The sequence below is a fragment of the Nelumbo lutea genome, chromosome 1, assembly GCF_056320005.1.
Source record: "Nelumbo lutea isolate HS-2025 chromosome 1, American lotus-T2T, whole genome shotgun sequence".
Lineage (NCBI taxonomy): Eukaryota > Viridiplantae > Streptophyta > Magnoliopsida > Proteales > Nelumbonaceae > Nelumbo > Nelumbo lutea.
In genome coordinates this window covers 198,900,736-198,960,877 of record NC_142684.1, presented here as the reverse complement: position 1 = coordinate 198,960,877, position 60,142 = coordinate 198,900,736, and the positions used below count along the sequence as shown (strand labels likewise).

At 37.3% G+C, this 60,142-nt stretch overlaps 3 protein-coding genes and 1 long non-coding RNA gene across 7 annotated transcripts in view; 3 read left to right on the top strand and 1 right to left on the bottom strand.

Moving 5' to 3' along the window:
* Positions 1-24,291: 24,291 nt before the first annotated feature.
* Positions 24,292-45,524, top strand: RAD51C (RAS associated with diabetes protein 51C). 4 transcript variants are annotated; one of them, XM_088962150.1, is made up of 9 exons: positions 24,292-24,545; positions 27,614-27,706; positions 37,602-37,724; positions 37,875-37,908; positions 37,988-38,058; positions 38,146-38,366; positions 39,316-39,402; positions 41,553-41,619; positions 44,928-45,524. In XM_088962150.1, the coding sequence occupies exons 1-9, from the start codon at positions 24,434-24,436 to the stop codon at positions 45,101-45,103; spliced, it is 984 nt and encodes a 327-aa protein (XP_088818276.1). In that variant the 5' UTR covers positions 24,292-24,433; the 3' UTR covers positions 45,104-45,524. The 4 variants fall into 4 exon arrangements, with proteins under 4 accessions (XP_088818276.1, XP_088818274.1, XP_088818277.1 ...); XM_088962148.1 differs by having other exon boundaries at positions 39,271-39,402; XM_088962151.1 differs by having other exon boundaries at positions 24,299-24,545; positions 27,614-27,670.
* LOC148880278 (uncharacterized) lies at positions 39,453-46,720 on the bottom strand. Its single transcript, XR_016104513.1, has 3 exons — positions 46,543-46,720; positions 40,005-40,226; positions 39,453-39,878 (listed from the first exon to the last, which is right to left on the bottom strand). It is a non-coding gene; the product is annotated as an uncharacterized LOC148880278 (long non-coding RNA).
* A 4,310-nt stretch (positions 46,721-51,030) lies between these two features.
* On the top strand, positions 51,031-55,588 carry LOC148880277 (Transketolase). Its single transcript, XM_088962147.1, has 7 exons — positions 51,031-52,436; positions 52,974-53,064; positions 53,167-53,272; positions 53,384-53,666; positions 53,757-53,905; positions 53,992-54,145; positions 54,268-55,588. Exons 1-7 carry the CDS (start codon positions 51,942-51,944, stop codon positions 55,225-55,227), a joined length of 2,238 nt encoding a protein of 745 aa, XP_088818273.1. The 5' UTR covers positions 51,031-51,941; the 3' UTR covers positions 55,228-55,588.
* A 4,224-nt stretch (positions 55,589-59,812) lies between these two features.
* Positions 59,813-60,142, top strand: part of LOC148880276 (RNA 3'-terminal phosphate cyclase/enolpyruvate transferase, alpha/beta) — a 7,563-nt gene continuing 7,233 nt past the window's right edge. Inside the window, exon 1 of the mRNA XM_088962146.1 lies at positions 59,813-60,142. This exon is cut by the window's right edge and continues 430 nt beyond it. The gene's annotated coding sequence lies outside the window, so the exon portion shown is untranslated.

Below are 60,142 nucleotides of genomic sequence, written 5' to 3'. Positions count from 1 at the left end.
AATCACACAAAGGACCGATGAGAACTAGGGTTATAAACCTTATACCCTTTTTGGATTCTAGAGTATCCAAGAAAGATGCATTTGGTAGCATGTACATATAACTTGTCTAAACCAGTCTCTAAATGTTGAACAAAACAAATACAACTAAAGACTCTAGGGGTAAGAGGGAACAGAGAAAGAGTAGGAACAAGACTGAGAAAGGGGATTGACTTCCAAGGATGGACATGGGCATCTGATTGATGAAGAAACATGATGACAAGATAGCATCACTCCAAAAATGCTTTGGGACATTCATATCAAGCATAATGGACCGTGCGGTTTCAAGTAAGTGTCAATTTCTCCGTTCATCCACGCCATTCTATTGTGGGGTATAAGAACAAGAAGTTTGATGAATTATCTAATGGTGCTTAAGTATTACTGGAATGGTGTTGAGGTGTATTCTTTTGCATTATCCGAGCGAAGAATTCTAATATGAACTCCAAAATGGGTACATGTTTTAGTATAAAATTTTTGAAAAGTAGAGAATAATTCACTTCTATCTTTCATAAGATATAGCCATGTCATCCTTGAAAAGTCATCAACAAAAATTACAAAATACTTATAACCATTGTATGCCACTACTTTGTTTGGACCCCAAACATTTGAATGGACTAAAGAAAAATGACTCAAAACACGACTATAAACTTTTGGGCTAAAACGACTTAATGATGGAACCAAGAACTCCAGAGTCTTGAGTGATGGATGACCAAGTCTACAATGCCACTAGAGAGGAGTAAGAAATGATTGAAAAGCTAGTTTCGGGCCACCACCATCAAGATAATACTATCCACCTGCCTCATGCCCTCCACCAATCTTCATCTTCGTCTTGAGATCCTAAAACACACAAGAAGAGGAATAAAAGGTTATAGAAAAATTAAGTAACTTGGTTGACCTACTAACAGACATAAGATTAAAAGGGAACTTGGATACATAAAAAATAGAGGATAAGGATAAGGAGGTTAGATCAACATCACCAACACCATAGATGGGAGAAGTAGCACCATTAGCAAGGGTAACTGTTTGAGGAGTAGAAGATGGAGAAAATGAAGAAAACATATATGGAGCCCCAGACATATGATTTGAGGTTCTAGAGTCAATGATCCAATGTGAGGGTTTGGAAGCCAATCAAGCCATACATAAATGGGCAAGAGTAGTTGTGTTCTACTGGGAGGATGTCTGAAGGAACTTCTCATATACCTCACGTGGGACACTCACCATTTCCTTCCCAGAAGCACTAATAGATGTAGAGGGGGTCTGATCAATCTGTCGGTTCTCACTAACTATACCACTGCTACTAGTCACACCATGGTTGGCCCTAGTGTTGGGTGGACCATGTAAATCATAACAGAAATTAATGGTATGTCTCTCTAATCCATCGTATGTGCATTTCCTAGGTCTAGTACTTCTTCCTCTACCACGACCTCCCCTAACTCTTGACCTCCACTATGGCCATCAGTACGGTTAAACATAGGACCACCTCAATTCCTTGGAAATCCATGACCACCTCCATCACCTTTGTTTCCATGACCTCCCCTTCTTGTTACACAAAACCAGACATGTCCGAGAGAGAGGAAGACTCTGTAGGATCAATAGAAATCCTCCGAAGATGGGCAAACACTTATTCAAGAAAGGGGAGAGCAGACTCACCTAATATTTGTGCTCGAACAAGTTCATATTCAGTTTTTAAACCATTAGAAACCTTGTCACATCAAGTTGCTCTCGTTGTTGTTGCTAAACTTGAACATTCAGATTTAGAGGATGATCCACATTAAGCTCATTATTGAGGTTTCTCATGTTTGCATAATATTCTTCCAAGCTTTGATTATCCTGTTTCAGGTTAAAATACTCTTGGTAAAGTTGATACATCTAGTGGTATTACCTTGGTCGGAATAGAGTTTCTTAGCATGATCCCAAATTTCCTTAGCAATATCCAAGAACATAAAATTCACACTAATTTTAGGTTCCGTTCTATTCCATAACTAGGTCATAATATGTGCATTCTCTTGTTCTCAATCACTAAACCCTAGAGAATCAGAAGAGGGTTTCTCCTCTCTTAGATGTTTCACCTTTTTCTTGGCTCTTAAAAACACTTCAACGGATTTAGCACATGGCACATAATTTTCACCATTTAATTTGATAGTGGTCATTTGAACATTTAAGTAATCAGGAGAAACCATAATACATGCCTTATTATCACTACCCTCTCCAATTGATGCCATTATAACAAATTCACCTCACCCCACAAATAATTCACTATGATAAACAAAAAAGTCACCCTCTACTATTCAGCACTACACCACACACCACACAATAAAATATAGTTATGACCATATTGTCGTCGTCATAAGTTCAACACTCGAAAATCCTACTGTCAATGCACATATCCAGGTATAAACAAAAAAGAAAAAAGTTCATATGCATACCTACCAATCCACATTGCCACATGAATGAAATCCAACCCAAAAAGAAGGAACCACACTCCACTATTAGAAGTTTTGTTCACACCTGTCCACAACCATCCCCCTTCATACCATCGAGTAGAGGGCATTTAATACACCACCACAGCAACTAGAGGCATATTTACCTCCAAGAAGGGAAAACGATCATTCATTTTTGGTCCCTTATTGATCTTCCAAAATGTTTAAGAGTTACTCTAAAAACAAATTCTAATATGGCAATCTCAAGAGGACAAAGGGTAATGAAAGAAGATTGAGTTTGAAACTGGTTTTTGAATGCTCTGATACCATGTGAATATATCGATTAACCCTAGTTTAGTTCTAGGTCTAAAGTATGTAAGAAGAAGAAGGAGAAGGAGAAGGAGAAAGAGAGAAAGAGGAGAAGAAAGGGTTCGGTTAAAGAGAAGAAAAAGTCACTTCACCCAGCCAACTCACTTTGTATTTATATTCTATGTGTTGGATTACAAAAGACAAAGTTTTCTCTCATTAAGTATGGGACACACAACTTAAATTCAGACAAAATAGACTATTCAACCTTAATTAGATAGATAAAAGACTTAAATATCCTTGTATTATCGATACTAACATCTATGAAGTAGAGAATATCCTCCTCTACTTTGCTTGCTTGCCCATTACATCTTTGAATAACATTACAACTTCAAGTGCATGATGGAGAGAGAATTGAGGGGGAAATAGGGAAAATTTTATTAAAAAAATCACTCAATTAGAATCCAAAAGATGGGAGCAAAAAGAGAAACCGATAAAAAAATGTCAAACCCTAGTGTGACTAACGGTGGGAGGGACTAGATATTATCAATGTCCTCGTCCTCAAACTTGATGTAATCATCGGTGGCTCCCTCATCGAGACTGGCAATAATGCTTTCATCGAGCCCGATATTCTCAAGCAACTCGTCATAAACCTTCAAGAGCCTCAGGGGCCATTGCCACTAATCTCGTCGATTACCTCTTTTCTCCCTCTTCGATCCCCTTCTTCTTCTTCTTCTTCTCTCTCTCTCTCTCGTGTTTTCTTTCCCTACCATAGCATCGCCTTCCTCCTTTTTCTTGTGGCAAATCTATATAGATCTCTTTCTCTCTCTCTTTTTCATTCTCTTTCTCGTTGCAGCAACAGATCTATATAGAACTATAGATATCTTTCTTTCTCTCTCTTCTCTCCCTTACTCGATCCCCTTCTTCTCTCTCTCTCTCTCTCTCTTGTTTTCTCTTTCTCTACCACTACTCGGGGCTCTGTGGTAGTTTATCGTAACATGTTTGCCTTTAATCCATTGATTTTCTTTAGGATTTAAACCATTTATTTTCTTTATTTATTCTATAATTATTATTATTATTCCAAATCAAGATCTAGTTGCCATTTTCATTCTTCAGAAATCATACAGAAACCCCAATCTAAAATCCAAGCAGCTCAGACATAAAATCTGGTCTTTCTTTCATTTTGAAATTTTGAAGTAGAATAATGGGTAAATTAGTTTTTTTTCATTTTCTTATCAATGGACGTTGATGTCAAGGATGATTTAGTCAACTATCAGAAACACTAGGGGTACTTTAAAACAACACTGAAATAGTAGGGGTAGAGTTAGTCAATTTCCTAAACCTTAAGGGCAATTTAAGAAATTTGCCCTTGTCTTAATTAGTTAATTGTATTATACAACTAATGTCAATCATATTGTACCTTGCAAATATAAAAAAGCAATATAAACTTTGAAAATAAATAAAAACTATAGGTATTAAAAAAATATATTGCACTTGAGTAATATAACCATTTCTACTATTTTCGTTAAGTTACTAGACATAAGGTTATCATGTAGCAGGTATGATGTGTCCTTTTATCTGTACTAGAAGAGTTAAGGGTATAGCTTATACTAAATTTTCTAGCCCTTTCCTAAGGTGGATATTATATTTTTCATTGATTTCAAATTCTATTCAGATTATTAGATGTATTAACTATTAAATGATAAATGCATTATCTCTCCTTGAAAGACTTACAATTTACATTTAATATCTAATCATTCCACTCTTCTAGTTTTGAAATTTGTTTTCTTTTTCTTTTGAAATAAACAGATAGAAATATGTTTTATTAATATATAAACTATATACCCCACTGATAAAACAATAGTTTGAAAAATAAAAACATATCAAAGAGGGAAAATCTATGATGCAGGAAAGATATGGTATGGTAAGTGTTTTGACCAATCAAAACCCACCCATGAATTTCGATAAATAACACCTGATTGGCTATCACATTTATGATACCAGTTGATTGGTCAAAATATTTTCAGATATCATATACTTTCCATATCATAGTCGAACCCTATCAAAGAAACTAATCAATATTCTTGAAATTCACTAGTGTTTCTAGATTTTATGAATTCTTAAAATGGTGATTCAACCTCCAAATGCCTTCTTAAGAAAACTTTCCTTTCTAGAGTAATCCACATTAATTTTTTTATAAGAAAAATGTGTTAATTGTCACCTCTTTAAAAATTCATTTGCCTAGTCAACATGGTGTGGTCATGTAACTCACAAGAAGCATTCACTTAATTTGGCATGGTCGAATAATAGAGACCTTGAAAGCCAATGACATGGGTTATGGCCATCTCTCTCTCTCTCTCTCTCTCTCTGAGACATGATTTGTTTGATTCTAAGTCGTCTCATGCATTATAATGGGTTTGATATATACAAGAATAAGTTCATAACCTTACAAATTAACAATACAGGATGCTAAAAGAGTCCATGCATATACATCCAGGGGATGTTCTGAATTTTTTTCTTGGTGTGAGTTTCTAAAAACAAAATAAAACCAAATGGTTTTGAAAATAAATTGTTTTTAAACAAAAAAATGGAAACATAATCTTGAATTTTTTGGGGGGGTATAAGGAATTTCTAATTAAATAAAATGTTTTTATCTTGTTATTTAATATCATGCTCCTATTAATCATATAATTTCTATACTACAAAATTTGTTTTTGTTGTAAAAACCATTACTTTGATGGTTTCAAAAAAAACATGCATCATGCATGTATTGTTTTTGGAAACAAAACAAGCTTGTTTTTACTCTTTGAAAGTTGAAACCAAGGGTAAAATATAAAATCCTACCCTAAAATTTCTGACAATCATAATAACCTCTCCTAAGGTTTCAAAATGTTAGATTTGCCCTTTTAGACTTCACTAGACTTGATGTCTTTTATAGAGTAAAATTACTTTATTATTTTCAATCTTACTTGAGGAATTTTTTTAATTAAAAGTGAAAATTTCTTTAGAGGGTATGTTAATACATTTCCATATGAATCAATAGGTGTAAGGGTAAAATGGACACTTTTGAAAAACTAATGCATTTGGCCAATGTTTTCCTTCCAAGACAATAATAAAAGGGAAGTAACTACAGGTTTTATCAATACTACAAGAGAGGTTCATTGTTTTAAAAGGCTTAGGCCTTGACGCAAGGCACTCAGATTTTGCCTCAAGGCTCAAGCCTCACAACTTTGGTTTGAGGCGTAAAAAGGCAAAACCTCAAATATCAATATTATTTAGTGATTCTGTGCAAAAAAAAAACAATATATATTTTTATGTATTTGTTATAGTTCAAGATATATAGAAAAAAAACATTTTAATAATTATGGGCAAAATAAAAAGAATAAAAATGAAAAACTAATAGGGAAAATTAGGTTCTATTAGTTTATATTAGTATTAGGGCCAATCAAGTTGAATAAATCAAGTGGAATTTTTTTCTTAATATTCTAATTTAACATCCCAAGTTTGTTATTATTCTCATTTCTTTTTCTAATGGATTTATTTTTCTTTTTATTGATTATTTTGCATAGATCAAATCAATTGCATTGTTTCTCTTCTTCCCAACTGTTGGGTGACCATAAATCTAATGCCCATTATATAGATGATTCTTCATATGGTTAATTTTGTAAGACTTCATTTTGAAACATAAAATGTAAAATGCTTATAAATGTTAGATGATTAATTATTATTTTAATTAATACTTAAAGGTTAAAGCTTATTTCTTATAAACTTATATTTTATGGATATTTGTGCCTTCCAACATTCTAATTTGGTATATTATATGTTATTTTTATTATTTATAAATTTTAGTTATTTTTTTTCTTACTTTTTTAGGCTTATGACTCACAATGCCTTGAGGCTTATGCCTCACATTTTTGGGGCCAAACTTTAGGGGATATTTTATATAGGGGTGGAGCCAAGTATATATATATATTTGGCTCCAATCGGATCGGATTCGAATAAGGGCATATCCAAATTCAATCTGACATTGTTAATTGCATATCCGACCCAATCAGAAGATATATATTTGGGGCAGGGCACCCCTGCCCCGTCCCTACCCCGAAGTCATGATACCTTGCCCTGTACCCGCCCCGTCCCCAATGGCGGAGCAGGGCATCCATTCCCCATCAGGGACGGTGAATCCCCGAATTTCCCCGCTCTAAGGCAATAACTTAAAAATGATCTATCTTATGGACAAATTATACATAGGATATAGGAATTTTGGGGTATTTTAGAATTGAATTATAATACTTTAGGGGTAATTCAAAAATAAAATTATATGATCCTAGGATTTTAAAATTTTAGGGAAAACTTAGAGATATTTTAAATATCAATATTAAACCTAGAGATATTTTACTAATTTACCTTCGGGTTCGGGGTGGGTTTGGGGAATTATATACAAAACTCGTCCCCGCCCCGTACCCAATTCAGGGAAAAATTATTTTACCCATCTCCACCCCATCCTTGTTTGGGGTCAGGGAAAACGGGTGGGGCGGGGCGGGGCCTCAGTTTTACGGAGGAAATTGCCATCCCTAAATAGAATCGGATCTCGGATCAGATCATGATCCGATCCATTCGCACCCTTACTTCTTAAACCCATTATTTATATAGGTGGAGGCAGGCTCAATAACTTAATTAAATGTGTCCTAAAATTAAAAATATGTTTTTTTTTTGTTAAAAGAAAATATGCAATAAATCCAAACCTTTGTGCTCCATTTCTCTCAAAACCCTACCCCATCTAGTCACTATCTCATTTTCTTGTTATTTTTCTTTATCTTACAATTTAAAAAACAAATGAAAGTAAAAAACGACTTTAGCATAACTAGTTACGCCAAGTTCTTTCTCAATCACTTTTAGTGGAAGACGGGTATTTTTGATAAGAATACTTTTCATGATGTCAGGATTCAAGAACAAATAAGCCATGAATTGAATCGCTAATGACCCCTTCTGAAAAAGGAGGAATAAGTAAAAGAAATAAATAAAGAAAATAATAGATGATAGAAATGGTTGACAAGTTCTTGATATCTGATAATTTAATAACAATACCCATATTTGGAAAAAAAAAAAGAAAGAAATATGCAGGCACTAACATTTTTCAGTTAAATGAATTAGTGAGCTTGTTTTGGAAATTGATGTAACCTTAATCCAATCACATCTCCTTTTACTTTGAATTTTTCAAACTTCTCTTTCTTGCAGATTAGAGTTTCAGGTTTGCCAAAAGCCCAGACCCATATATACCAGCAAAATTGCATGCAGAGATAGAAAGTAATTTAGGCTCAGTTTGAAAAGAATATAAATACAAATATATATAATATAAATACATACAAAATAATACAAAGGTTTTACACTCTACGTATTTGTATATATACTCCTTCGATCCAGACGGAGCTTTAATCATTTAGATGAAGAATAAAAGGTTCTCAATGTGAAGAAGATAGCTTTTTCAGCTTTTGTAAGACAAATAAAATAATAAAGTTCAAATTGATGGCCGAAAGTGACAAAATATCAATTTTGTGAATTGACTATGGTATATAGTATTGGCCCTTCAATGAGTAGTTAGTTCTCTTTATAGTTGTCACTCACTTTTGGTCGCCCAAACTCATTAAGTTGACCATGTATGGAGTAGGTTGTTGACCTACTTTTGGAGTATTTGAATATAGTTCAATCCTCCAAACCCAAGCAGCTTTGAGTGGCTCACAGAAAGTAGTGTGTTGAGGGGAAGAAGAGGGATGAGAGATGAGATGAAATGAAATGAGAAGAAATTATAAGGTAGACAGAGAGAGATAGGTAGGTTAAAGTCGTTATTACCAAGGTTTTTAAAATTGTATCAGACAATAAATCGTTTTGGGACCAGTTAATGGTATAAGGAACCGTTTTGGGGTCCAGTTTTTGGGTTGAATGGTCTGACCGTTCAGTTTGAATGGATGAACCATTGACTTAAAAAATAAAAAAAAATAAAAACAACTAAAAATTGTTGTTCTGGTCGACTGTTCGACTGCTTGGACTAACGGGTTTATAACCAAATCAACAGTTTTTTGCCAAAAAATGATTTTAGGGTGAAACAGAACCAATTACTTGACCGGTTCCTGGATTTTCCGGTCTAGTCCGATTTTAAAACCCATGATTATTACTTTTACAAGGTCAAGTTGAAGAAAGGTGAAACATAGGGATGGGTAGTAGGTTTGAGTCGTTTGACTAGTGGACACAGCACGGGGAGACATTACTGAGAAATAAAAACTGCAGAGTGAACGTCAATGGAAAGATCAAGACTAGTTGCTTTTCCGTAATATTTGAGTTCACAATGCTCTTGTCTGGAGTGGAGTCATTTCTATCTACAGCTGTAAGAAGAAAATGAAAATGAATTTGGTTTGGTTCCTTCTTTCAAACCCTAAAGCGACCTCTTTCCAATTTGGGATTTGATTTTGCGTTCTCAGATGTGGTGGAAACTGGAAAGCCACACTCAAGTGTTGTGATTTTTGGAATGTTTGATCCATGATGAGGACTATTCTCAGGGTGATGGGCCGCTTGTGGGGCCCAATAGATCAAAGAGTATAGCTCAATTGCTTTATATAGTGCTTCTTATCCATAAAACGAGAGAGAGAGAGAGAAATCTTGGGTCTTGTATGTGAATGGGCCTAAACGCCTTGCAGCTCAATTTAAGCCCAACACTATATTACCTGAGGCAGGATAAAGATCACCACGTACTCATGAAAATAGAGAATCACGAATACTAGAATGGTTCAAATTGGGTTCAACTTCAGCCACAGGCCACAGCTCACAGGTAAATTGTCGACATTCCTCGGTGTAGTAATGGGTTTGGGCTCAATCCTTACTTTTCAGTGGGCCAGGGATTGGTGGGGTTCATGACATGTATATCTGGATCCTATCGGGTTTGGGCCCAAATTTAACACAGATGGTTGCAGACCCAGATCGAGGAAATGATCTAAATTATGAGTAAATTGGTAGAGCCCCAGTAAAAGCAGATTTTCTTTTGGATACCTGTGGACCCGGGGCTGTACCCAATTGCTTTCAGATCTTCGATTTATGAACTGAAGTTGGAAACCAAAAATAATCGGGTCCAGCATATTGGGACCGGATAAAGCGGGTACTGGGTAGTTGATAAGATACCCATTGCCAGCCTAGAAGTTAAGGCAAAATTGTACCTGTATCTAGGCATTTATTGATTGAGGTTTAATACAATATTAGAAATTAAAACCCAATCACTCCCGATCTGCTGCCTATACAACTGTATATAACATAAGCAACTGTGTATAACGGGTTAAGTAATCAATCACAAATGAACACATCAGTGTTTTGTACACATGGGACCAACATGATCCGGGCTAGAAACCAACCACATAGGCCGTATGCATTGCCACAGCACTAGTGTGGTCCGGGTTGCAAATGCAGATAGGGGACCGCAGTGAGAGAGAGAGAGGATGGTGTTCATATATAGCATATGATGGTGCTCTTTTTCCAAAAAACTAGCAGTTGATGCCTTGTCGAGGCTTGACCAATACAGTGTGAACGTTACTCTATTCCTTCATAAATTTTAATGTTGCAGTACTTGGGTTGGGACCATACAAATAATACAAGGTAGGTGGGGAGGCAAATGGGACGGGACCGTCCTGCTTCACATGCCTCCCCACTCACTCACTCACTTTGACACATTTTGTAGTCTGCACTGCGGGGTGTTTGCTTTTGCTTCTCTCATTTGTTCTAAGGCTGTGAGTTGGCTCCCTTCGCCTCAAAAAAAAAAAAGCTAAGGCGGTTTGCTTTTGGTACAGTCACAGATTTATAGATGCTGGCCATTTGACTTTGAGGGTGTTCTTTTTTCATATTTTGAGAGGGGGGAAAGTTGGCTAATGGGATTTTGGTTTCTATTGACCAAGAATTCTGGTGGAGGGTGATTAGACCCGACCTCCTAAGAGAGCGACATGTGGACGTGACTCAGCATAAGCAACAACTTAGCATGACAGCCTAGTTGCGACTGAGTAACGAGCTCGTTAAGATCATCGCAAAACAGCTCGCTACATTATAGTTCACCACGGAACGAGCTCACTACAGCGCAAGCTTGAGGACCCCGGTATGTAGAAATGGAACACTCCAAGTCATGTCTATCCCAGCTCGCGAGCTCAAATAACCAGCTCGCTCCAATACTTAGGCAAAAGGGCTGCCCCAAAGGCAACCTCAGGCAGAATCACCTCAGAGTACCTCCAAGAGCATGATACAAGGCAACTCGCTATGGGATAGCTCGCTACTAAGCGACGCGGCATTTTCAAGAAACTTCTTATTTGACAAGACCATACCCATCAGACTACACCACGTCTCCTGACTGACAACGCAGTCCTTGGCAGCACAGCAGACTGCGCCCACGTCTCTCGACAGGTGGCGGTGCGTCTGTCCTTTCCGGGTCGTGTCTCTCATCCAATTGGACAGTACTCTGCAACGGTTACCTACGCAGCCTTGGCAAATAACGGCTACACCAGAGGGCCAGTGGCGGTTACTCCCGACTTGACATGGACATCTGTATTTAAAGGCCCTAGTACCGAAGGGGCGAAGGTAACTGAACTTTAACTGATCTCGCGTGATCTACACTCTTAGCACCCTTTGCATTCCTTATAACTCTCTCAAGTGTTCTAACTTAAGCATTGGAGTATTCCCACTAGGCAAGTTCCCCAGGAATCCTTCACCTTCCTCTTCTCAGGTATCGTTCGCTGCCAGCTAGGAGTGCCCGGATTGCGCAGCATCATTTGGTACCATTTGTGGGAACGCTTCAAAAAGCCTTCCTCTAATCTCTACAACTTTCTCTAAGAATTCAGCATTCATGGCTTCCTCTAGCAATGTCGGACGTGGTGCCGATCAAAATGCATTGGACAGTTCACTGTCCCCCTCTCTGTGGACGGAGTTCTCAGCTTGTACGTGCCTCACACAGTGACACCTGTGAACACTCCACTCCCTTCCACGGTTGGAGCAACCTTCACAGAACCTTCCGTTGTTCCCCCAGTGACCAACCAAAACCAGTTGGAAGACCTGTTGCAGTGCATGCGAGCTATGCAAGCTCAAATGCAATAGTTTCAGCAGTTTCAACTCTACCAACAGCAAGTGTTGCATCAAGTCTCTCAGTACCAGTACCAACAACAGTTCCCTTCACTGCCTCAGGCCCAAGCAACCGCTTCCTCCTCGGCACCCGGCCACGAAACAGGCCAAGCCCTCTCGTCAGAGCGAACGTTCTCGCCGGGGAGAGGCCTCTCAAGCCCAGAATCCTTCCAAGAGCCAAGCCTCGTCCCACCGCAGGAAGGTGAGGCCGGCCACACCTCCTCGCAACCTACAATAGACCTGTTCATGGGCCGGGCTTTCACTTGTCACTAATGAAAATATACTAGGCCCGAGCCCAAGCCCGGCCCTGGTAAAAAGCCCGAAACCTGAGCTTGAGCCCAAAGCCAACCTAATTGAAAAAAAAAAAACAATTTTCCCTATTCAAATTAGAATTAAAAATTCAGATAGTATTTTTTTTTCTATTTAAATGAACAATGGGCCTACAAAATGGTATTTTTCCCTTTCTTTTATATTTTAAAACACAATTTTACATTCTTAAATCAAAAAATTTATTCAAATGGACATAATCACATAACTAATTTTAAGTTTAATATTAGGTCGGGTCGGGCTATTTTGACAAAACCCAAGCCCGGCTCGAATTTATTGCGGGCCAGGCTTTTCGGCCCGACTTTAAGCACGCGGGCCTATAAGCATGTTCAAGCCCGTCTGGGCATCCCATCCGGTCAAGCCTGCATCACCCTAACACTCTTAGTTCGACCTCCCACACGCAGAAAACCATTTTGAGGTCCTAACCGCAAACTACAGGCAGGGCCCTTTAGTTCAAAGCTATCATCAACAGTCCAAGCCCATTGAGCTCGGTAATACTGAAGCAAGCAGCACCAACGCCGAGACAATGAAGCAACAGCAGAGGCATCGACGAGCGCGCCAAACTACTACCCGTGTCCTGCTCGAGCTCAGGGGTAAGGAGGAAGTAAGCTCAAGTGAAGTAAAAGCTACTCCTCTCCTTTCAGTTCCTTCCCCTCTGTCGCCAGAACTGTTAGACAGTTTTGTATGCCCTTAGCTTCAATCAAGATGATGTACTTTATGAGTTTATTGTAAATGAATAAAAGTGCATATTTTATTCATGTTCCCTTGGTATGTTTCTATGTAATACCCTTAAACTGGACACTTAATGAGACTCGTGTTAGTTTAGAATGTTCACAGCCAGTGGGTCGGTCTGGGGAGACCTATCCTGACAAGGCTGACACTGTGGTGCCACCAAGTCGGTTGGGGTGGCCTATCTTAGCTGCTAGGGTGAGAATCTAGGCACATACAGTGTAGGATTTATTGAATCTTTGGACTTGACCAGATTTCCAGTATTGCCCTGGACCTTGGAGATTGATGGGCAAAACTGGAAAGCTACACCTAACCCCTAGACTCGATTATGATACTACACTAGGTGTCGGATTGGGCTGTCTTTGATGTACGGTTGACCTCTGAGCGAGAGCATTGCCGGAGTGAATGTTGGTCTGGAGGGCCATGGCGTGGATGGCGGAGTTCACCTGCCAACAAAAATCCGAAGTCAAAAAGGAAAAAAAGAAGGAGAAGAAGGGAAAAGAAGAAAAAAAAACAGCCACTTACCACCATGCAGTGGGCTGAGGCCAACCTGGCGAGCTGCTTAGGCTCCATCCCTCCCCAGCTGGCGACCTCCTCGTGGGTGACCGCCTTCCGACTCCTTCGCGAAGCCACGGTGAAGTCGGTGACGCTTTCCCACCCTCCGGTAGGGAACTGCGGGAAGGCGAAGGAGTGGGACTGCTCAGACGGAGGGTACTGCCCTTGCGTCGAGACCTCGCATTCTTTTGCGCCACCCTCTGTGACTACTCCCTCAAATGGGACCGATGGGACCTTAGGCGGTGGTGGGACGAAGGCTGGATCAACAGCCTCGAACTCAGTGCTCTCGGAAATGGAAGCTTGGTCAGGGCGCGACCTCTTCACCCTGCGCTTTTGGTTGCTTGACAGAAGGCGACACGCATCTACACCAGACATGTTGGCTACCAAAAATCACAAGGCATTAGTCCAGCTAAAAAAAACAAGGCATTGCACGACCTAAAAGGCAACCTACCGAGGCTCAAGCCGGCCTGCTCGAACTTGTCCTCGATCAAGTAATTCGACCAATGGAAGCCAACCGCTGCCCAGGATTGCAATGTTTCCCAAACTTTTGGATCCAAGTCAGCCCCCAAATCTTGGATGGCGGCCCTCCAATGGGTTGGGAAGGGCCACCCTTTGGGTTTGCGAACTACAAAATAATCTCGCTTCCAAGCCGAGATCCTATTCGGCAGCTCATGTAAGAGCTTGAAGTCGGGATGGGGAGAAAAGTAATAGGAATGCCTTTTTGGAGACACTCTGGGGGAAGCATTTTTAATAGAAAGAATGGTGGAGAAGATGTCGAGGTCAAGAGGAAGACAATGTTCATAAAATAAAGAAATAGTTCCAACTACATTTCGGATCGAGTTGGGATGAAGCTGGTCTATAGTAACATTAAAGTGGTTCAAAACCTCCACTATCAAAGGGTGTAGAGGAAGACGAAAGCCAACGACGAGCTGTTCCTAGAAGATCACGATCTCGTCGGGACCGTGTTCCCAAGGATAGTCACCAGATGGGAGACTATAGATGAGATTTCTAGGGAGATTAAATTGAAGAACCAAGGTCTTGAGTCTCTCCATTGACATCGAGGAAGGACCAAAGTAGTATGGCCCTACCCCGGGAGGTAGAAGTCGTCTCATTGGGGGCCTCCTGAGCCTTCGGAGCCTACCCCCAAGCTCCTCTTAAGCTCAAAGGAGTGTCATTTTGGTTACCGCCTTGGGGAAAGACATTGTATGGATACTCAGACATGCTGACAAAGTGATAAGACTCACCAGGGAAAAGTTGAACCGAAAAGATGGTGTGAACAGGAGAAGAGCTCAAGCAGCTAGATGAAGACGCGACCTTAGAATCCAAAAGCAAGGCAAGTTGACGTAAAGGAAATGAGGCCTGGGGCCCTCCTATTTATAGCCACTATGCCAACAAATCGATGGCTCAGATCAAGGCGAATCTGACGGCTCACAGTCAAGCTGACCGCACGTATCCTGAGACGGAAATGTGACTGGCTGCACGTCTTCCATGATTAAGGTAATGTTAGCTGCACATCTTCTGGATCTGAGAGCCGTTTCGGTGCTTTTTTGGCATTCGAAAAGTCCAAAAATCGCCTGACGTCCGCGTGTGTATTTAATGCGATCAGTCAATCAAATTTGAATTTCGGGTCAAATCCACCCATCACACTCCATGAACTCCTCGCGCTAAAGTAGAATCCTTAGCCCGAGGAGTGGGGGGCAATTGATGGAGGGTGATTTGACCCGACCTCCTAAGAAGGCGACATGTGGATGTGACTCAACATAAGCAACAACTCAGCATGATAGCCTGGCTACGACTAAGTAACGAGCTCGTTAAGATCCTCGCAAGACAGCTCGCTACATTACAACTCGCCACAGAACGAGCTCACTACAGTGCGAGCTCAAGGACCCCGGTATGTAGAAAGGGAACACTCCAAGTCAAGTCTATCCCAGCTCACCAGCTTAGATAACCAGCTCGCTCTAATACTTAGGCAAGAGGACTGCCCCAAAGGCAACCTCAGGCAGAATCACCTCGAAGTACCTCCAGAAGCTCGATACATGGCAACTCGCTATGGGATAGCTCACTACTAAGTGTCGCAGCGTTTTCAGGAAGCTTCTTATCTAACGAGACCGTACCCGTTAGACTGCACCACATCTCTTGACTGACGATGCAGTCCCTCATAGCTCAGCAGATTGCGCCCACGTCTCTCGACAGGTGGTGGTGCATCTATCCTTCTGGGTCGTGTCTCTCATCCGATTGGATAGTACTCTGCAGCGATTACCTGCGCAGCCCTAGCAAATAATGGCTGCACCAGAGGGCCAGTGGCAGTTACGTCCGATTTGACAAGGACATCTGTATTTAAAGGCCCCAGTACCAAAGGGGCGAAGGTAACTGAACTTTAATTGATCTCGCGCGATCTACACTCTCAGCTCTCTTTGCATTCCTTACAGCTCTCTCAAGTGTTCTAACTTAAGCATCGGAGTATTCCCACTGGGCAAGTCCCCCGGGAATCCTTCATCTTCCTCTTCTCAGGTACCATTCGCCACCAGCTAGGAGCCAGACATCTGCTAGTTAGGAGTGCCCGGATTGCACAGTATCAAATTCCGAGTTCTTTTTTCATATTTATGTGGGGACAAAGGAAAGTTTATTTTCCTGGGTATACCTATTTCCTAGGTGGGTAAATAACTTTCCCACCTAGGGGGAAAAGTTGCCAGCACTTGAATGTGACAAAAATGCTCCTTTTAATGATATGTTTTTATGGTTAAAATGGTCAATGTCGTATTTACATGAGAAATAAAAGAACATGGGTCAATGCACTTGCCAGGTAAGTGTTTCCCAGAAAAAACTTACTTAGATAACTGCATTTACCCAGATAAATAGTTTACCAAAAAACGAATAGAGCCTAAGAACGAAATACAGATGCTAAGGTTGTCAATGGTCCAGGTTCAACCTAAATACCCGGTTTGATCCAGCCATACTACATGGGCTGAGGCCGTGTGGGTCTGTATTTCTTTTTTCATATGTGGTGTCATGCATCACTAATAACCCGTGGTTGTGAGAATCGATTATGTGTTAATACTAGATATGTGGATTTGTATTATTCAAGTCTCAATTATAATAGGGCTGATTTTGGGTGTGAATGTTTCAACCTGATTAAGAACCGAATTAATTATGTAATAAACCAGTTTGAAGGACTGAGTTGAAAATTCAGCTAAGTTGGTTCGGCTGTTTTGAAGTGTTTTAAATGGTTTATTCGGCTGCATTTGGAATCATTGTAAAATCTCATTGGTGTAAAAATACATCGATGATGTTTTACATTGAACTGTAGAAAAGTGACCGTCAATTATGAAAAGTGTAGAGTTTTACAACAATTTTATCAATGTAGTATTAGCGATAATCTATGTAAAACTTTATTTTCGATGGGGTTTTACATCAATTTACAACATAAAACTCTACTTCATTCAAATGACAATAAATCTAAACCGGAGTAGAATTTTACGTCAATTTTAATTTACACTCTTTTCAAACATCGACAAAATCAAACCGGATTTACATTGCTTCTACACGTAGCCTTACTGATTGGTGAGTCTGAAGAGCCTATAAGCTGTCTAGAGAGTCACTCATTTAAAGAGCTGCTCATTCAGCCTATTTGAATAGCCTTTTTTAGTGCCTTGCAAATAAGGCACTATTATCTCACTTCTCTCTGACTTTTCAGGCAACTAAGCGAACTTTCAATAAACGTTATCTTTATCTTATTTGTGTAGCTTATTCAGAATTTAATTCAACTCTCAATCCACATTTTGTCATTGGACATTAAAAAAAAAAACTCTCAACCCGGATTTGCTCTTTACATCACAGCTGTGTATTGAGAATATCTGCCCATGAATGACAATATGCAAGAATGGAAAAGGCTTTCTATATGCGGCTGCAATACCTGAGGTTGATATGAGGATTTCTCTGCGAGGAGCAAATATGCAATGCCTGTGAAGTTGCTGCAATACCTTGTATGTGTACGTATATATATATATATATATATATATATATATATATATAAATACCAGTTTGTTGTCAAAGTACATGGCTAAATGCATGTTAGTTGGCTTTTCAAAAAATGCATATTAGATAAGGCTCGGTTTGGAAGGAGTACAAATGTAAATATATACAATACAAATATATACAAAATATAAGGTTTTGCATTGTAGAAATTTGTATTTGTACTCCTTCCAAACTGAGCCACATTTGTAGAGTGTAAAACCTTATATTTTGTATTATTTTGTATGTATTTACACTCTACAAATTTGCATTATATACCTTCCAAACTGAGCCTAAAAGGGAAAAAACGCCTTTTTAATGGTCCAGTCTAACACATTGGGCTAATGGCCCAACTAAAAAGATTCAGGGTTTCATGACTTTCATCCATGTATGACGCTCTCTGAGCTATTTGTTTCAAAAGTAGTGTTATTCAAATTTGATTTGTCTACTAAAATCACAAGTGTAGATGTATTCCTATCCCAACCGACATTACTGGATTTTCTATTTTTAACTAAAAATCACAAGTCTTGGTTTGTTTGTAATGCAATTTTAATTGTACTGATGCAACAATATGAGGGTGCAAATGAATCAAGAGCAATTTTAAATTTATTAGAATTGGTGGGAATGCAAGTGAAGTCAAATAAACCCTGTAAATGTGAACTTGCCTTACATTGCTGGTCCCAAATTGGGATAAAAGAGTCAGCACTAAAACTAGAAAAATGAAGGCAAAAAAAAAAAAAAAGAAAGAAACAGAGCTTGCACTCTTATACATTGTATTAAAAAAAATAATAATAAGGGTAAATTTTTTAAGCTAACCTGATGGTTTAGCTAATTGACTAAGTATACCCCTATTGTTTGACTATTATCTAATGCTACCTCTACTGTTTGGAAAAATTACTATTGTCGTTATAATATTGATAGGAAAGGATGAAATGTCCATTTTGCCCTTTAAGTCAAACTAGAAGCTCGTCTTCCTTAGTCTGGTTTTCGTTGCCTAGGTCTAGTCTGGTCTTCATCAATCAAAACTATTGCCACCACTACAACTTCCAGTAGCTGTGGTGATCTTGTTCCTCCACCCCTATCCCTTCTTTGTCACTCGTTGTAGGTAAACATTTGATGAATTGGATTTGGGGGAAAAGGGATTTCATCTACAACCAAGGATTAACTGATGGTTTGGAACGAGAAGCCACCACCGATGACGATGATGACTCTAATATAGGATACAACGGTTTGGAACAAGTAGCCACCATCGGCGAAGGCAAACAATGGCCTTTTTCTCGTGCCATGGGACTAAAAACTCATTTTCAGATTTGACATTAATTCTTATTGTAGATTTGGGTGATTGGATGAGGCGTCGATTAGCTGACGATACTCGAGGAGAATACAGAGATTCCATTAGCCTCAATTCTGTTTCAAGGTCCAATCCGGAGCAAAGGATGCCGGTGCTTATCCCCAATCCAAGGATTCCATTGAATTAGAGGATGCCAATGCTTCTCCCCAGGTGTTTTTGTCATCACTACAGCTACTGCTTGGGGATAACGATGAGAAAAATTGCAAAAATCTGAATGTAGGTGCTTCTCCCCAATCCAAAGATTCCATCGGAGTAGAGGGTGTTGTTGCTTCTCCCCCAAGGTGTTTCCTATTGTAGTTGAATAAGGCCATGTTTGGTTCATTGTTCTGAGCCTCATTCTCTTAATTCTTACTAATTCTAGGCAAGAATGAATAACATTAGAGTGTTTTGTTACAAAATTCTTGCCCAGGACCACATTCTTTTTAAAATGAAAAATCAGTCTCATAGCACAAAAATTGGCTAGCACATGAAAAATAATCATGCTCCATCTTGCTCATTTCATTCTTTGAGGAAACTCTATCTATAAAATTGTTGCCAAAGATGTTTACTTTTGCGAAACCACTTTTATAAAAGCACTTTTATGAAAGCACTTTTATGAAAGCACTTTTATGAAAGTACTTTTACGAAAGTATTTTTATAAAAGCACTTTTACGAAAGTGTTTTTATGAAAGCTCTTTTACAAAAGTATTTTTATAAAAGCATTTTTATGAAAGTACTTTTGTAAAAGCACTTTTACGAAAGTACTTTTATAAAACATCTATGCCAATTGGTAAACATTGACAATTGGAGACCTAAGTTGGCGGTTTGTGAATACTACCATTTTTTTTTTCTTTTGGAAGAATGAAAATGAGCAACATAGGACACTTGTCAATCTGAGAATTCATTTTTAAGAAAAAAGTGTTTGGTTCATAGCAATAATTTCTCATTTTGCCTATTTTTACCCATTCTTTTCCATTTTAGAATTTCATCTAGGGTAAGAATGAGAAATAATGAGAATTGAACCAAACATGGCCTAAGTTTGTGACTATGTTCTTTTATGGAGATAAATGAGGAGATTTAGCTTACAAGCTTAGCAATTGTTGGATTATTTGATGTGTTGGGCAGGGATTCTAGGACGGTATTGACTAGTTTGGACTCGGAAGCCGAGTAACAGTGGTTTCAAAGGACACTGTTGCAGATGGAGGCACCATTAGGTTTAGACTAGGAAGCCTAAGAATGGTGGTCAATGTGGAATGTTAGGTTTGGACTTAGAAGCGGTGGTCATGTGGACTCGAAAGGCACAGTTAGGTTTGGACTCGGAAGCCATGAGTGGCGACAGTGGTGGAGCAAGGGATGAACACTAACACAATGTTGTTTGTGGGACGATTTAGCAAGGCGTGCCTTTTATTTTTTTCCCCCTTCCTACACCGCTGCTAGTGCCGAAAATTACCAACAATAAGTTGATCCCTATTGTGTTGATGTCGATGATTGGTTCAACAGTAGAATCAATATGTGCTTGAGAACATAGAGTTAGCATCATCTGGCCAAATCAAAAAGGGCATTTTTTACCATAAAATGGTATATTAGAAATTTTTGAAAAATATAACAATCACATGATATCACATGTAAACGATTTACCACGGAAAGTTAATAATGGGGTAAGTTTTAGGCAATTGTCATATATAATATGGGTGATTTAAGACTACAATTAAACATAGGGGTACAATATTGCCAAAATAATTTATACAAATAATATGGGTGGTTTAAGATTATAGTTAAACATAGTTAAAGGTAGTTTTAAGAAATTTTTATACAAATGAAGAAGCCTAAGGTTCAAGTTACATACAATAATATTGCCAAAAATGCTTCATTCATTTCACTAATAATATGTAATACTTTAGTTGCTTTTAATTTAGATTGCATTTGGATAAGCTCCAAGATTTATGCCTTTTAATATTCTGAGAAGTGTCTGAGAGAGAGCATGTGTGTTGAAAAAGGATTTGTGCTTTTAAAATACAAAGGCAACAAAGCCCAAGTATTAGTGCCCATTTGAGATGGTTTTCGTGCATGGCTTTTTTGCACTGTGACTCCAGGCCCATCTAAACAGCCTACAAACAATTTTTGTTAGAAGTAAAACAAATGAAAAAAAATTTTTTTTCAGCCACGAAAATAAGAAAATTTGTTTGCCATCTAATTTTCGTCATCCCTGTCCAGTACCTAACCTCTCCGACCCGATGGGGTTGGAGATGGAGAATTAGGGATTACTTTGGCAAGGCAGGGATAGGATATACTTGAAAATTGGGGTTTGGGATGGAGAATATAATTCTTATTCCCGTCTTTTTCAATTTCTTTTAGTGACTTTTTCCAAAGCATTGAAATGGAAGCAATTCAACCAAGGTTAAATCTATGCTACTAGAAATACGTGATATTCAAAGAGCTTTAACCAATCACTCTCGATGAATTTCAACACATTTGATTGGTTACCACTTTTTATGATACTGGTTAATTAGTTATAAATTCTTTGGGGATCATGTCCTTTTTCGCATTATAGATTCAAACCCTTCAACCAAAGCTTTGGCCCGTTTAGTTTAGGACCTGTTTGGGATGATTAAAGCTTCACTTGATACGTGATATTGGGCTTTTAACATTGCTTTTTCAAATGGACACTTTGGGTCGTTTGATACAGCTGAATTAATTGGACTGAAATAGCTTATTGCTTTGTCACTTAGGTGGCGTTTGATAAATCTGAAAATTCAGATCTAGAAAGTTAAAAAGATATTAAATGTGTCTAAAATCTAAAAAGAGGCATAGTTGCTTTTCTACTTTTTAGAGGATTTGAATCCATAAGTTTGTTTGTGTTGAATCAACCATTTACCATATAAAATTTACTGATTTTACAATTTTACCCCTAAAACATACAATTTAGAAATGTTGAATTCAATTTACATTATCTCATAAAAAATAATTTTCAACCTCAAGACAATATTGAAACAATACAAATAATAAATAATAAATTATTAATTATTAAATAAAATGATTAAAATTAAAAAAAATAATTAATGATTATAAAAATATTAAAATAATTAATAATTGCTAATTAATAATTTATACAAATAAAAATTAAAATAATTTTTAAAATTAATTAAATAATTAAAATTTACTAATTAATAATTAATATATAAAATAAGTAAATTCAATAAAAATAATTAGTGTTCAATAAAATTATTAAAATAATTAATAATTAAGAGAGACATTATTATTATTCATCGAAGTACCGAACCACCGCTGCAGCGGTGGGTGCTAGTGAGAAGACAAGGGAGGGAGGGAGAGAGAGAGAGGGGAGAGAACAAGAGCGAGAGCGATCGAGAGAGAGAGAAGACGATGACAGTGGCGGTGGTGGGAAGACAAGGGGGAGAGAGAGAGAGAGAGAGAGAGAGAGAGAGAGAGAGAGAGAGAGAGAGAGAGAGAGAGACAGGGGAAGAGAGAACCATCATTGTAACTTGTAGTAGTAGTGGCGAGAAAACAAGGCAAAGAGAGAGCAAGCGAGAGAGAAGATAGGAGAGAGAGAGCTGCCACTGCAAGTGCAGCAGCGGTAGTAGGAAGACAAGGCAAAGAGAGAGAGAGAGAGGTTGAATGTTTAGGTTTTTTGGGTTTAGGGGTATTAGGGGTAACTCAGGTCATTTATGAAAAATTGTAAGGATATTTTGGACATTAGGTTGGCTCTGAAACGAGTCTAAGCGCATTAAGAGCTTGCCCAAGGTCTATCATTTTCAGATCTAAAAATCAGTTTCGGACCCAATTTAAGAGGTATAACCAAACAAGGGGTGAGGTCTGAAAAGTAACATTTTCATATTCAGACCTCTAAAAAGTGAAGTCAAACAACACCTTAGTGAGTAAGATTTTAAGGAGGGCAAGGGTTCTTTAATGGCTGCAGCTGAAGTTGGATAGACTATTATACCTTTGCATATTTAGTGTTTAATTATTTTGTTCATTAAAACAAAGCAAAAAGTTATTTAGTTCAGCAACTTTATTTGTTATTGAACAACCCCTTAGGCTGTTACGAGCAACTTAAAAGTGTTTTGGCATTAGATCGTTACATTTTAGAAAGCAACTTAAAAGTTTATAAGTGCTTAAAAAGTAAGTGCTTGTTTGAATAAGCACTTATTTGCATATGGGAAATATTTTATTGCAAACGGAGCCTATTTATTAATGATGTTCAATATATTATTGCAAATCTAATATAACCCAAGGGATTTGAATATTATTACCAAAAATGGATATTATCTAGAAATTACCCTTACTTTTCGCATTTTTCTTAAATTCATCATGACTTTTCAGAACCTCCAAAGAACCCCCTGTTAGTAAGTTTATTTTCTAAAACTCATCGTCCGTTAGATTTATGTTAGGTCAAAGTTAATGAATATTAATAGAAGTTGCTCGAATAAGCATTTAAAATTTTAAGTATTTTACATGACCAAACTACACCTAAATGGTCAGTTAAACTTATTAAAATATATATTTTAAATATATGCATATGTTGACCTAGGCCTGAGTTAGGGGTAAATTAAACTTGTTACATGTAAAATAATAATAATAATACTTAAATGCTTGCATGAACAACTTTTATTAATGATCACTAACGGTGATCTAAGGAATGTGAGCTTTTCACAATAAAACTCAATGACAAGGGCTCTCGAGAGGTTTTGAAAAGTCATGGTAAATTTAAGAGAAATGTGAAAAAAGCCATGGTCAGTTTTAGATAATATAAAAAAATGGATTAAAATATAATTTAATCGATAAAAAATATGATATAATCTAATGAATTAAGATTTTATATCTAGGGATTTTTGGACTTCAATTCCCCTCAGAAATGGGATTTGCATTCCCCTCCTAGTCTACTAATAGCCCCCCTATGAATCGCATCCTGCCCGTAAATCCGGCATCAATCCACGGGCAGGATTCCAGTCCACCCCTAGAAATCCTAGCTCCAGCTAGGGTGGACTTAACGGTAAAATCCTCTTATATCTATTGCCCAACTTGATTCGATACCTTGCAGCCCTACTTAGGACTAGACTTGTTCATGGCTTGATGGGCTAGCCCGGTCCGATCTATTTTTAATTGGGCTTAGGCAAGTTTTAAGCCGATGGGCTTAGGCTTTCCCAAATAACCTCAGCCCGAGCCTGAGACCAGCGCGATAAGATTATATAAAATAAAAGTATAATATATAATATATATTTAGCAAAAAAATATCATTTATATTATAATATATAAAATATTATTAATAATATGTAATTAATATATTATAAAATACTTGTCAAAAATGGGATTCGGGCTCGGGCCCAGGCCCGGGCCTTGGACTTTATATAGGGCCGGGCTCGGGCTCGGGTTCGGACATGCTCCTTTTTCTCTTTATATAATGAGGCAAAGTCCGGCCCGGCCGCTGAGTACTCAAGAGTCAGTTTAGGCGGGAACTCGGGTGATAGTGATAGGCACCGGGAGGGCGAGCGAGGAATCCTCCGTCCGTCCTCTAGTTCAAACCATCTGACCGAGACCGGCCATCATCTGTAAGTCAAGGGGCGGGATGGAAGTGTCAAGTCTACCTCTCTCACCTTCACAGAGGGGAAAGCTTATAGCGGCTGGCTACACAACTCTTTCATCCCTCTCTTCAGTTTCTGCTCCGGACCTCGCTCGTGGTATCTCTTCTTCTTTTTCTTCTTCCCAATTTAATCTTATATCCTTTATGATCTCTCGTATTTCTTATCAAACGGAAAACTCCTATTGCAAATGCGTTGAAGTACCCTTCTATGATTCCATTTCACCATAGGTACGACGTGTTCGATTCGAACTATTTCGTAATAAACGATGACTGAAATTACCCATCTCATTTGTAGCAGTTTTGAAAGAGAATATTACAGATGACAAACAATGCGGCATCAAATTGACTATTTAAATTAGTTTCGTCTAGTTAATATGCCAATCAAGTTATTCTTTCTTTCTTTTCTAATTTTGTTCATATCATATCAAACACACACACACACATACACACACACACACACACTATTATGCTGGTGCTAACAATCTTACTGTAAAAAAGGAACGCCTACAACCTCATATGAAACTTCTATCAAATGACCTCTACGTAATTATATTGGCTCTCAACACAAATCCATTAATCCACATTTTTTTTTGGCTCATCAAGTGAAGCTTCACTAAAAATTATGTCTTCCTGATATAACTTGAATACTTGGTGGAGTTCACAGTCCTATTTGGGTTGCATTTAATGGTTAGTGGCATTTTGGCAATAGTTATAAATGCTTATATGAAGGTCCATATTTCATAGAGACACTATTCTGTACTATGCTATGCTACAGAATACCAAATAGACCTATTAGATGAGCATTTTGCTGACAAATTGAACAGAGCATGTCATATGGGGCACTTATTTGAAGACATTCCCAACATTCACCTTCAGCATGCTCGATGTGTGCGAGCAAGATGGGACTAGATAATGCATTGGAATTGTAACAACAGCTTAAAGAGGGTGATTTGAGAGAAGGACCGTGTACACAAATTGAATGGTATCTATGCCATGATCTGACCAAACGCGAGTTATGTTAGTTTAGCAGCAGCCTGGTTCTGTAAAAGCTGATTGGCTCAGCACCTCATCATATGTTTATGTGTGGTTGCTGTTCACATTAGTAATAGGACTATCTGGTAAAGTACCTTTTATTGGCTCAACACCTCTAAATTTTGTGTTTTTATTTTGATTTTTTTTTTCAAATAAGAGACATAAACAATGGGGATATTTGAACTCACCTACAACCCATTCGGTTTCCTTTTTATTAGGAAAATGAATATAATCACTCCCTTGTTGAATACGAGGCATCTTTAACACAATCTGTGCATCCCGCAGGTCTCTTCTAGCATACACTTTAAGCTAAGATGATATAATCATGAATTAACCACACATAGTGGCTCTTTATTCTACATATCATAGAAGATAAACAAAACAGGGTTTCTAAATAGGTACTTAATAGCCTAAATAAATCTTATTCTAGTAGGGTTTTAAACAAAGAACCCCTTGAAAAGAATTAAAACAAAGAAAGGAATGATAAATTGGAGAACTAAGTCCTAATTGAATTGATCCAACTCACATGAACCTTATAAATTGTTAGGCTCAAAAATTGAATCATAAGATTTAAATAGTAATTCCAAGATTCTATTTCAGAATAGAATTGGATATAAGACTTGAATGGGAACCCTTGGGGTGAAACATGTGCACGTTTCTAAAGTTACGTAATTTCCACATAAATAGTAAACTATGTTTTTGTAATATGACATTCCTGCAGGTTTTGCAAACTACTAGAATAAACAGAAAGCGGTACTCTCAAAGTATATCCTGAAACAGTCCCCATCGAGGATGATGGAGTTGCAGTATTACAAACTCTCAAGGAGAAATTATAGTATTGTATCATTTTCTAGATCATGTTAAAGATCTCTGGAACGCTTTCTATCCACTCCATAACTTCTTGGGCCCAAAATTGATATCTATATTTAGAAACCATACCTAGATGTCTGCTAGTACACATTACTAAATTAGAATGCAGTCTATTAAATCAACACCAAAAAACTTTCTCAGTACTATGATGTCACCCATTCTAGTTCCACTTGTAGCTTTAATTTCACAAGTTAGGTTTCCTTTATAAGAAAACATACATGAACTTAGGTTGTGCTTGGTTGCACGTAAAATGAAGGAAAATGATTTCCATACAAAATTAAATTTAATAGGAATGAATCAAATTCCTATTCATGATGTTTCACTTGGAAAACAAACCTGAATTGTTGAGAAATATATGAATGTTGCAACACATGAATTGAATGGACTGACTTCTGTTCAGGAAATGATATTGAAATTAGAAGGAATGTTATTTTCTTTCAATTTGTTCTCATTGTTTGAAAAATGTTAATTTCCAACATCCATTTTATGTACAACCAAACACTACAGAATGATAGCTTTCAGTAAATCATTTAATCTACATTTTACATGCAACTGAACAGAGCCTTAATGCTAATTGGTTTATAAAAAAGAAATAGTCCATAATGCCGGTCCAAATTAGCTCCCTTAAACTCCTTGCAGTGCATGTGAGGCATCTGTGAGAGTATCAGATGCCATGACACACACATTTGCTCAAATTCCATAGTCTTCCTCGTTCCTGTAGAATTTGCGGTCTTCATATCAGGTTTCTTTAGACATCTCTAACAACTGTTCCAATCACACGTGCAATGCAAAATCAAATTCAATTAGCAGGGCTAACTGCGTTATCACCAACTACTTGATCATGCAATTGGTTCCAGAGTTTCTTTTTTCTTTTTTTTTAAGCATAGTTTCAGAGAATTTTTGGGTGCATACTTCACAGAGTCTCCTCAAATCCAAGTATAAGTTGCATGATGCCAAGATGTATTCAGTATTTGTACAATTGTTGGAATGTCTTGTGCAACTTGCCATTTTCCTTTGTCATGTTGAACTTGCTTGAATGAAAGCAGATTATCTCCAGATAATTGTGGTATAATTTGGTGTATTAGATAACAATTTTTTTTTTTGATAACTAATAATTCTATCACATTAGAAAGTGTTTGATTTAAACATTTGTATTTATCTTGTTACAATGTTTCTTTTATGAAGTTAACTCATTTCATTTATCATAAATTTGTGATACGTCTATATATTTCTAACATACCTTATCTGCTTACCCTTGACCAGACTTGAATATTTCTGAGCATGAAGCAATTGAAATCCTGAAGGTCTCTTCACAAAGTAGTAAGAAAATAGATGGCTGCCATGCTATTGTTACTGGTACTTGGTGCCTCATTTACTTCAGTGGTTTCTCTTTTGATAAGTTGAGATTTTTCATAGAACAATTGAATTGCAAGATGTTGAGATTGTTTCTTCCAGGAATTTCTTTCTCAATCTTATCGAATGATTGATTGGCATGCTCATTTTCGCTTCAATGAGTATATTTACATTGGTTTGAAGATTTAAGTTTTGAGCAATAATTTAGGCTTCAATTTAGTTATGTGGTTAACTAATAATCTGTACTATGTTGCTACCACATGGTCCTGTCTATTTTCTTTAAAAATCTACTTGGATGTTTTGCAATTACTTCTAACTTATATGTTGACCCTAGAAAAGGATGAGATTTATCAACCTTTAAGAACAAGCAAACCTCTATTCTTAGAACTCTTCACTTTTATTGGTTATATATATAGATAGATTAGTTCTTTAAGTGGAACATGTTTTTACACATCCATTAAGGGTGTGTTAAATGGGGATTTGGAATGGAAATGCTATTTCCACTACTTTCTGGATTCTGCATTTGGCTTCAAATAATCAAATTAGCCACATGCAGAGTGCAGAATTAGCAGCTTTATGGGCACTCTTTCCTCCATTTTTCAGCAGAAACTACTTTCCTTTCATGTAAAATCACCTTATTCTACAAAGAGTGGAAACCAGTTTCCAGGGCCAAATCATCCAGTCATTTTTACAACTTTGATAAAACCAGCTAAAATGAAGCTATCAATTGATGGATTCAAGCAGAAGGCAGCTTATGGATTGAAAGGAGGAATTGATTGGAAACAAGTTTCTCTTTAGGTATGAACTTAACCAAGGCAAAAATTTATAGAAATTATGAAGTACAATTAGGAGTAGTTCATGGAGGGGTAGAATCTGTCTACCGTTCCTAACTCAGCAGGGTAGTGTTCTTCCAAAGCAGGGAGAGATGTTGGTTATCGTAACCAGTCCCTCAGAACTTAGTGCAGAGTGCTGACGGCAGAGGCTTAAATTATGTTCATCTACATTTAGTGTGAGAGAGATCAATTTGACGGAAGTTCCTTAAGGAATCATGGGTCAGCTGGTATAGGTGGGGCCTTCACAAATGTAAATAAATGGCAATATCATGTGGTTTCAGTGACCCTATTGGAGATGTAGGCTTTACTAAAGGCCAAGGCTCAAATATCAGCCCCCCTTCCTGGTGCCTGGATTGCTAAGAGCCTTCCTTGCTCCAAATTAGCTATCAAAGGAGATTAGTTCCATTCAATGGAGCAGTAATGTGGCCAAGGACCATAAAATCTCATATACCTTGAAAGAGATACTCATCAGTTCCTAGAGAGTCAAGCTTGGTTGCTGATGGCCTAGCAAATACGTGGGAAGTAGTTTCCTCAGTCCAGGATGAGGAAAGGAAGTATAAATCACTCCCTAGACAAAACACGAGGCTGCCAGTTTTTTGGAAAATAGTAGACTCGAGTATACCTTTTCTTGCCAGTTATGGATTAACACACACACACTCTCTCTCTCTCTCTCTCTCTCTCAACACACATGCGCATGCACACATAAAATTATTGGAGACATTAGCTCATGCTTCGTGGTCGTTCACTATCAATTCTGTTGTAAACATGCTTACCCAAAAAGCTATTGTTTTGTATATTAAAATATATTACCTTTTATAGTAAAATGAGAAGGTTTGCTTATTCATGCAAGCAAATGACAATGTGTTGTACATACAGATAATGAAAATGGTCTTGCCAAACCTTTTACAAATAAAAGGCAAAATGACATAACTAAAAAGGAGAATGGGTAAGGGGGGAGAGACTTTGAAAAATGTAGAAACTAACATTTTTTACCTTAATTGGAGTGTAAGAGGAAATTAATGTGCAACTGATAAAAAAGAGGAAATTAGTGCTCAACCAGTTGAAAAAAGTTTACCGGTACTTATTATTTTTCAATTTTGAACCCATTATCATGTATTCATTCTAGGGAGAGACCTTTTGTTTTCTATTAATTTTCCTTTTCTTTTTTATTTTTGCCAGGTGATGGGGCCTTGGTGCACATTTTATATATCGTTGTGCATCCTTGCATATATATCCCCCTTTTACTCTTAATAAAAATTTCTGATTTTATTTTAGGAATTAGTTTTTCTTTTTTTTTTTGGTAATTTTCCTTTACTTTTGTGGGGCCTGGCCTTTAAGTTTTCTTCAATGAGTCCCTTTAACTCCTTTAAATTTCCATGTTCATTGGTTGAGCTTATAGGAGTTTTATATCTTAATTTTAAATCTTTGGTATCAAAGGCAATTTCATGTTCTAGCTTAATGAAGAGAAATCCATCCCACCATAACCACTTCATAGATTATCCTTAATCTAAACTCCTTCTATCCCGTTTGATCAATTTCTTATTTTTTTTTTAATTCTATCAATTTTACTCTTTTGCCTACTTTAATATAGTTGGGATGAGTCTTTGTTGAGCTGCTGATTATCAACTTTATTTTTTCTTGCTCATCAAAATTTTGCACTGTTTATTTCCTAATCACTATTCTTGCTTATAAACCCTTAATTCAGCCCACAAAACTTCAATTCATGATCCTAAGCTAACCTAATTTCATCTTCAAAATTGTTCAGTTTTTATGTTCCTCTTTGTTGAGTTTTGGGCTGATATAACATGTTTTTTATTTACATAGCATAGTTAGGGAGTTATTGGGCCTTAGGCCCATTAGTTTATGTTTTAAGTTGAGTGCTTTTAAGTTCTCACAAGTAGCCAACTTACTAATGACATATTTGTCTTTGTACTCTCTTTTATTTATGAGTATATAATCTAATGAGAGGGGCAACCAAACCTAATTCTGAGATTCTTCCATTCTCTTCTATCTCTCACCTCTCTCTTTCTTGTCTAAAACCTTTTCTCTTCTTTCTTTTCTTCTTTCTTTTACAGTTTTTATATCCAAACCTTTCTACTTGGTACCAGAGCAAGTTTAAACATTTCTTGAGCTGCTCCATCATGTAGCCCTAGATCGGCCGACTGCATGATAAGGTAAAGGGTTGATCGAAGACTTCAGGTAAGCCCAGTTTTTGGATTTTTTGGTGGAATTGCAATCCCTTGTAGCTAGTCTAGGATTTTACAACAAAATTAGGAAGAATTGGAGAAAGGAGGAGAGTCATGTTTTAGTAGGACTCCTTAATTTTGAACTAGGAAGTGGCGCCTAGTTTTTTAGGGTTCCTTGAGGTTTTTTGAAGGGGGCGGTTCAAGTCCTAGGCTCCCAACCTTTTTGGAGGTCTCTGGAGGGAGCAACAACCTCTTTTCTCTCTTCTCTCGCTCCCACAGAAAAAGGAATCTTTGGAGGGAGGGGCTTCTAAGGTTTCAGGAGGGTGTTTGAGGTTTCTAAAGGAGATAAATACCTTCTTTTTCATCTCAAATTGATTTCCAAACCTATTTTGAGAGTTATGGAGGGTTGTGTAGTTGAAAACAAATTTTCTGGAGAAATGGGATCTAGGGTAGGAGGTGTTGGAGACCTCTTCGGGGTCGGAACCATCACTATAGTCAAGTTGGATGGTACAAACTACTTAGAATGGTCACAATCTGCAAAGATGGCCATTGGTGCTTGTGGGAAATTGGGGTATGTCGTCAGTGAGGAAAAGAAACCTGAAACTAACCATTCCCGATGGGTACAAGAGAACTACATGGTGATGACTTGGCTGTTTAATTTCATGTTGCCCAATATAAGTACAAACTTTTTATGGGCTAACACAACTAAGGGGATTTGGGATGGAGTAGCAGAAACCTATTCATAGAATGAAAATGTTGCTAGAGCCTATCAGTTGAGAAACCGGGCGATTGTTACTAGGCAGGGAGATAAGTCTGTTGCTATTTATTTTTCAGCCCTGAAATCCTTATGGTAGGAGATAGATCATTTGGAGACTGTGGTTTGGGAAACTAGCAAAGATGCAACAACTTATCAGAAGCTGGTAGAAAAGAATAGGGTTTTTGAGTTTTTAGTTGGACTTAACCCTGAGTATGATATTGCACAACAACATATTCTTTCTTGAGACAGTGTAACTCTCTCTTAGGCATATGCTTTTGTCTTTGGAGAGGAGAGTATGAGAAATGTGATGATGAGGAACCCAAGCCTTGGACAATCAGCTATGGTTAGCACAGTGAAGCCTAAGCCAAGTGGGGATAAAGGTGGAAATGAACCGAGGAATAAGGACAAAAGGGATCTGATCTGTGACTACTGTAAGAAACCCAAACATACCAGAGATACTTGTTGGAAGCTTTATCCACACCTTGTACCGAGATGGCTCAAAAATAAGAAGGGAAATATGAATATGGTAGTGACTGGTGATTTATTAGGGCCACTCTCTAGAATTTGTTGCAATAGTTCCAGGGAGGGCTGAATTGGAGAGATATGGACAGTTCCTAAATTAGAAGGATACAACCAGCTCCAACTCAGTATAAGGTGGACAACAAGGTGCATGTGGATCAGTAGGTAGTCATTATACCTCGTTTGCACACACAGGTAGTTCACATGCCATTGCAAATTATGTATCCACTACAGGTAAGGGGGCACCTTCCTGGATTATAGACTTAGGAGCCTCAGAATATATGACCAACATTTCCACCATTTTCACCTCATACCAACTTTGCTCTAGCAGAGATAAAGTTTCTATAGCTGATGGATCACATGTTCCCATTGTTGGGAAAGGGTCTGTTAGGATAACTGATACCATTACCCTACCTTCTGTCCTTCATGTTCCTAGACTGAGCACTAATCTTTTATCTGTTAGTAGCTTGACAAAGAATTTTAACTGTTATGTGATTTTTTCTCTTGGTCATTGTGTTTTGTAGGATCTGAAGTCAAAGAGGACGTTTGGGAGTGGTCGTAAGGTGAATGGAATCTATCTCTTAATGCGCTTCCCAGTCATCAGAGTCAACCATGTCAGCAGGAGTATTGAGTTAGAGTCAATGGGTCAAGTTATGCTTTGGCATAATCGGTTAGGACGTTTGTCTTTTGCTTCTTTGCGTTTTTTGTTTCCCAAATTGTTTGAGTTTGCCAGTTTGTCCAGTTTGGAGTGTGAGGGCTGTCAACTTGGAGAGCATTGTAGACATTCCTTTAAAGCAAGTAATAAAAGATGTTCTTCTATTTTTGATATTGTTGATACTGATGTGTGAGGGCTGCACCATGTTTCCTCTATGAGTGGTTATCGGTATTTTCTTCTATTTGTAGATGATTATGGTAATCTTCGATATATTTGATGAGATCCCATGATGAGGTACCGTCTTTGGTTCAACAATTTCATCAGATGGTGCTGACACAGTTTGGGGTACGAGTGAAAGTGTTTAGATCAGACAATGCTAGGGAATACTTTGAAAAAAACTTGTCATCATAGAGTTATCCATCAAAGCAGTTATACATACACTCCACAACTGAATGGTGTAGCAGAAAGGAAAAACAATTGTATTGTGGAAGTAACAAGAAGCACAAGTTCCAGTTCGTTTTTGGGGTGATGCAATTCTTACAACAGAGTTCTTGATTAATCGGGTTCTTTCTCGTGTTCTTGGATATAGCACTCTATTTAGCCTTCTTTTTCCTGAGGGGGAGACATTCCATATTCCTCTAAGGGTGTTTGGATGTGTGTGCTTTGTCCATGTTCTTGGTCCTCACTGCTCAAAGCTGGATCCTAAGGTGAAGAAGTGTGTCTTCCTTGGGTATACAGGAAATTAGAAGGGGTATTGTTGTTATGATTCAGTCTTTGAGAGTCGGTATGTTATTATGGATGTCACCTTTTTTGAGTCCATACCTTTTTTCTTAGGGTGTTCTTCTCAGGGGGAGTGTTTTGGAGAAGAAAGTGAACAATCTATACCACTTCTTGTTCCAACTCCTTTGTATACTCCAGTGTCTAACCTACCTATTTCACCCACTTTGCCACCTCCATTGCGGCCTGTCTCTCAGTGTTTTACACGACAACACAGGGAGGTTGATTCCACAGTAGAGGAACTCACGTCACTCCCTATCGGCTCATTAGAGATTCTAGGTTCGACTGACACAGGCCCAAGTATGCCTCTTGTTCCCCTTGAAAGTTTAGTTCCTATTGATACTACTACCCCTGCTCTTAACTCCATTGCAGATGACCTTGATCTCCTTATTGCCCTTAAAAAAGGGAAGAGGAAGTGTACTGCTCATTGCATCTCACACTATTTTTTCTACAGTGGATTATCCCCTTCCTACCAGACCTTCCTTTCCTTTCTTGACTTTGTGTCTATACTTAGGAGTGTTAGTGAGGCTCTCTCCAAACCTGAGTGGAAGACAACTATGTAGGAGGAAATGAAAGCACTGATTAAAAATCAGACATGGGAGATTGTGGATGGCAAGGAGACTGTTGGATGTAGATGGGTTTATACAGTGAAGTACACAACTGATGGGAGTATAGAAAGGTATAAGGCGAGGCTAGTTGCAAAAGGGTATACTCAGACTTATGGCATAGACTACTTGGAAGCTTTTGCACTAGTGGAAAAGATGAGTTTAGTTCGAATTCTTCCATCACTAGTAGCTACATACTCTTGGCCACTCTTTCAACTTGATGTGAAGAATGCCTTTCTCAATGGGGACTTGTAGGAGGAGGTGTATATGGACCTTCCAGCTAGCTTCTACAATAATGTGGAAAAAGGAAAGATATGTAGGTTGAACAAGTCCCTATATGGTTTAAAACAATCACCCAGAGCTTGGTTTGACTGGTTTAGAAATGCATTGGTTGTATTTGGCTATACCCAAACTCAATCTGATCATACTCTTTTTGTGAAGAGGAGGGGTTCACTGGTGTTAGTTTTGAAAGTGTATGTGGATGACATTGCAGTTAAAGGAAATGATTTGAGTGAGATTGATACCTTGAAGAAGAATCTGCACAAAGAGTTTGAGATTAAGGATCTTGGAGAGCTGAAGTACTTTGTGGGCATTGAAGTGGCAAGGTCCAAGCATGGGATCTTCATCTCATAGAGGAAGTATGTTCTAGATCTATTACAGAAAACAAGAAAGCTTGGGACAAAGGCAACTGATACACCTATTGATTAAAACCATAGGATAAATGCTTCGGAGGGTGAACTAGTGAAGGATGTTGGAAGATATCAAAGGTTAGTGAGGCGGTTGCTATACTTACGTATGACACGACAAGACATCTCTTATGCAATGAGTGCTGTGAGCCAATACATGCATGCCCCATGAGTTCAACATTGGGAGGCTATTGATAGGATATTTTCCTATTTGAAGGGACAGCCAGGTAGAGGCATATTGTTTGCTGATCATAGACAATTGAAGTTAGAGGCTTACATAGATGCTGATTGGGTAGGGTGCCTAGATGATAGGAGATCTATATCAGGTGTTTGTACTCTTGTTGGAGGTAATTTAATTTCATGGAAGAGTAAGAAATAGACAATTGTGTCAAGGTCAAGTGCAAAAGCTGAATACAGAGCCATGGCACATGGTGTTTCAAAGCTCTTTTGGATCCACTTCTTGTTAGGGGAGTTTGGAATTGAAGTTGAAGAACCTATGATGCTATATTGTGACAATTAGGCAGCAATTAACATTACCCACAACCTAGTTCAGCATGATAGGACGAAGCATATAGAAGTGGATAGACACTTTATAAGGGAAAGGGTGACATCCGGAGAAGTTTGCTTGCCATATGTTTCATTTGACTTGCAGGCTTGCAGCTTGCTGATGTTAAGGAGTTGCAAGAAACAAACTGGAACATGATCTATGCAAGTTGGGAATGTGTGACATTTATTCCCAACTTGAGGGGGAGTGTTGAGTTTTGGGTTGATATAGCATGTTTTTTATTTACATAGCATAGTTAGGGAGTTATTGGGCCTTAGGCTCATTAGTTTATGTTTTAAGTTAAGAGTGTTTTTAGGTTCTCACAAGTAGTCGACTTACTAAGGGCATACTTGTCTTTGTACTCTCTTTTACTTATGAGTATATAATCTAATGAAAGGGGTGGCCAGACCTAATTTTGAGCTTCTCCCATTCTCTTCTATCTCTCATCTCCCTCTTTCTTAGCTGAAACCTTTTCTCCTCTTTCTTTTCTTTTTTCTTTTACAGTTTTTATATCAAAACAGGTTGTCCAAACCTTTCTACTTTCTTTTTCTCTGATCTTAGTTTTGCCAAATCCTAACCTATTCTACATCACATTGTGGTTTGAGCTTGTACTTGACCATATTGACATAATCAATTTTTATGCCATATTGTAGCCATAGGTCGGTTGTCCTTTCATCAGGTTGGATGATCAAGAAACATCGGGTCAACTTAAATTAAGTTTAGGCTTGAATTAAGGCCTTGGGCAAAGTGAGATTTTGGCCTGAGAATTGGGAGTCTTGTCTTCAACGAAGCTGGTTCCTATTTCCTAGTTCACATCTTGCTAATATTGTAGCCACATTGTAGCCATATATTATGTATGTTGTATATCCCACTTGGCTCAATCCAAATCAACTCAATGACTAAGCCCATGTTTGGGAGTGCTTATTTTGATAAATAAGTGCTTATCAGTGTTTGGTGAAAAAACAGGGGTAGTATATGTATTTTTAAAATGACATGGCGGACCAAGATGAGCCAAAAAACAAATAAGCACTTAAGTAAAAATAAGCTCAAATTTTGGGCTTTTTGAATAAGTGCTTATTCGAATAAGCACTTATTCAGGCTTATTTTCCAATGCAAATAAGTGCTTATTCGAGTAAGCACTTAAAAATACGCATTCCCAAACTTGGCCTAAGTTTGGATTTGAGTTGGTCAGTCAGGTTATTCTTTAGGCTGCATTGGATGTTGAATGTTGAGTATTCTCTTTTCTTTGAGCTAGAGTTTGCATCACTCCGATTTAATGGTTTAGCTTGCACGCCAAATTATATAGATCATTTTTGTTTTGTTTTTTTTTTTTGTTTTTGAAGGAGAGAAGGTAAAGTATAAAAATTCATCAATTAAAAAAAAACCAGTACAACTAGGAGATGTACATTGGAGTAGTTGGAAATTGAAACTATATTGGGTTTTAATACTAGTGATAAGAGGTTATGCTTCACCTACTTTTAGATAGGGGTGTTCATGGGTCGAGTTGGGTCGGTTTGAGTCATTTTCTTCAACCGACCCGACCTAGTCAGTTTACTTATTGACTAAACCGAAACCGACCGACCCTGAAGCAAAATCGACCCAAACATAAAGGGTCGGTTTATCGGTTTAGTCAGTTTTTATATTTATTTTAAACTAAAATATCTATTAGACTGTTTCTAAATATCTATTTATATTTAAGTTTATTTCTTTTTAGTTTTTAATGAAAATCAAAATATATATTTAGATCGATTAATTTTTTTATGCAAAACTGATTTTTTTTGTCAATATATATTTAAATTTATACAAAACTGAATCAAATACTGTACCATTGTATTATATTTGTATTGGTTTTACGTTTTTAGTTTTTATCATAAATAACCAATTTTTTTCAAAGTTCAAACAAAACACAAATAAAATATATCAACATTTAACATACAGGGTAGGGACTAATTAATAATTACTTAAACATATAGGATCAGTTCGGTTTGTTTTCTCATACAAACTGAAACCGACTGGTGGTTTTGAAAGACCGATCAACTTGGGTTAGGTCAGGCCGGTTTGGTCAGTTTGACATTTAATGTGAACACCCCTACTTTTAGGCATTATTGAATAACTCAGTGCCCAATGATCCCCTTGCTGTATTCATAAAAAAAAAAAAAATGATCCCCTTGCTGTCCAATAAAAAATACTGTATTCACGGCTTCGTACAGATGCTATTCAATAACATGAATACATTCACTGCAGGCAATACATCCTCTGTCAACTTAAATAAGAAATGTAAGTGAAACTTAAATAAGAAATGTAAGTGAACCTTAAATTCTTCTTTTCTCATGCAGGTGCACAGACTGCTTGGGACATGCTTTATGAGGAGGAATTCATGACACGTATTACTACATCTTGTGATGATCTTGATAACATTCTGGGCGGAGGAATAAGTTGCAAAGAAGTTACTGAAATTGGTTAGTTGTTTCTCTGTGATCCCTGTAATGCCATTTTGTGTGCAGCAGTTAGTTCAATTTCTACTTTTCTTCATGCATGTAAGTTACCTACTAGTGAAAAAAAGGACCTTTATCAACTTGAATGGTTGCCTTTGACATGTAATTGTCCAGGTGGAGTACCAGGCATTGGTAAAACACAACTTGGGTATGGTTGCTTGTTAATTTCATTTATATGTTAAGAGTGGGTGTTCTACTTGGATGTTAATATATGCACAAATGTACAGGATCCAACTTGCAGTTAATGTGCAAATTCCAATTGATTATGGTGGCCTAGGTGGAAAGGCAGTTTATATAGGTATCTTTCAAAATTTCTTTGAACCTCATGCAAATTTTGGAACTGTTCATTCTGTGGACCCCAACATTATGCTTACATGCTGACCAGATACAGAAGGCAGCTTCATGGTGGAGCGTGTTTTTCAAGTTGCTGAAGCATGCATCGAGGACATGCCATACAATTACCCACAGAAGGATTTTCAAGCAAGGAAAAACAAAATGCAGCCTGAGAATTTCCTAGCAAACATATTTTATTTCCGTGTCTGCAGTTACACTGAGCAAATTGCCCTGATAAATTACTTGGACAAGTTTGTTGCAGAGAATAGAGATGTAGGTAAAGTAGTATCTATAGTTTGCTTCTTTAAGTTTCAAATTAACATGCCCTTCCATGGGGTCACCACACAGGTGAAATTGGTGATGGAAAACACCTTGTTAATTTCATTCTTCTGTGGTTGTTTTGTGGGGTTACTAATGGTGATGAGTCAGTACTGGTCGGGATCAATATAATGGTTTTCTCTGATCCTGCCTGGGCTTTGGTTCTGCAATTTGAGCCTAACTTAACCCAATTAGAGTTGTACCGTCCCACCAAAGTAGGATGCCTTGAGTTTTTCTATTAGTAATGGTAAACTTATATTGAAATAAAAAGAGAGCACTACTGTTATTGATAAGAAAAGGAGAGTACTAATAAAAGTGGCAATGTATCGCCTTGGGAAAACAGAAATATAAAACCACAAAATCCAACAAAATAAAGGAAACTGAATTATCATCAGAAAACAAGTCCAACTTGGACCAAAAATTAGAACCTAAAGCTAGATAATCTACATTCTCAAAATCTGGAAGAACCAATAACAAGTCCAATGGCTGTAAACAAATACTGGCCACAATCATCTTATTGTCTTTATTTGTCCCTCAAAGTTCTTCTATTTTATTCATCCCTCAAATATCCTTTGTTTATATGATCATTTATTCATTAATGTCATTTCCTGGTTAAAACTTGGTAACCCATGAGGCTTAAGTGTCATGCTAGAGTCTTTCACCTCATGCATCTAAATGTCCTGTTGCTTTTCCTCATGCCTTTGTGTTTTCAAACATTAATATGGACAAAAGCAGCAAATCAGTTTTGATGCTTTACTTACTGATTAATTGATTTACTTATCCTTCTCTTTGTGCTTTTTTCTTTGCATGTTTCCTATGTTAAATGTACTTTTTTTTTACTGTCCTAATGATTTTACAGGTCAAAAGTGTCATTGTTGACAGTGTGACATTTCACTTCCGCCAGGATTTTGATGATTTGGCTCTTCGTACTCGATTACTTGGTGGAATTGCTTTGAAGTTAATGAAACTTGCCAAAAAGTTCAGTTTGGCGGTAAATATTAATATCAATATCTTCACTATGCAAAATTGTGACCTTGTTAATTATAGCAACATTGCTTCATTCTTATCCACGTTGGCATAAATAGACCCATGCATACACCCTAGAACAAGCAAAATCAATTGAACTGCTTCATGTCCAAAATGGCTTTTAGCATGCCTGCAACTACTCAATCATTTGAGTGGTACAATAATGAAATGCATTCAGCAATTGCATCATATTAAATTGTCAGGCTCCATATTTGAGTACTTTGTTTGGTATGTTCACTCCAAATATCATCATAGGAGAATTGCGAGAAGCTGTCCAGTGTTCTCACCCAATGTATCACCCTGTTCATAGTGTATTTCGTAACTGCTTCCTTACTTCTTTCCTTATCTGAAAAGATTCTTTGGTTCCATTCTTCCTAAATAGTCCAAATCAGTGGGGCTCTTGTGCATCTCCAGAGAGTTCTACCCATTCTTTTAGGGCACCTAAAAGTAGATGGATCAAATAACCATTTCATCCCTAAAGGCTGAGTGGCCTGAGTCCACCTGCACCCAAATAAAAAAAAAATGCATGCAACAAATGGATAGGAGATTAGTAGCCAGTAATCTCACCATTAGCCTTGCAAAGAATATGCCAATTTGGGGATGCACTGAGAAAAGGCCTTTTTTGCAGATTATCCATAGTACTTATCTTCTCATGATAAATTTCCCAACAAAAAAGCACCACCTTTTTTTTTTTGCCGGGGGGGGGGGGAGCAGACTTGCACCATATTCTTTGAAGAGGAACTGCCGAAAAGGGGAGGAGGAACGACTGACTTGTGTGTTGATTGAACCCTAAAAAATAAGAAAACAATAAAAAGAAATAGTATATGAATTATGATAGTATTATAAAGCTCAAAATGAATAATTTAGTAAAATAATGCTATTGTAATATTATAACCTCACAAAATGAAAAACATAAAAAATATAATATGGTGCCTTGTATAAAAACAACTAGGCTCTTGGATGAGGTGATCCTCCTTGGATACTTAGTTGCCTAGGCATCACGGTGACAATTATGCTGCACATAAATGAGAGTCAAAGATATTTTATGAAATAGTTATAAGATCAGCAATGTTATATGGAGTGGACTGTGGAGCAGTCAAGAAATCATGTTTATAAAAATAAGCAAAGCTAAGGATGCTAAGATGGATGAGTGGCAAGACTAGGAAGGGTAGAATTACAAACGAATGCATCTAGAATTAGCCCCGACAGGTGACAAGATGATATTTGATAGAAGGTTGACTGAGATGGTTTGGCCATGTGCAAACAAGACTGATGATTGCACTAATGAGTGACTTGTTGCATTTTTACTAACAACATGGCTCTTGATAGAGTGCAATGACAAGGCATTGCACATGGCCAAACCATCTCAGTAAAAATGCAACAAGTATGACATTTTGAGTGTCTTTCTCAATAATGAGTGAGACAAGTATGAGTTGAGTCATTGCATGCATAGGCATCTGAGACAAGTATGGCATTTTTGTGCTAGTATGCAACAAAAAACATTATATTCTTGGTCATCTTACTTTTCCTGGATATCTCTTCCCCATTCTCTGGGGTGAGTGGGGTGAATGAGAAAACCCTATATAAAATATATGCCTTACCATTTAGGTGGACCCCACACTCCTATTTGCTTATTATAGGCTCCTTTCCAACCAACCAATTGGACCATTACAGAATTTATATGGTTTTATCTTGAAAAATTAGTGGCCATTGTTAATGTTACCAGCTAAGGTGTATAGTAGTATATACCATTTTTATTTAACTACTTATTATCAATCTTTTTCTCTTTAACTACAATGTTATGGAGTTCATCAGATTCTACATATCAAGTATCAATCCGATTCCCTTTTAGTTTACTCTTTGCTTACTTTTCCCCTTTTCTTTGCCTCTCTCTCTATATATTATATTGTGTGTGTGTGTGTGTGTATACTAACATACATACATACATATAGTTATTCATCAGGCTGTAAGATGTTCACTTTTTTTATAATGAGGTCTTGAATAGCAATGTTTTTTTAAACTCAACCTTCAGTCATGTCTTAAAAATTTGACATATTTCCTTGGTGGTTTAGTTTTCCTTAAATGATCTTCCTAGTTATACATTTCCCTTGGCAGGTAGTACTGTTGAACCAAGTGACAACAAAGTTCAATGAAGGTTCATATCAGTTGACTCTTGCCCTAGGTAATTGCATTCTCTATTTTCTTTTGATATCCTAGTTAAAATAGTCCTCTGGATAATATTTTTCATGGACATTTAGTTACAGGTTTGGATTTACATGTTACTAATTTGGGTTTCAAATATTTGATGCATAGATACTTCTGCTGCAAGTTTGCATGTAAAATGTAATTAATTTTTTTTTCACCATTTCAAATTGCCTTATGTTGTTTCGTTCCCCCTCTTCTAGTTGCTAAAAGAACTAACCTCATAGTTAGTTCTTAGTTGCTAGAAACCTCTAGAGAAAGTGCTGCTTCTATTTCAGAATATCAGTCTTGCTCTTGCATGACAAGGCAATTTTTTTTATTGGAAGGTAAGACTTTAGTGGGCAAAGTTTAGTTGCTTTTATTTTCCTGTTTTAAGATGAACAAAATCCTGAGATGGGAAAAAACTCATTCTTAAGATGGATATCCGAGTGTCTTTAAATCATAAGAATCTGTTGTCCTTGAATTAATAGAGATCCTTCTATCGAAAGGAAAGTGAGAACTCCAAAATCCTATAGTAACAGTTTTCTGAGCAGCAATGTCTACTGTGGATCATTGGATTAATATGAGGATTACATGCATGAAGATATGATCCCTGGGGTTTGGTGTGTACTCATTTATGTTTCATCAAAAGATTCACTGTAGTACTCAAGGGTAGGCTTTTTTTATCAGTAACTGGATTTTACTAATGATACCATAATAAGTTGAGAAATACACCTGCAGTAATTCAGAAAATATCGGAAAAGAAAGAAAGGAAGAGAAAGGAGAAGAAAGAGGTTTCAGCAGTAGGTTATGGAAGAAGAGAAGGGAAGAGAGAAAAGGAGAGTTTGAATCTCTCTCTCTAGCCCCCTTGATCTCTTTTATTAACTTAATTCTAAAATTAAGTACAATTACCTGGATGTCCTTAATGGGGAGGCCAGCACTAAAGAAATAATTAAAGAAACAAAAAAAGCCCATAACCAACAAACATAACCTTAAACACTACTTAAAAGAAATAAAAAACACTAAGGCCCATTCGGCCCATTCTCACTACACAATATAAAGTGTATATTTGCACAATATGTATATATTCCGTGTGTAAATGTACAACTCTACATAATAAAAAATTGTACAACTCTACATGGAATATGCCCATATGGCTCCCCAACCACTCCAGTAGTCCTAGTAGAGCTTCTCAAGTACAAGAAAAGCAAGGAATCTTATTGCAATGGATGTTCTCCCCACACCATTGCCTGTCTTCTGACAACCACATGGGATAATGAGTCAGTAAACATATTAGCAGATCGAGGAATAGGTGTTCCTCCCCCTCTACCATCACCTCATGAAAATCATAAGTGGTAGCCAGCTTTGATCCTTGAAGTGCAGCATGTAGTTCTGCCTGTGAGGAATTGCCCTGTTCTACAACCCCTGAGCTTGTAGGGTAAGGTGTATTGCCTCATACAGTCGTACTTTATAATAGAAAGCTATTGGTTGCTCAGGCATTTACTGCCTGAGGTGGGGTCTCCATGGCTTTGGTTAGCAATTTCATCTTTATCTCTGGTTAGGATGAAACCTTCAAATGCTTCCAAACATTTGAATCCAATCACATACAGGCATTGTCTAGGGATTGTTATGTTTCTTGCCCACATTCTTTCGCCTTCTAAAATTCCACCTGCCTACTGAAAAGGAACTTACATATATAAATTTCAATGTTACTACTGTGCAGATGCTTTGTAAAAAGAAGGGAAAGAAATTATATTCTGATGTGTGCGTGTGTGTCTATATATATATATATAGTACCAGTCTCATATTTGTGGTGTTCAATTCTATTCATGCCAGATGCAACTACATAGGCTTTGTTGCTAGGTGCATTGCTTAAATTTTACTTGTTGCAGTTACAATTGAAACAAGGTCAATTTTCTGCAATACTACACTTTTGTTTAATAGATAACTGTTAAGCTTTATTCATCTATACCATATAATGCCGATAGTTGCCTTGGTTTTGATGTAAGTCATAAAAGTTAAACTAGAGGATCATATCATATAAAGTTAATGGTTATATCTGGCACATATGCATGGCATGTACCCTTACACTAGTTGATAAAAGAGAATATTCTATATAAAACAGAAAGTGCCAACCACTCCCAAACAACTGTGTTAGCCATAAGCTTTATTAATTGATACAGGATTGCTGCAGCTACCTAGCCCTTTTCTATTGTACCTCGTGAGCTTATCTTGCAATTGAACCCAGAAAAATTGAGCCCTGCTACCCCTTGTTTTGCTATTGTGTTTGACAAACCATTGCAGTTTTTCTGCACCCATGAAAAACTGGTTACCAGGTCTCTAGCCAGATGTCTCATCTCCCTCAAAGTGCTTTATTGTTACAAACCTTGTTTTCCATTCCTTAGCCAATTCACTATCACCTTGGAATCCCCTTCAACGACAGCTTTCCTTCTGTACTCGTGAAGCCACAGGATCTGGCCAAACTTAGCCCTTATCAAACTGCTAAAACTTCCATCTCTAGTGGAGTCCCATCCCAACCGCTCAGTGGTCCATTCATTACTTTGAAAATGTTGCTTCACTTCTTCCATTCCAAATTCTAATACTTCTATACTACATGGTAATGCTGGAATCTGATGTGGTATTTTTTGTCAATGAGGTGGTAGGAACTCACTCTACTCACTCCATGGATATCTTTAATAATAGGTTTATATCTACATCTCTCTCTCTCTCTCTCTCTCTCTCTCTCTCTCTCTATATATATATATATATATATATATTTCCAGCTTTAAGCAATTCAGAACAAAAGGTCTGCTTAACCACCTCCTGTCCTTGTATGCCTGTTAAATTCTGAGCTGTAAGAGTATATAGATGTTCTCTCTCTCTCTCTCTCTCTCTCACACACACACACACACACACACGTACCTTCTTTTTCTGGTAGACAAGGTTTCTATACTTGCATAAGGGTACACTATTTTTTTCATTGTCAATCATTGGCTGGGATATGATCATTTAAATTTGACGTGCCTTGGCAGGGAAATTGTACTCTGGCACAGGATTTTGTGTTAATAAGAAAGATATCCATCTTCTTTCCACTTTACTGAGTTACATGTACAGAGTGTTTTTCCATTCGTGGATCGACTCCTTCAATGTCCTTGGACCATTGGACTACCATTATCAATATCATTTAGCCAGCATGCCCTCTCTTGATCTTTTTCATTTTTTTTTTCTCCACATCCTTTCATTTGCTTGTCAAAACCTTATTTTGTTGGTGAGACTTCGTGGCTTAATGTATTTGATTATTTGGAACAGGTGATAGTTGGTCACATGCATGCACAAATAGGATTATTTTGTACTGGAATGGAAACGAAAGATATGCATACATTGATAAATCACCCTCTTTGCAATCTGCATCAGCAGCATATTCTGTGACTGGAAAAGGGATAAGAGATGCAGCTTCACACTGTAAGAGAGTCAGAATAATGTAAGCATAATATACAGCAAGAAATATGCTGCTAATATGATGTTCTGTTCTTTATTTACATGGTTACCTACGTAGCTTACTACTAGAAGATGTGCAGATCAAGATGATGGGTAATTTTCTGCTCAAATTTTGGTTTTAATTAATCCTCCTGTTATCCTCATGAACCACTAAAGTTGGGCTACAAATCTGAAACGAGATGTCTGTAGGTAAACTTTTGAAGTTTTGTGCCCCTACATGAACCGTTTTTGGCCATCTCAGCCAACTCACCTTTTCTTAAGGATGATAGGGAGACAATTAACAAAGATCTTATATGAGGAGTTATGCTCTGTAAAAGCTAGGGTTACTTCCCAAAACTGAACCACAGCTGCAAAATTGTTTGTTCTGTAATTATTTTTTAATAAGTACTCAACTTCTTGTCTGCTGAATTGTTTGTTCAATGGGGATGAGATTATTTCATTCCCTTAATCACTTTGGTTGATGAAACTCTGTAAAATGGCATGCTGTTTCCATGAAATGGAGGATTTGATGAAAATTGAGGATTCTAAAAGCTCTTAAGGCTGAAAGCGAGATGTATTTGGGTAGCAATGAAAGACCTCATGACTCGTAACAGAAGATGTGGTACTTGATAGGGTAGAATGGCTAGAGGATGTGTAGCCAACCAAATAATTGGGAAGACTTTTTTGAGTTGGTTTACACACTCTGAAGCTCTTCTTACAATTGCGTAAAACTTAGGACCCATTGCAAAATTTCTTTGGCCAATGTATCTGTTTTTACAAAATTTGTTTGGTTTTTACAAAAGCCTAAACGTTATGGCCCATTGCAATAATCTTACCCAAGCGAGAGGCCTTTCTGCAAACTCTGCACAAGTATTAAAATGTCAAGCAAGAAGCCGAGAACTGAGAATAAGGGTTTAAATTTTTTTCAGAAGAGAGATTCTTCATTGATTGCTGTTATATCAATGCTTCATGGCGAGTTTAGCTACACGGGTTTATGATTTCACCTGCCGATAGAAATTACCCCAAGATGCAACTTTTCATGTCATCTTGTTTTAGAAATTCCTATGTTTCCACTTGCTTTGTTCTTTTAGAAATTCCTATGCTAGAACAAGAATTTTATTTCTTGCTCCTCAAATAATAGAGGCATTTGGCAAATTGTTCTTCGACAATATATTTTTGTTTTACAAAAACAGAAACAATATTTGCATAATGAAACTATTTAAGTCTAAAAACAATATATTTTTGTTATACAAATCCATTCCCATTAAGTCTAAAATTAAACATGTCACGTCATAACGATGTATTTAAAATTGATCATTGGGGATGGTCTTCCAAGAGGAGATGATTGTTGCAATAGTTATTGATTAAAAAAATTATAATTTTCAGATGAAAAAATAGAGCATAATGATCCAATGTAAAAAAAAGGTAACAAGGAAGACAAGCTTACCTGTGTGCGTGATTCTTGTCGGTAATGAGTTTCTGGTCGTAGTTTAGTCCTTGGCACATCCTCGACTTCTGGCTCCTTGGGTTTGCAGTGGTAGAAGGTTGAACGAATGAAAATGTGGGGATAGGGCTTAGAGAGATCAAGTTTATAATTATGCATGAAATGATAATTTTGCCCCTTCTCTCATGTGGGAAGCGCATGTGTTCGTAAATAACGGGGGACATCGTGGGAACCTTGTGTCCCCTAAGAACATGTTCTCTAGAGCATGATTTTTAAAACCGAACCGGTCAGGGGTTTGGTTATCAGTTCGAATGGTCTGACCATTCGATCCAAACAGTTGGCCCGTTTTGACAAAAAATTAAAAAATTGGAAAACGGTCAAAACCGTTTGAATGGTTTAAACGGTTTGAACGGCTGGTTCAGTGGTTTGCTGACCAAAATCAACGGTTTTGGGGGAAAAGCGGTTTTGGAGGAAAACGGAACCGATCAGGTGACTGGTTCCCGGTTTTTCCAATCCAACCGTCTAGTCCGATTTTGAAAACAGTGTTTGAGAGTATCAATTTGTCACTCTTGAAGAACATGTTTTTTGGGTGTTGTTCTCACCTAGGAATGATTTATTTCTTGTTTTTTTTTTGCCAAACATGTTTTTGTTCCACAAGAGCATTGGGAACAAAAAAAAAAACACTCTTGCAGAACATTGCCAAACAGGGCCTAAGTCATTTGTAAGAGGAAATTCAGTATTCACTTATGGGTGAGTCTGTGCAATTCAACCTGTTCTAAATCATGTGTATCATCAATTATAAAATGTGGAGCTAAGTCTTTCACTTGCTAGCCGATTTATTTGCATCTTTCTCATGGTTCAATGGATCATTTTTAGGTGCTTTCTCCAGATGGTTAAACGGTTATTGGGCCCTGTGCAATCATGTAGGTATTAATGCATTGGATCCATCAAAACCCTCAAGTTAAGTACGTAGTATTAGGATGGATGACCTCCTACGAATTCCTGTTGAATCTCAATAGTATTAGGATGGATCACCTAACACTCAATAGATCTAAGCCAATTTTTAGGCATTCACTTAAATAATACAAGGTGCCAATCAGGTTATAAGGTCTCCTGCTGGTTGTAGCGGAGATTTGAGATTGATGCAAGGTGTTAATTAGCATGTTGGTAAGGTTGCTGGTTGCAACGGATATTTGGGATCGAATTCTGCCTGCACCTGGATTCGGGGGTTATGGGTAGAAGTGTAAATCGGGCCAAGTCACCTATGGCCCAGCATGATTGTATGGGCTGATGGGCGGTGCCGGCACAGCCTGGCACGGCCCATATATATACAATATATATAATATAGTATAATATAATATATTATATAAACTATAATTATATAATAATATATTAATAAAATAAACATTCTTTTCAATTTTATTATACTAATTTATTTAATTATGGTATATATAAGCAATTGTATACATTAAAATTCATATAAAATTAAAATTTTAAGTTTTTTTTTAATTTTTTAAATAAATAACTTTGGCCCAGTCCACGGTTCAACCTGGTCCAAAGCTCGGCCTACGGATCAGCCTAACCCGTGGCTCAGCATGAACCCGCACAGGCTTGAACCATGGGCCGACCCCAAAATATCCCAGGGGAGGGAGGCACGGCCCAGCAGGCACTTGGGGGATGGGCTACCCCCGTTATGTAGCCCTTCAAAAGAAATTAAAAATAAAAAATAAAAAACAGTTACTGGGCCTGTGGGCCAATTGAACAGTTGATGCATTGGGTCGTCTAACACGTATTAGGCCAAGCACATTACACATGCGTGCTGGTCAAGCACATTACACATGCGTGCTGGTCAAGCACATTACACATGCGTGCTGGTTGAGGGGGTTGGTCTACGGTAGAGAATATTGATGTTAGACCCCTGGTATATTCGAATATGTTTCTCATGAGAGGACATATATGGATTTTGATTGATTTGATCATCACTGTTTAGTCCGTTTTTCATGGAATTGGATTGGAAGGTGTCACGGTGACATTTCTCAATGACAGCTTATTTCTACCTTGTATTTTTTTTTTTTAAATTCTCATTTTGTCTTTGCGCTTTGTATTTTGCAGCTCCACTGGTTTCTTCTTTTTATTATCTAAAGATGGAGTATAAGAAGGGGAAAATAAAAAAAAAATCATTTACTAAAACATTTTCTATATAATTTTATAAATTTATTTAAGCTTGTCTATAATTTTCATTTACTAAAATACCCCTTATAGTTTGTAATCTATTAATTTAATTAATTTTTCACTAAGAAATATTTATTTTGTCATCTAAAAATAGTAACATGATCATCGAATAGTATCAGGTTTGAGCTCAGCTTGACTTGAGCTCAATTTTGAGAAAAAAATATTTTATAAAAAAAAATTATATATACTTTTTTTTATATTTAAAAAATTAAAAATTATAATATTTTTATTATATATATATATTCAAACAGGCTCGCGAGCCTCATGAGCCGAGGTCTAATAGGCTTGAGCTTGAGTTCAGTTGAAACCGAGCCAAGCTCGAGCAGCTCATGAAAAGTTCGGTTCATTGCCATCCCTACCCCTAACACTTCTTCATATAGGAAAAATTGACCAAATAGTGGTTGCTCATGTGTTATTAGGAACGAAAATGGTATTTTCATTTTTATTTTCTTTTGATTAAATTTAATCAAAGGGACATTTGGATCAAACTATAGGGAGTGTTTCAGTAAAATGCAAACAATAGGGAAGGTTTTAGTAAATTCATAAAACTATAGGAGTGTTTTAACAAATTATCCCCAAAGCAAAAAAAGAGAATATTTTAAAACATATATTTAAGCTTGTAATGACATTAAGTCGTTAACACAAGTCGATACTGCATCCATTTCCTCCGATCAAAACTTATAAAGTAAATTCGTTCCGATAATCTAAGGGTGGCACAATTGGATGCTGCACGCTTGCACCCATTCAGACCGTTCTTGGTTTGATGGAAAATAAGAGAGAAAGAGAAATGTGAGGAATTCTATCAAAACATTCTTTGTTTAAGCAAAATCAATACGGGAGAACACACAAACAAGAAAGTCTAATTTTTTACTTTTTAACATATATTACAATAAAATCCAATTTATTATATATATTTATATAATTATATAAATATGATATATTGAACTCAATATATATTATACTATAATCGCATTAGGATTTTAGTGGAATTGGATGGAGTTGAATCCACATTCAATCCGATTATTGAATAGGATGCCGGATTGGATTTTAGACTTCTAGAGTCTGTTGACAGCCCTAGAATTTGTTTTACACTACTTGTTCTAAATTTGGATAAGGGGCGTGGGGTAGATTAAGGTTGTTTCATGTGCATTGAAGACTATATACAATAATACTATACCTATTAGAAGGAATTGATCCATTATAAGTTGTTGTAGGGTATAAAAATCAAGCACAAAAAGCCACTTAATAATAATAAGGGTAAATTACAAAGACCCCCTGTATTATGGTGATAATGACAAAGATTCCTGTACTTTAATTTGCGATAAAGACTTTCTGAACTTTAACGGTTAGACAAAGACCCCCTTTGCTTCGCTAGTGTTTTGTCAGTTAACTTTGAAAAAAGGATTCTCATCCGATCATTTAAGGTTTTCCAAATGCCCAAACTATCATTTTCTAATTTATTTTTATCATTTTCTTTAATTTATGAAATTATCTTACTTTGTTTTCGATACTTTGTACTGTTTATTGTCATCTCCAATGGGGAAGATTCATTTACAAAAGGAGAGAGAAGAGATCAACAACATGAAGCCAGAAGATCAGAGTATGTTGTTTTCCCGATCACTTTGTTAAAGCAGCATATCTCCATTTGGGTCAGTTAGGTTTTAAGAAATGGCAAGAAAAAGAAAATAGAGAAAGTTTAATGGGGCATTTTAATAATTTAATACTTTCTATCATTTGACTTGACGACCGAGGGGGTATTTGTCACAATGTAAAAGTTTAAGAGGTCTTTGTTGCAAATTAACATATACGGGTGTTTGTTATTGATCTCGTCATGCAATGCGGGGGTCTTTATAATTTATCCTAATAATAAAAAATAATTTAAGCACATAAAAATTAATAATGAATATGGCATAAATAAAACGTAAGATAAGATTTGTGTAGCCCACCCATATGTTATTCTTTTGGTAAGGAAATGATAATAATTTTTTTTAAGCTCATGGTCATGATATTGGTGTCTATAATTTAAGATAAATTAATAAAAAATTAATGGGGGCAAAGCCTTAAAGGCTGATGGTCTATTATCAGCCATTTTGGCTTCTACCTACCACATTGGGCCATTTTTTGCTTTCAAGCACCACAGATATGACCACGCTTTCCCAACCACCCAACGACTCACCAAACCAAACCCTTGCGTCACTTCCTCCTACCGACCTAACTCCCTCCCTTTATAATAATCTCTGTAGCTCTCTAGCATACCTTGGGCTTCCCCTTCCTGTTTTAGCTCAGTAGTTCTAATTATTTTAAATTTAACCGATCAAACAATATTTTTTAATTTGTTTTATTATTATTATTATTATTATTATTATTATTATTATACATTTACACGTATACGACGGAAGAGAATAAATGAACTAAAGGAGGAATGATGGTGGCATGGACGTGAGGCCATTTGATCCGTGGAGGTGGAGCATTTCTCTATTTCTCTTATGCCGGTTTTGTATTTTTGTTTAAATACAGATGTATATACATATACATATTCAATATTCACATTTATCGGGATTGAAATTAATTGAGATCGAGTGAGAGCTGGTCCGAGTTTTCGGTCGGGCCGTGATTCTCTAAGCATTTTTTCTAAAAGAGGGCCAAGACCAAGAGGCAGCCTTCTTTATTTGGTAGGCGGAGTCTATGAAGTGATTGAATGATCTCTGACGTCCAAGCTCGGTGCTGGGACCCAGGGCGACAAGGATCCATCTAAGATAGCCGCTAGATCTAGATATCATTGGATGGTCGATGCTCGACCCATTTGTTCAGGTCCGATCCGATCCGATCCGTTTTGCTCATCTTTTATTCAAAAACCAACAGCGAACAAAACAAGGAGAAAATTAAAAAAATAATAAAATGGAAGGCGAGCATTTCTCACCCATACTTAACGGACGGGATTGCTTTCTCCAGATCTAACGGTCAGATCGCGACTTCGCCTCGTGCTTACCGGAAAAGATTTAAGTTTTGTTGATTCTCTCTTTATACCCCGACTCCCACTTCTCTCGCTTTCTCGTTGTCAGCTCCAACCAACGGGAGGACAGAGAACAGATAGAGTTCTGTTCTTCTCCAAACCTTTCCCTCTATTTGCTCATTAGCTGGACTAGTGCTTCATCCAGCTGCCCAGAACAATGGCTGCTTCCTCATCACTCACTGTCTCTCAGTCTCTCGTGGGTCGCACCAGAGCCCACCATGGCTCCACCACCACCCACTCCGATCGTCTTTCCCTCCCTGGTTTCAGCCTCAGCACCCTCGCCGGCCGAGGTATCAAGTCCTCTTCTTCTCCATCTTCTCTCGTCGTTGGTTCTCGCAAGCGTGTCAATTCTCGATCCGCGGTCCGTGCAGCCGCCGTGGAGACTCTTGACAAGACCGACACCACCTTGGTGGAGAACTCCATTAATACAATTCGGTTCCTCGCGATCGATGCTGTAGAGAAGGCGAATTCTGGTCACCCTGGTTTGCCCATGGGGTGTGCTCCCATGGGTCATATTTTGTATGATGAGGTGATGAAGTACAACCCCAAGAATCCGAAGTGGTTCAACCGTGACCGATTTGTGCTGTCTGCTGGACATGGCTGCATGCTTCAGTACGCTTTGCTTCACCTTGCTGGATATGACAGTGTTAAGGTGCATGCCGATTCTGTTTTAATTATGTGCTGCTCTTGGTCTGTTTTGATTCTGTTCTGCTGTTGACTTATTTGTTTGGGGAATTTTACAAACACCTTCCTGCATTTCTTTTATGGGCTCTATCAGATCTGCCTTCGAAATTTGTTTTTCACCTTTTCCTCTAAACTAAGCGAACTTACCTACCTTTGTCGACACTGGATCTGGGTTTCCGCCTTTCCGGAAGGTAAACAAGGACATTTTAGCTACCCACAGCAGGAAAATGGGAGAAAAGAAAAATGACTTATATTGATCACTAACAGAATCCCCTGTGCTTTCTGATTCCTACAGTCCTACTCTGGCATATAATTTGTTTGCGAAAAGATTAGAGACATAGATGAGCTGCTTGTTTGCTCAGATGACTTTGATTTTACATTATATATCATCTTTTAGTTATTCTCGTAAAATTTTTGCTTTTGTTTCTCATTTAAATCTTGATTGTGGACTCTTCTTCTTAATTATTTATCTAAACTTATTGGGACTTTTTTATTCATCTACTAGGAAGAAGACTTGAAGAGTTTCCGTCAGTGGGGGAGCCAAACTCCTGGTCATCCCGAGAACTTTGAGACTCCTGGTGTCGAAGTCACTACTGGTTGGCCTCTATTCTTGAACACTAAATTAGTAAATTGCTCTACTTGGAGAAATAGATCAAAAGCCTGTGAACCCTTTTATATTTCCTTGTGTATTTTTGTAGGTCCTCTCGGTCAGGGTATTGCCAATGCAGTTGGCTTGGCCCTTGCAGAGAAGCACTTGGCTGCCCGCTTCAACAAGCCTGACTGTGATATTGTTGACCACTACACGTAAGGGCATCCTCACTTTCATTTTTTTTTTTTTTTATTATGTTATGTTCCTGGACATACAGAACTAAAGGGTGTTCCTTGTTTGGTTTGTTGATGTTGGTACTTCCTTAGATATGTTATACTAGGGGATGGTTGCCAAATGGAGGGTATTGCAAATGAAGCCTGTTCCCTTGCTGGACATTGGGGACTTGGAAAGCTGATTGCCTTCTATGATGACAACCACATCTCCATTGATGGTGACACAGATATTGCATTCACTGAGAGCGTTGACACCCGTTTCGAAGGTCTAGGGTGGCATGTCATTTGGGTGAAGAATGGTAACACTGGTTATGATGAAATCCGTGCTGCCATCAGGGAAGCAAAGGCTGTCAAAGACAAACCGACCTTGATCAAGGTTACATTTCTAGTTTCTACCACATTACTCATTTACTCATATTTCATTTTGCTCTGGGCACCCCATTTTTGATAATGCTGTCTCTTGCAGGTGACCACTACTATTGGTTATGGATCTCCAAACAAGGCAAATTCATACAGTGTTCACGGAAGTGCATTGGGTGCCAAAGAAGTTGATGCCACGAGGAAGAACCTTGGGTGGCCATATGAGCCTTTCCACGTGCCTGAGGATGTCAAGAAGTAAGAAAATTAAGATGCAATTCCCTCTCTCCCTAAAGTTGCCTAACGTGTAATGTTTAATGTGTTCGATTGCTTCTGTTTTTCAGGCATTGGAGCCGTCATGTCCCTGAAGGTGCTGCTCTTGAAGCTGAATGGAATGCCAAATTTGCAGAGTATGAAAAGAAATACAAGGAGGAAGCTGCAGAGCTGAAGTCACTCATTTCTGGCGAACTGCCTGCTGGTTGGGATAAGGCTCTTCCGGTATGTGGTATTTATGTGTTTTTGCTTACTATTCAAGTACCTTTTACTCATCTCATACGAACCTATGTATTAGTTAAATTAATGCAGTGGATAATTCTTATGATTGTTTGCTTCTTTTCCAGACTTACACTCCAGAGAGCCCTGCTGATGCCACCAGAAATCTATCTCAACAATGCCTTAATGCACTTGCAAAGGTTCTGCCTGGGCTTCTTGGTGGCAGTGCAGATCTTGCTTCCTCCAACATGACCTTGCTGAAGATGTATGGGGACTTCCAAAAGGACACACCTGAAGAACGAAATGTCCGATTTGGCGTGAGGGAGCATGGAATGGGTGCTATCTGCAATGGGATTGCTCTGCACAGCCCTGGCCTCATTCCTTATTGTGCAACCTTCTTTGTGTTCACAGATTACATGAGAGCTGCAATTAGGATCTCAGCTTTGTCTGAAGCAGGAGTTATCTATGTGATGACCCATGATTCAATTGGTCTTGGAGAGGATGGGCCAACCCATCAGCCTATTGAGCATTTGGCAAGCTTCAGGGCCATGCCCAACATTTTGATGCTTCGCCCAGCTGATGGGAATGAGACTGCTGGTGCATACAAGGTTGCGGTCCTCAACAAAAAGAGACCCTCGATTCTAGCTCTCTCCCGGCAAAAGCTTCCCCAGCTTCCAGGGACATCCATTGAAGGAGTTGAAAAGGGAGGTTATATTATATCAGATAATTCTTCAGGCAACAAGCCAGATGTCATCTTGATTGGTACTGGTTCTGAATTGGAGATTGCTGCTAAGGCTGCTGATGAACTCCGCAAGGAAGGAAAGGCTGTGAGGGTAGTTTCTTTTGTTTCCTGGGAGTTGTTTGATGAGCAGTCTGATGCATACAAGGAAAGTGTCCTCCCAGCAGCTGTTTCTGCCAGGGTTAGTATTGAGGCAGGAACAACGTTTGGGTGGGAGAAGATTGTTGGAAGCAAGGGAAAGGCAATTGGTATTGATCGGTTTGGTGCAAGTGCACCAGCAGGAAAAATATACAAGGAATTTGGTATAACAGCAGAGGCTGTTATTGCTGCAGCTAAATCAATTTGTTAGGCTAGTATTTGGTGTTCCATCATCTTCAACTTCCTTGGCATTTTAGTTTTGGGTCTTCTTTCCCCAAGTTTGAAAAATACAGTAGAGAAGAGGCTACTTTTGGAGATTGAGCCAGTAAATGGCTTCTTGGATGATAATAACAAGAAAAGAAAAAAGAAAAGAAACTTTTCCCCTTGCCTCACATGTTCCTCTTTGAAGAAGCTGTCTCCAAACTGAATCAGGACGAAGATGAATTTTCATGCTATGTGTAACACATCTCTCTGAATCTACTTGAGTTTTGTAATTTTTCAAGGTTATTGCGTATGAAGCTTCTAATTATTCTGAATTACATTTTTTCCTTAAAAAGAAATCCTTCCTTTTATATGATTGATCTTCTTTGTAGGGAAAATTAAGAGAGTTTTATTCTGTAACAATATGGAACGACACCTTGTGTTTGCATGGGCATGCATTCGTTTGAAAACCTTTGAAATCAATTATCTTCTTGAATTGGAAAGAGTTTTTCTTTTCTTCGTTTTAGTCCATTCAAGAAAGAAATTGCTATTTGAAGAAACGGCTTTGACCTGTGAATGGATGGATGAATGTTTGTGGGGCTGAATTGGATTGAAGCCATTCACTAAGGCTAAGATTGTCAAATAATAACTGGGTTCGCAAGGCAAGTCATCTTTCATGAAAGGATAAGGCGGTTTTTCATACCTTTCTATGAATGGCGTGGAAGTCTTCTTTACCACTGAAAAAAAAAAAAAAAAAAGAAAGAAAGAGAAAAAAGAAGGGCGCTTCTCAGTCTCAGGTGGTGAGGGAAGAAAAATTTTAATCCTTTAAATAGTGTGGTTGGTGGAAGCTCGGGGTGCTAGGCTCTTAGCTACATTATCCACCACTCTTCAAACTTAAAGAGGGAGGAAGGTTAGTGTTACAGGAGTCACACATGTATTATCGCCACTTACCTCCCTGTCCCATGTCCTCTGTTTTACAATTTTAGTGTATTGAAGGGTTTGGTTTTAGCATGTTCAATGGGACCCAATTTATTTTTGGTAATTGGAATCTCATTAGTTGATTTCAGCATATTCTTCTCACATCTCTCTCTAAAATTGCTGAAATTTTGACTGAAGTTTAGTAATTGCAATTACCTTTCCTGAACTTTCTAATACAGTTGCAAGTAGACCCTTTTTGGTAGAATCTTTTAAAAAAAGGTATGAAAATACCTAAAATACCCATGGAGTTACTTTTTAACAAAAATGTTTATTTTCTATATTTTCTCTTGAATCACTATCTCAAACCCCCCTAATATCTTTTCTAAAATTGATTTATTTTCCAAATTTGCCTTTCATATCAATCATTCAAAGGTAAAACTGTAACTCAATAATAATTTCATGGGTATTTTGGACATTTTCATAGCTTTTTTTAGAAGATTCTACCAAAGAGAGTCTACTTGCAACTGTATTAGAAAGTTCAGGGGGGTAACTGCAATTACTAAATTTCGGAAGAGATTTCAGCAATAAATAGAAACTTTAGGGGAGGTTTCAGCAATTTACCCTTCTTTTTATTTTGTTAACAAAAAAATGTCACAACAAAGACCATTAGATTAAGGGTTTTGGTCAAACTCCTTAGGCTTAGCTTAATTTGGAATGAGTATAAATATAAAGATGCAGCTTACAAATATATACAATTCTGTTCATTTAGCGTCATATGAATCCCGCCTATTTCACAATTCTGTTCATTTAACGTCATATCCATTATTAAACTATGGGCATTTCAATTATTTCTTATTACTTCTATCTAATTCCTTTTCAATCTGCCCCTACCTCTCCTAACCCTTTTAGCTTGTAATTGATCACTTTTTCTAACTGATATTGTAGATAGTCTTTTACTCACATTACCATCTTAATATACTTTTTCTCATTCTTTTACCTATTGAAGCTATTTCTAGGTTCTTCCATTCTTTTTTATAACTTCATTTCCACTATATTGTTTCTAGTTTTACCATTCATCTATCTAAGCATTTGCATTTTTTGCCACTCATTTTTTGAACATGATATTTCTCAACTATCCAACACTATTGTATGCAACAAATTTGACTTTATAATTGTTTTATAGAATTTTTCTTTTTATTTGAAGTGGTATTTGCCTATCAAACTCTAGATGCACCCTTCCGTTTTGCCCATCCTACTTTAATTTTAGGGCAAATTTCTTAAACTACCCTTATGGTTTAGCTAATTGACTAGGTATACCCTTGTTGTTTGACTATTGTCTAACACTACTCTTACCGTTAGCATCTGTTGACTTTCCATTACATGTGATATCACATGACTAATATATTTATCAAAAATTCCTAAAATATCATTTTCACCTCCATTCCTAAAAATACCCTTTGACCTTTGTTCCTAAAATACTATCCCTAAAACCTCTTTGTCTCCTCGTTCTCTTCTCCAGAACCATTGGAGCTGCTAGAACTGTAGATCGGACAACAGTAAGACTCCTCCAGTTATGGCCTCTAATGTAGATCAGACTCCTCTAGTTAACATTTTCATAAATTATTAATTAATATTTTAATATGCATTAAATAACAACATATTTATTATTTACAAAAATAAAATATTATTTACAAAATATCTGAGAATATAATATAAATTGAATTTGTCAAATATGCTAATCCACTTTAACATCAAAAAATAATTTTTTATTTCATAAAATTTATTTAAATAAAAATATTATTAATGGAATAATTATTTTAGTAATTAAAAGTTATCAATTTTCATATGACATGTATCTTAGAAATTTTAATATATTTGATATATTTTAAGTTAAAATTATAAAAATATTATTTACCAAACATTTGAGAATTAATTTTTAATTGACTTCTTTGTTAATGTTAGAAATTAAAAATAGTAAAATAGGAAATAATGGATATAATAATTCAGATATAATAGTTGCATGTTTTGTGCATTGAACTTCAATAGAAAATAATATAATAGTAACTGTGTTAATGTATTAATTTGTAAAAAGAAATATAATATGTTCTAGCGCTCTTGATTGATACATTATCAATAAAATTGTATGATTTCTATGTATCTCGCTATATTAATTGCAATATATTTCTTCACATATACCATTAGAATATACAATTCCTATGTATTTATACATTAGTTGTGGCTATTTTGACTTTAAATATAGTGTAATTAATATATTTGTGAAATTTATATGCATCTCCTAGCGTATCCAAACGTCTTCATATTCTTTCATTTGTATCCATGCATTTTCAAAGTGTATTCATATTTGAGTGGTTCGATATGATACCCAATACTGATACTTTAATCATTGGTCAAAATAAAAAAAAAAATTGGCTCATTTTGATTCTGACTTCTAGTTGAACCAAACAACAACAATTGAAATCTAATTCTGATTGTCAACTAAACCAAACAAGTGTTGGGAATAGATGATTCCGATTTTGATCCTGGTTATAGACCAAAACTACCAAAAATACTAAACTTTGATGAAGACCCATTGCAACTAAAAAATTTGATTTCTCTCCTAAAAGTATTCTAACATTAGTTTTTGCACCCTCATGCAGATCTTTAATTAGAGGGTCTATGTATCTATGCAGGACTCCTTTCTTTTCTAAAACCCACCATATTACCAAAAATACTAAACTCCTTTCTTCAATGCATCTAACTTGATTTATATCTCTGTTATTTCTTTCTCTAATATTTTTCGGTATATAAACTCCATTCTTTCAGTCTTTAGTGCCTAATTTATAATGTAGTTCATCTTTAATCTTTTGTCAATTTTTATACCATGTTCATTTTACCTTATTTATATTTTGAATATCTTCATTTTACCACCAAGTTTTCTTCATCACTTTGTCATTCTGTTCAATTTAATGCATAAATCCATTGTCATATTAGAAGCGTTTAAATCACTTTTTACTACTTCGGCCCTACTAATAACATAACATGTAAGTATGTAACTAGAAAATGGATTCGTATACAAAATCCCAAGGGCTGATTTGGCACTTTCCTCACTTTGCTTTGAACAGGCATGGATTTGAACCCATGAAAATGCAAGCACTGTATGCATCCCATTACCCTATTTTTTGGTGTGTTAACACCAGATTCCTATTTTTAGATTCATTGTTGGGGATGTGGTTCATTCTTTAATTGACACAGTATGTTAGTTTAGGTTTCCAAATCGGATAGTTATGTTCACAAAATCAATAAGGTTGTGTCTTTGGCCTAACAAATCTTTTCTTTATTAACATAAATTATGGGTTGACTGACCAAGGATAAGAATAAAGGAATTTACCAGTGGCATATCCGGAGGATTCCCTTTTAATGGATAGATGAGCAGCCTGGATTAGCGCCAACCATGCTGGAACTCTGATCTTATCTTATGGCCAACCAGTTTCTGAGTTTCCCCAATCTTGTCCGCATCCTCCACCAACCAAAGACAAAGAAAATGGTGAGGTAGGAACTTTGGCCCATAATGAAGAGAGAGAGAGGGGGGGGTGGTTGAATTATTGTGTGGTGGAAAGTTGAAGATTTGAATAAAAGAGTAGTAGGTAAATGGGTCTTCCCGGCCCAAGCCGCTGAGCGCAGCAGCCCCCCACGGCTCCGGCTCGCATATGGACCACAGAAAAGCCCATGTGGTTTCCGTGGTGAAACCGTGGGCCCGTCACCATATCTACCCCGAAAGAAAACGCTAAACTTGTGCACCCCTCTTCGTTCTCACCATCTCTCTCGTGTTTGGGGGTTGGTGGAGGCGTGGAGCTAGACTAATATGACTTAGAGAGTGCTGTATGCAGACAAAAGAGTCCGAAATCCGAGCTTAACGTGCGCACCCCCCTTGGCTTCCTCTCTCTCTCACTGATATTTCTGGTGGGAGTTGGTAGATCGAGACGCCCAGCGCCAGCCCACTGCAGACT

Coding starts and splice junctions, on each gene's coding strand:
- RAD51C (XM_088962148.1), top strand. CDS start 24,434: ATGGAAGTGTCAAGTCTACCTCTCTCACCTTCACAGAGGGGAAAGCTT. Junction 38,367..39,270: donor TTGTTGCAGAGAATAGAGAT/GTAGGTAAAGTA, acceptor ATGATTTTACAG/GTCAAAAGTGTCATTGTTGA. Junction 39,403..41,552: donor CCAAAAAGTTCAGTTTGGCG/GTAAATATTAAT, acceptor TTCCCTTGGCAG/GTAGTACTGTTGAACCAAGT.
- LOC148880277 (XM_088962147.1), top strand. CDS start 51,942: ATGGCTGCTTCCTCATCACTCACTGTCTCTCAGTCTCTCGTGGGTCGC. Junction 53,273..53,383: donor GATATTGTTGACCACTACAC/GTAAGGGCATCC, acceptor GTACTTCCTTAG/ATATGTTATACTAGGGGATG. Junction 53,667..53,756: donor ACAAACCGACCTTGATCAAG/GTTACATTTCTA, acceptor TGTCTCTTGCAG/GTGACCACTACTATTGGTTA.